At 49.5% G+C, this 50,636-nt stretch overlaps 1 protein-coding gene across 7 annotated transcripts; it reads right to left on the reverse strand.

Moving 5' to 3' along the window:
• Positions 1-5,019: 5,019 nt before the first annotated feature.
• LOC136115786 (dynein axonemal heavy chain 9-like) lies at positions 5,020-48,998 on the reverse strand. Of its 7 annotated transcripts, XM_071799952.1 has the most exons (15): positions 48,867-48,998; positions 47,384-47,623; positions 39,488-39,649; positions 38,502-38,698; positions 35,338-35,500; positions 32,612-32,735; positions 29,664-29,806; positions 26,325-26,486; positions 24,943-25,176; positions 18,817-19,077; positions 14,621-15,046; positions 10,685-10,804; positions 7,276-7,476; positions 6,313-6,534; positions 5,020-5,628 (listed from the first exon to the last, which is right to left on the reverse strand). In XM_071799952.1, the coding sequence occupies exons 3-15, from the start codon at positions 39,554-39,556 to the stop codon at positions 5,371-5,373; spliced, it is 2,580 nt and encodes an 859-aa protein (XP_071656053.1). In that variant the 5' UTR covers positions 39,557-39,649; positions 47,384-47,623; positions 48,867-48,998; the 3' UTR covers positions 5,020-5,370. The 7 variants fall into 7 exon arrangements, with proteins under 7 accessions (XP_071656053.1, XP_071656055.1, XP_071656056.1 ...); XM_071799954.1 differs by lacking the exon at positions 26,325-26,486; XM_071799955.1 differs by lacking the exons at positions 29,664-29,806; positions 32,612-32,735.
• Positions 48,999-50,636: the final 1,638 nt, after the last annotated feature.

Below are 50,636 nucleotides of genomic sequence, written 5' to 3' on the forward strand. Positions count from 1 at the left end.
TGGGGGTGCAGGGTTTGGAGCAGCAGGATCTGGGGGTGCAGAGTTGGGGGGTGCAAGATTGGGGGTAGCAGGGTTTTGGGGAGCAGGGTTTAGGGGTCAGGCTTTAGGGGGACAGGGTTTGGGGGGCAGGGCTGGGAGGGATGATTTTGGGGTGCAGGGTTTAGGGCAGCAGGATCTTGGGGTGAAGGGTTGGGTAGGACAGGATTTGGGGTGCAGGTTTTTAGGGTGCAACTTGTGGGGGTCAGGATTTGGGGTACAGGGTTTGGGGGTGCAGGGTTTAGTGGTGCAGGGTTTGGGGGTGCAGGTCTTGGGGAGGCAGAATTAGGGTGCAAGACTTGAGGGTGCAGGGTTTGGGGGTTTGGGACATGGGGCTGGAGGATTTAGGGGTGCAGCATTTGGGGTGCAGTGTGTGGGGGTGCAAGATCTTGGGGTGTACGAGCTTTGGGTGTGGGATTTGAAGGACAATGATCTGGGGGTGCAGGGATTGGGGGTGTAGGGTTTTGGGGTTGCTGCGTTTGGAGATTCGGGATGTGGAGGTCAAGGATTTAGGGGTACAAGGGCTGGTTGCAGGATTTGGGGTACAGGGTTTGGTTGCAGGATTTGGGGTGCAGGGTCTGAAGTGCAGGGCTAAAGGGGGCAGGATTTGGAGGTGCAAGATTTGGTGGTCTGGGGTACTGGGCTGCAGGGTTTTGGGGTGCGGGATTTGGGGGTGCAGGTTCCATGTCTTTAGGAACTGGGCGGGGAGGGTTTCTTGGTGTGGACTTTTGAGTGCAAGTTTGAGGGGCCTTGATTTTGGGGTGCATGGTTTGGGGGGCAGGATTCCGGGTGTAAGGTTTTGAGGTGCAGGACTTGGGGGCGCAGGTTTCACACGTTAAGGAACTGGGGCTGCAGAGGTTGGGGGTGCAGCGTTGTGGGCTGCAGGGTTGAAGGGTGCAGGATTTAGGGGTACAGGTTTTGGGGGTGCAGGAGCTGGGGGTGCAGGCTGTAGGGATCAGAATATGGGGGTGCAGGGTTCTGGGGTGCAGGATCTGGGTGAGCAGGCTGTTGGGGTACAGAACCTTGTAGTTCAGCGTTTAGAGGCAGGATTTGGGGGTGCAGGGCTTTGGGGTGAGGGGTCTGGGGTGAGGGGTTCAGGTGTTCAGCACCTGGGGGTGCAGGACCTGAGGGTTGGAGGATTTGGGGGTGCAGGGATTTGGGGGTGCAGGGATATGGGGTGCAACTTGTGGGGTGCAGGGTTTTGGGTATAGGATTTTGGGGTGCAGAGTTTTGGGGGGGGGGATTGGGGGAGCAGGGTTTCAGGGTGCAAGGTTCAGTGGTGCAGGGTTCTGGGGGTGCAGGGTTTAGCGCCAGAATTGGGGGTGCAGGGTTTGGGATTGCAGGGTGTTGGGGGAAGGATCTGGGGGTACAAGATGTGAGGTAGCAGGGTTTTGGGGTGCAACTTGTGGGGGCAGGATTTGGGGTACAGGAGGTTGGGGGTGCAGGGTTTGGGGGTGTAGGATTTAGTGAAGCAGGGACTGGGGGTGAAGGTCTTGTGGAGGCAGAATTGGGGGTGCAGGTCTTGGGGAGGCAGAATTGGGGGTGCAGATTTTGGCTGTTCAGGACCTGGGGGTGCAGGATTTGGGGATGTAGGTTTTGGGGGGTAGATTTTGGGGTGCTGGGTTCGGCACATGGGTCTGGAGGATTTGGGGGTGCAGGGTTAAGGGGTTTAGGATTTTGGGGTGCACAGTTTAGGGTGCACGTTCTGGGCATGTATGATTTGAGAGTGCAGGGCTTTGGGGTACAGGATTTGGGGTGCAGGGTTTTGGGGTCAGGATCTGGGGGTGCAGGGTGTTGGGGAGAAGGATTTGGGGGTGCAGCATTTTGAAGTGCAGGGTTTGGAGGAGGGAGGTTTTGGGGGTGAAAGATTTGGTGGTTCAGGTTTTGGGGGTGCAGTGTTAAGAGGGTGGAGGATTAGGGGTGCAGGATTTGGGGGTGCACTGTTTGGGGGTGCAGGGTTTAGAAGTCAGGTCTAAGAGTGCAGCGTTTGGGGTGCAGGGGCTTGGGGGGAAATTTAAGGTTGCAGAGTGTGGGGTGCATAGGACTGGGGCTGCAGGATTTGGGGGTTCAGTGTTTAGGGCAGCACAACCTCGCGGTGCAGGGGTTTGCAGTGAAAGGTTTGGTAGGGCAGGATTTGGGGTGCAGGATTCTGGGGTGCTGGGTTTGGGGTACAGGATTTGGTGTTGCAGGGATGGGGTTGAAGGGCTTGGGTTTCCAGGCCTTTGAGGTGCAGGATTTGGAGGTGCAAGGTTTGGGAGGGAATTCTTTGGGGTGCAGGGTTTGGGGTTCCAGGAGGTGGGGGAAGGACCTTGGGGTGTAGGGTTTGGGGGGCAGGGTTTTGGGGGAAGGATTTAGGGGTGCAGGGTTTTGAAGTGCAGCGTTTCAGGGGGGCATGGTTTTGGGGGTGCACATGTGGGGGTCCAGGTTTGGGGGATGCAGAGTTTGTGAATGGAGGATTTTGGGGTGCTGGGTTTGGGGCTGCCTAATTTGGGGGTGCAGTGTTTGGGTGTTCAGGACCTGGGGGTGCTGCGTTTGGGAATGCAGGCTTTGGGGGTGCAGGGCTCAGGATTTGGGAGGGCAGGATCAGGGGGTGTAAGTTTTCAGGGTTTAGGGGTGCAAAGTATGGTAGGGCTGAATTATAGGGGTGCAAAGTATGGTAGGGCTGAATTTAGGGGTGCAGGATTTGGTATTACAGGTTTTGGGGAATCATGGCTTGGGAGGAAGGATTTAGGGGTGCAGGGTTTCAAGATGCAGGATTTGGGGTGCAGTATTTGGGGTTGCAGGTTTGGGGGTGCAAGTTGTGGGGCGGCAGGATATCGGGTACAGGGTTCTGGGCTGCAGGGTTTGGGGGTGCAGGATTTCAACGTGCAGGGTTCTGGGGTGCAGTATCTGGGGGTCCAGGGTTTGGCAGTGCATTGGCTTTGGGGGTTGAAGGATTTGGGGGTGTAGGGTTTAGGGATGCAGGATTTGGGGGTGCAGGATTCGGGGGTGCAGAGTTAGGGGGCAGGATTTTCAGTGCAGGGTTTCAGGGCACAGAACTTGGTGGTGCAGGATCTGGGGTGCAGGTTTTCGGTGGGGAATTTGGGGGTGCAGGGTGTTGAGGAAGGATCTGAGGGTACAATATTTGGGCTTTAAGGGTTTAGGGGGGCAGGATCTGGCAGTGCAGAGTTTGGGGACAGGACCTGGGGGTGCAGCGATTGGGGTTCCAGGTTCTGGGGGTGCAGGGTCGAGGGAATTGTTTGAGGTGCAGGGTTATGAGAGTGCAGGATTTCTGGGTGCAGAGTTTGGGGTGCTGGGTATGGGGCAGCAGGATCTGGGGGTGTAGGTTTTGGGGGTTCATTCATTTGGGGGGAGGATCTGGGGGTGCAGGGTTTAAGGGTTCAGGATTTGGAGGTGCAGGGTTTTGGGGTAAAGGGTTCTGGGTTGAGGTTTTGGGGTGAAAGATTTGGGGGTGCAGTGTTAAGGGGTGGAGGCTTAGAGGTGCAAGATTTGGGGGTGGAGAGTTTTCGTGTGTCTGATTTGGGGGTGCAGGGTCTGGGGGTGCAAGATCCTGGAATTCAGGATCTGGGGGTTCAGGATTTGGGGCTGCAGGGTATGGGAGGGAAGGATCTGGGGCGTCAGGATTTGGGGGTGCACTGTTTGGGGGTGCAGGGTTTAGAAGTCAGGTCTCAGAGTGCAGCGTTTGGGGTGCAGGGGCTTGGGGGGAAATTTACGGTTGCAGAGTGTGGGGTGCACAGGACTGGGGCACAGGATTTGGGGGTGCGGGGTTTCAGGGTTCAGGATTTGGAGGTGTGGAGTTTTAGGGTGCAGGGGTTGGGAGTGCAGGGTGGTGGGGGTGAGAGATTTGGGTGCAGGATTTGGGGGTGCAGGGATGGGGTTGAAGGGCTTGGGTTTCCAGGCCTTTGAGGTGCAGGATTTGGAGGTGCAGGGTTTGGGAGGGAATTCTTTGGGGTACAGGGTTTGGGGGCAGGTTTAGGGGTGTAGGGTATAGGAAGGATTTGGGAATGCAGGATTTGGGGTGCAGGTTTCAGGGTTCAGGAAGGTAGGGAGGGCAGGATTAGGGGGTGCAAGGTTTCAGTTGTAGGGTTTAGGGGTGCAGAGTTTGGTAGGGCCGAATTTGGGGGTGCAGGGTTTGGGGTGCAGGGTTTGGGAAGACAGGGTTTGGGAAGACAGCTGTAACCTTCAGGAGACAAGACAGCCGAGATTTACAGCAAAAGGGGGCGCCAGTCTGATTTCAGTCGACTTGGCAGCTTGGGTTCCAGCCAGTTCATCATAATGAGCCACAGGTAAAAAGTTCACTGTGACGAAGCTGAAGGAGCCTTCATCCAAAGACCCCTCCTCAAAATCACCAAGTGACACTGTAGAGAATATGCTTGAAGAAACAGGGCACTCAGTACTTTTCCAGTCCCACTTGCACAACCCAGCGTACGTGTCGGACAGCAAGGATTTGTCCTTGGGTAATCAATAGAAAGAAACTTATTAAGAAGTAAAACACGAAAAGAGGATGTAGAACAAAGGTATGCTGTCTTGTAGAACAAAGACGTGCTATTGCTGTAACGGGTGAACATTACGTTGTAACTAATTACCTTGTGTCATATCCCGCGTGAACCTTGGATTAACCCTATAGAATAGAATCAGAATTGTAATAAAACGAGCATTGATCATCCCTCCATGAGGACTCATCTTGGACTCCGGGGCTCTCCAATCTTCATGGCACTGCGCAGGCGTAACTGGGGAGGGTCAACGAGCAGACTATGGAAATGGTTATCTGAGACTCGTTTTAATAAGAAGTGGGGAAAGGTTATGAACATGTAGAGGCGTTTCTGGGGTCATTATGAATATGTAACAACTTACTGTATTTAAGCACACTTCCCATTGTTAAAAGGTGTATGTGTTGGGCAGAGCGAATCCCCCACGCACCCAGCGCTGTTTTGCTTATGCTCTAACAAACACGTGTTTAAGGAATACAACTAAGGAATTGGATTAAACGTTGTTTATCCATAGAAAAAGTGTAAGCTATTTATTTCAATTGGTGACCCCGACGTGACAACCTTGGATGGCTCTGTGTTACCTCAGGTTCAAGGGAGGCGCCCCACTTTAACAGGGGCCCTTGCACTCGGGTGTGCGGAGAGCTACCAACGTTATTCAAAATTAAAGCAGAAGCAAAAGAAAGGAGCTCACTCCCCCTGAATACTGCAGTTTACCCGTAATCCAGAGTGCACGACGGTCCCGACGGGAAAAGCGGACTGTAAGTACTGCCGGGTCGGGCAGTGTGACTGTGTGACTGGTGTTGGCTGAGACGCAACCTGGTTGCGAAGGGAGCGTGGAGTCCTTCTAAGCGCGGTTCCAACACCCCGCGAGGGGCTTGGCCACTGAAGGGACAAAGCGAGTGAAGAACTCTGTGTTGTGGGTTTGAGCCCCACGTTGTGAGCCAGGTTTTGTGGGTTTGATCCCCACAAGAGGTCGAAGGGGAGTGACCTGCCAGAGGTACCCCCTGACGCACTGGAACAGGTTGTGGACGGCCATCTTCATCGTCGTCAGCATCAGGGCATTCTTGGCATTCCTGTTCTGCATGTCGGCCCAGCGAGCAGTCTGAGGAGGGGAGGAGAAGGAGAGACACACAGCATGGTGATATGTCCCAGCAAAGATGCTGCTTCAGTGCTGGAGAGCCTGGCTTCCACACTCCTTTCTTTTGCTAGGAAGAACCTGTCCTCACCCAGGGCTATGCTGGAGCTGGTTCAGCTTGGTGTGGTGGAAGCAGATCCAGGAACTACCACAGCTGCTCCTTGAGCAGCCCCATCTCTCTGCCAGCTCCTGCACCCCTCATTCCAGTGGGTCCTCCAGATACCCCGATAGTTGACACCCTGGGGGCAGCGCATCCCACCACCACCCGCCCAGACCACGCGCTTTCCAGCTTTGCCTGGTGGGACTCAACTCCTGCAGCCTGGAGTATCCAGGAAGGGAATTTGGCAAGGCCCCCTCAGAGTGATGCAAAGGGAACAGAGGCCAGCAGAGCTGCGTGCGTTTCTACACATTCATGTGCCTTGGTACAGCCCAGATGACCACCAGTTGGGTCACTGTTGGACTTGTTTTAAGCCCTGACATAACCTGCTCCAGACCTGGTCTGTCATTTGTCATTCTGCAGCCCCCTGCTGCAGGCATGAAATGAGGCATCTCCTCCAATTACAAAGTCTGCCACTGTGCCTTGCCATGACCCTGTGGCTTCACCCAGCCAGGCCTTGGAGATCTTCCCCTGCCCATCCCGCAGTTCCTCACCCAGAAGCGGACATCACTTTGAGCCTGCGCAAAACGTCGTTGGAGCTGCTCCAGCTCATTTTGGCACTGCAGGATCTCAGCTGCTTTCTCTGCCTCGTACTGATCCAGGAGCACCTTGGCTTGCTCCATCATTTCCCTGTCCTTCTCTTGGGACTGCTGCAGGTCCTTGCGCGTCCTCACCAGCAGCTTGTAGCGGGAAATGACGTCCTGGATGTCCTCAAACTGCAGCACAAGGATCCTGGGTTTAGTAATGCCCCTGCCCTCCCCTCATGACTGCAAGTCTCGTGCTGTTTGGCACCCTGTCCTGACCAGGGACAACACCTCCCCCAGCTGAAAGATTTCCCCTCTTGGCGAGCCTGCTGCCCCAGTTGGTTTGTGAGCGTCACACATTCCCTGTTTGATGGCCCCATTGTGCCGGTCCCAGAGCTGCCACTGCCAGCAGCAAGGGGAGATGTCGTACCACCCCCCAGTGCTCTGATAGGAAACAAAGCACAAGTGCAGCTGCCAGGGCCAAGTCACCCAGCCATGGGAGTGGGGCAGCCGGGCCGGAGGAGTGCGAGCGATGCAGGGAGGGACGCCCGCACACCCTTGAGAAGGGCTCAGCTTTCCCGACAGCTGCCTGGGCTCCCATTCTTGGGCAGCTTGGCCCTCCTCCCAAACCATCCATGTCACGTGAAACAGTGACACAAAGGGGTCCCCATGCCCCTCAGCTCTGTGCTGTTCCCCCTTCTAACACTTTTTCTTTGGTTTTCTCAAGCTTTTGTCTCCTTTTCTGCTTTTCCTCCCCTCACTCTGGTCCCCTTGGCTCACCTGGCTTGCAGGGAACCTCCTCCCATCCCACCTGAGGTCTCTGGGCTTGACCAAGTGTCATGATTTCCCTGGACTTGCCTTATCTCCTCCAGGTTTAACATCCACATACAGCCCTCCCTGAGGCCATGATCTGTCTCTCATGTCCAAACTCACCTGTGGGGAGATCTTCACCACATCCTCCAGGTAGTTTTTGAAGATGGAGTGCTTCTGCACTTGGCTGCTGAGCTTCTGGTGTTCCTTTTTCAGGGCTTCGAGTTTCTTCTTAGCCCTCAAAAGCTCCATCTCCTTTTGTGTTTTCTCCTCTCTTTCTCTCACGGCTTTCTTCAGAGCTTGGACTCGCAGCTGATCGTCTTCCTAGTGATGTTTCCCCCACCAATACACACACACACAGAAGGAAAGGAAGGCAAGGGCAGATGGAGCTGGGTCACCCAGCAGCACTGGGAGGAGATACACTCACAGGGGACAGAGCAGTGCTGCAGCACCCCGGGAACATCTTCCACATCTTTCCACACAAGCAGAGCTGTGGAGCCCTGTGTGTCCTTGTCTGCAGTGGCTGTGCTGCTCTGGCTGAAAACGAGTTCATTTCCTTCCTGCAGTTAGAAACCTTTCTTTATCACAGCTAGCACGCTCATTATTTGGAAGGCATCCAAATGCACCCAAAGCATTTCAAGATGAAAGAAACCTGTGAGCGTCCCCAGGTCATGAGCAAGGGAAAGAACACGTTTCAGAGCCAATATATTCCTATTGCTTCACTGAGGTTATACCGCCCATGACACAAACTCCGTGCTGTCAGACCACAGACTAGTGCAGAGATCATTGCTAAAAATGCAGTTGCAACCAAAGAAAGATTTTCTAAAACTTGATTCCTATGTCTTATCTTGATTTCAGAATTGAAATAGTTGCTTTTAAAGGAAATTATCAAACTTAAAAAAAATCATGTAGGAAGATACATCACAGGTGACAATCTGTCACTACGGTGGTACTAATCAAGGTGAAATTAAGCCGTATTCAGTGTAAAGCACACACACACATATTTATATGAAAAGAATTGCAACCATCATTTCTATGTTTCTTTTTAATGAAATATTTTCTTCTATTTTGTGGTTCTTCTATGTGAGCCACAATCTACCTCCATGTCACACGTTCAATGTGATTTTGTTAGTCTGCAGAAAGACACAGGGCAATACTCATCCTTCAAAATCTCCCCGGAAACATCAATGGCTCTTTCAAAAGAAAAAGCTACTTTCCTGTTTTAATTAAATGCTTCAGAAGCATTCAGCGAGATTTAACCTGAAGAACATGAAAGCATAAAACTCCTTCAGCGGTTGCATAAAACAGATCTAAATCGGCACAGGAAGGGACTTTTCTGCTGTTTGTCTTTGACCCCGGATATATGAGCATCTCAGAGTCCCAAACGCATTTGTCGGCAAAGCAGCCGCCTGTGCCGCAGCCGGGCTGCACGCGGCTCTTCCAACGCAGGCACACAGATATTCAAGATGAAGGGTCTTTTTTCCCAAGTTTCCCAGTACCCAAGCACGCAGCAGGTGAACTCCGCACTTTTGGGGAACACTTTCCTGCCCTTTTTCATGTGTCTGTGAAAACTCACCCGAAATCTAAACAGTTCTGAAAATCCAGGCTAAAGCAATTTGCTGAAGGTCACTTAAGAAGGTCTGAGAGTACGAAATGTGGAACAGAGCACAACTCTGCATGTCCAAAGCAAAAAGCTTAACCATTTGACTTCTATATTTATCACTGCATGCTACATTGGGATAGATGCAAACAGATATTTTACTTTATATACAGATTACAGCCAATCAGAGAATCCTGCATCACTTCTAGACATACCTTTGTACTGGGATGCAGCTGCCACCAGCTCCACCAGCAGTAGCAGCTTCAACAACACAGAGACCAACCTGCATCCCTGAAGATGGGCAGAGCAGGCAGGATGGTCTCCTGGAGATACAGGCCGAGCCTCTTGGGAAAGAGAGCGGTTCAAACACAGCATCTCCCCTGCCGCTGGGAGGAAGAGCAGCACGGCCGCTTGCCTTTCAGGGCTGCTGCAGGCCCAGGCTGCAGGTCACAAAGCAGGGGCCACACGTTTCAGTGAGTTTTGCCAGGTCACAGGACAGGCTCGGCAGCTGTGCACATATCCCTCACCCAAAACAGGGCACGGGAGGAGCTCTGCACATGAAGAGCTGCAATGTGGGAACGCAACTGCCTAAGTCCAGACCTCCACCTGCATCTTCCCTGCAGGTCTAGCATGTCGGATATTTTAAAAACATGGAAAAATTGGGGCTTTCCACTGAGATTATATCAATGCGTTCAGTTTTTGGCCCCTCACACCAAGAAAGGCCTTGAGGTGCTGGAGAGAGTTGAGAGAAGGGAGCGGAGCTGGTGAGGGGCTGGAGCACAAGTGTGATGGGAGCGGCTGAGGGACCTGGGGGGTTCAGCTGGAGAACAGGAGCTGAGGGGAGACCTTCTGATCTCTGAACTGCCTGAAAGGAGCTTGGAGCCTGGGGTTCGGGCTCTGCTCCCCAGGAACAAGCGATGGGATGAGAGGAAACGGCCTCAAGTTGCGCCAGGGGAGGCTGAGGTTGGATCTGGGGAACAATTTCTTCCCCAAAGGGCTGTGGGGCATTGGAACAGGCTGCCCAGGGCAGTGCTGGAGTCACCAGCCCTGGAGGGGTTGAACAGATGGAGATGACACTCTCAGGGACATGGGGCAGTGCCAGGGTGGGTTAACTGTTCGACTTGATGATCTTGAGGGGCTCTTCCAACCAAATGATTCTGTGATTCTATGATAATGGTGCCTTTGTGTGCAAGAGGGGGAGCTTGAGTCAGCAGAATCAGCTGCTAGAACCAGCTCCAACACCACCGCCTGGCAGGGCAGAGCTCAAGCACCAGTCAGTCTCCTGCAGCCCTGTTCCATTGCTCAGAGGAAGAACTGGCTCGCTCGGAGCTGACAGCCAGTGCGGAAGCCAAAATGCAAAGCATTAAGGGCAATTAAGGCACTGGATGTGAGCTGGGGCTCCAGCTAGTGTGAACAGAAGCCATCATCTCTCAGTGTCTTATCTGTGAAGTAGTGACAAGGGCATTGCCCCTGCAGAGGACTAGGAGGCTGCGTATTTTGAAGATACAATAGACTGCAATGCATAGCGATGGACTGATAATGGAGACATGCGCTGCTTTTTTAGAGCTTTTCACTATTAACTTTTCATAATTTCTAAACCTGCAAAGCTACTGGCATATTCCTGTCTTTTTTTTTTTTAATGATACGATTTTTGAGTAATATAGTTTTGGCTCATCAGTACTTGATCAAGCTTTTAAGTAACAAAAAGGAGATGAGACCTGTGAAGAGGGTATAGCAATACGAGCAGTGCCTACCCTGATGTATGAAAACAGCCAATGCAAAATCATTTTCATTACTGAAACTTGCTGCAGTGCAGGAAACATATTCCAAAAAAATGAGAGGATGTAACGTGCTGTGCGCACGTGGTTCGCATCTCAGCAGCACCTGGTACCTCCCATTCATGCCACCAGAGCTGCATCTGCTGACACTCACCAGTCGATTCGCAAGAGCAATGGTACACGCTGTCGCTTCGGCTTCTTGCTGACACTTGAGTTTGTCGGAAGTGGCCTTCTCAAACTTGGCTGTGAGCTTCCTCAGGTTCTCGTTGAGGCGCTGTACATGAGAAAAGAAAATAAAAGGAGAAAATCACAGCACAGTTTTAAGGCAAACCCTTCTGGAGAGATACTCCCCCTGCGGCAGCAGGAGCAGCGCGGAGCAGCCGGGTCCTGGGTTACATTGTGTGCTTGGAACTCACACCCTCAGCGCAGGGCACAGGCGAAGAACCTGCAAAACTAATGTATTTGGTGTGAATTTAAACTGGGAAAAGGGGTCCTTATGGCCAAGCACCTATGAGTGGTGCTATAGCTATGAACAGGGCAGCTAAGAAAACCAAGTCTTTTGTTCTCTGATGCTGCAGCCCCTCTGGTCTCGGTCCAGTCCTTGAGGCTCTGCTGAGTTGCGCGCAGAACCCCAAGGGGCTCCTGGGGCTTGAACCATCGCCAGAACACACCTCCTGTGCCCTCTTTCTAGAAAGGACTATGACATAGAAGTCAATAAAGTGATCCTGCTCCTAAAGCTGCCTGAGCTGCCTTGGACACTGTGACAGAGGAGCGCAAGCAGCTCCAGGTGGGACCATCTCACGTGCAGGCCGGCTGCAAAGTGTTTGAGGGCTGGGAAGGGGCAGAAGCTCCCAAAGCACCTGGAGCCCCCCACACTGTCCCTTTGCTTGGCCAGAGCTGCTCACACTCAGGTCTAAAACAAATCAAGGGCTCCCACAAGCACTTGGAGCATCTCACTTCTGATAAGAGAGGCAGAAGTAATAATAGATTTTATCTCCACCCAGTGCAAACTGCTTAAGGATAAACTGCTCGTAAATCACTCTAACGCTGTTTGAGCTACGCTAGAAACAAACCTGAAAATAAAAAAGGATTCTATTCTATTCTATTCTATTCTATTCTATTCTATTCTATTCTATTCTATTCTATTCTATTCTATTCTATTCCATTCCATTCCATTCCATTCCATTCCATTCCATTCCATTCCATTCCATTCCATTCCATTCCAGTATCTGCAGCTCTCCAGAATACTGGAAAACACAAAGCGCTCCCTCCTTGACCTGTCTTGGAATTAATAACACAAAAAGTTTCTGTCCCTGCAGGTACATGAATGTGTGTGCATACGTACACTCCTATATATAAAACCCCATTACACAAGCACAATCTGATACATGAGCGTGAGCTGTGAGAACAGGTCAGAGCTGCAATGCCCACCAGACCCACTCTGCAGTAACACACAAACACATCTGTGTGCAGCTGGGAGGACAGCTCTCACTTCTATATCTACCCTCCCCAGATTTGTAGTGACCTTACTTCCCAGGCAAAGTGATAAGTATTTTTGAAAATCCAAATAGTCTCATTTATTCCTAAAAATAGATATGCAGCAGCTCAGGGCCCTGTTGTGAGCAGGTATGAATCAGCCTCACGTCAATGAAGGTATCCAAGATATCACAGTTTGATAAGCAGGGATACCCCTCCAGATCCAGCCCTGCGCCGAGCAGTGTGTCATTACCCATCTGCAGAGGGGAAAACTCACCTAAACCAATCAGTTTTGCAAGCGCATGCTGGTGAGGTACCAGTAATCCCCCCAAAGATTGGGGGGATTGCCACTTCCTTTACCAAATCCCACTTCTTCGAAAAAAGAAAGAAGAGAAAAAGCTCAGACATTAAAAGCTTCAGAAACAAGAACCATAAAGGGATAAAAAAATGTTTCCCAGTGCTGTATTTCACATCTGAGATGGGAGAATTAGAGGCTAAATAGCTCTAAATCCAGCCCTGCTCCAGGTGCTGTGCCCACCTCTGCAGCAGGAAGGGGCTACTGGAGGAATCTGCAGCCTTTTCTTTAATATTTTTAGTTAAAAAGTGTAGTAAGCATTTTAAGAAGCCTAGGAGGCATCAAAAGAGCTATATATTTTCTAAAACGAAGATGGAACAGATGAGTCCTCGCACGAGCTGGGCTGCAGGAACAGCGCTGCCCCTCTCTAAGTGCACATCTCAAAGCCGCATATTTCAACACAGAACTGTCAGCCCAGCTGACAACACATGTTGGTTTTTAAAGGGGATTTTGCACACACTGTGGTGTCAGTACGAAGGCACAGACACACAGGATCCTTCACTCATGAAGGAGGATGCCAGATCCACAGCATGTTAAGAAAAGGCAGGTTTCGGGGCACATGCTCCAAAATAAGTCAATATTTTTACTTACTTGTCAATATTTTTTACGTATTTTGATTTTATTGACTTATTTGTCTGGGTTTTTTGTGGGGTTTTTTTGCTGTCTGCAGGGCTGGTCCAGCTCTGGGTCCTCAGCACAGGACACACATGGACCTGCTGGAGCGGGGCCAGAGGAGCCCCAGGAATGATCCGAGGCTGGAACAGCTCTGCTGGGAGGACAGGATGAGAGAGCTGGGGGGTTCAGCTGGAGAAGAGAAGCTCCGGGGAGACCTTAGTGTGGCCTTTTCATACGTCAATGGGGTTGATAAGAAAGATGGGGACAGACTTTTGAGCAGGGCCTGTTGCGATAGGACAAGGGGTGATGGTTTAAACTAAAGGAGGGAGATTCAGGCTGGACATGAGGAAGAAATTGTTGCCCTGAGGGTGGTGAGAGCCTGGCCCAGCTTGGCCAGAGAGGTGGTGGATGAACCATCCCTGGAGACACCCCAGGCCAGGCTGGGTAAAGATGTCCCTGCTGCGCTGCCTTTTTTCTTTTTTTTTTTTTAATTAGCAAAAAACTAAATAAGGATGATGCACAAGATTTGCCATCAGGGAGCTGTGCAGGGACAAACTTTTAGCCTCGTACTTCAGCAGTCGTCATCCTGCAAAAAACGCCCATCATCGGGGACTGAGCGCAGGGAGCCAGCCCAGCACATGCTATGAGTGCTCTGAATGAGCCTCCGGTTCCTCTTCCCCCCCAGGAACACACTGGTTTGAGACAATGAGTGTCCTGAGGACCCAGGTGTAGAGGTAAATTACGTTTTGAAAAACTAGGTGGGAATAATAAGAATTATTAATTAGCCTTTCTTTCAAGGTGTAAGCAAGGCTGGCGAAGAACAGATGAAATGTAGAAAGCAGCAGTAAAAAAAAATCTTTGGATTCCCACTCCACACGTGAGCACAGAGAAGCAGTTTGCTCCAAAGTGGAGGATTTCTCCCCAGGCAGTGACCAGTGTGACAAGTCACGGAATCCCAGAATGTCAGGGGTTGAAGGGACCTGGAAAGCTCATCCAGTGCAATCCCCCCATGGAGCAGGAACACCCAGCTGAGGTTCCACAGGAAGGGGTCCAGGCGGGTTTGAATGTCTGCAGAGAAGGAGACTCCACAGCCTCCCTGGGCAGCCTGGGCCAGGCTCTGACACCCTCACCAGGAAGAAGTTTCTTCTCGTATTTAAGTGGAACCTCCTCTGTTCCAGTTTGCACCCATTGCCCCTTGTCCTGTCACTGGTTATCACCCAGAAGAGCCTGGCTCCATCCTCCTGACACTGCCCCTTTCCATATTGATCCCCATGAATGAGTCACCCCTCAGTCTCCTCTTCTCCAGCTCCAGAGCCCCAGCTCCCTCAGCCTTTCCTCACACGGGAGATGCTCCACTCCCTCCAGCATCTTGGTGGCTGCGCTGGACTCTCTGCAGCAGTTCCCTGTCCTTCTGGAACTGAGGGGCCACAACTGGACACAATATTCCAGGTGTGGTCTCCCCAGGGCAGAGTAGAGGGGCAGGAGAACCTCTCTGACCTACTGACCACCCCCTTCTAACCCACCCCAGGTACCATTGGCCTTCCTGGCCACAAGGGCCCAGTGCTGGCTCATGGTCACCCTGCTGTCCCCAGGACCCCAGCTCCCTTTCCCTTACACTGCTCCCACCGAAGGGCAAGCACTTACAGCAATCTTGGCCTTGATACTGGCCAGCTTGTCCTGGGCAGCCGCCAGCTCGGCGTTGGCCCTGCTCAGAGCCTGCCGCTTGGGCTGCACCTCGCAGAACACAGCGTGGAACCGCACCATGTTCACCACCCAGGAGCAGAGCCCGGCCGCCGCCAAGGACTTGGTGGTCACAAATTCGGGTTTAAACTTGGGATCCTGTAAATAGGGCTGAAGGGCTTTGAGGCAGTTCTCATGGATGTTCTCCTTGTCGAACTTGATCAAGGAGTCCAGGAAGCCATCCACCCTGGCCATGGCGGCTTTGGCTGCTTTCCAGCTCCTGTCCTTGGGAATCTTTCCTCCTGGGGCCATCAGCACCATCACGGCTGCGGTGACATTGCTGACAGCTGAAGGTGGTGAGCCAAAGGACCTCAGCTCCGTCAGATTCTTCTGAAAACGGGAAAACAAGGTTGTTAGACAAAAATTAATGGGTTTGCTTTCTACTTTGCAACTAATAGAGTCAGGCTCCCAAGCTATCAATCTGATAAATTGGGTTTCTTCCAGCCCAAACATTCTTGCCTCTAAATCACCGCTGTGCATGTCTGCAGCACATGTGCTCAGTTCCCTGCACCCGGACCAGCCCAGCCCCATGTTCCTCCCCACACTCCCACCCTTTCCCTGCTGCAGGAGGTTTTTTGCCGTCTCAGAAGATCAGGATAAGGAAAAAGGAAAACTTTCCAAATAATAACCTCTTCAAATTGCCCCCAGCCCCTCTAAAACTGCCTTGAAGCTCTTCTCTTTGTGCTCAACTACTCCCTGTGCCAGACACCCTTGCACTGAGGTCTTGTTGAACTATCTGTGTGCACCCCTGGGGCCATCATCCAGCCCAAATTTAGGCACTTAAACAAAGCACCTTTAGCAGGATGGCAGTCATTGGGGTGAACAGACAGTCCCCTCACAAGAAAATCAGCTAATCCACCTCCTCCACTGTCAACACAGGCAGCTTCAGTGAGTCCCTAATAGAAAGTGGGATGAATCTTAACCTAAGTTAAAAAAAGGTGAATTGCGGAGAAAGCACCTATTTCCTAACACCCTTGCAACTGTGACAATAAAGCAGTGCTGAGGATTTGATCTGCTGACATCTTAAATCTTGTCTCCACGCACACGCGATTTAGCTTTAGCATAGGAAAAACCAGCGCGGGTAACCCAGCTGTGCTCAGATGACACGCTGTTGTCAAAACAAGGATAAGGGCTGTTTCAACACTGGTTTAAGGAAAATCTATGAGTTTCAGTCAGCTCCTGTTTCTATCAGTTCTGAATAGTTTTTAATCTATTTTCTCTGATGTTCTGCTTCTATCAGTTTCTATCTGTGGCAGCAAGGTGCGAGAGTCTGGTACTTCTGAGCATTCATTTTTTAGATAAAGGTATCTGCCATGAATCTATTCCTAAATGTGTCTTCGTTTGCTTTGAGCTTTTCTGAATCATCGAGCTGGCAGAAACAGGCCCTTGGGAGCTGTGTGCATTTCCAGTGTGAAACGTCTCTAATTAACATGCTCGATGACACGGAGCCAACCGTGAGCACAGGCGAGCAGCCCGACATTCCCTCCTGTGTCCCCAGCACCCAGCTCAGCTCAGCCGGGAGCAGCACGGACGATGTGGCCTCTCCGGAGCCCCCGTGTGCTGGGGGTGCTGCTTGGGGGGCTCTGGCAAAGCAGCCTGTCTTTCACAGCCTGCATCTTGCTGGCAATGGGATGCTGAGTGGGTGCTGTTGTTCTTTCCCTAGGAAGTGAACACTTCACGGCATGACAGGAACGGGGACGCCACTGCCCTGGGTGGAGGGGAGGATGATGCTGTCCTGGTCAGGAGATGGAGGAAGCCCTGGGCAGCATGGGGTGCCTGGTTTCCTTCCCTATTGTGAGAGTTTCTGGCGCCACGGGAAGAGGACAAGTCAAGCGCATGGTGAGCGCCACGCTGATGAACTTGAGTACCATGTAAAAGGAGCTCTGCCCTTTTCCCTGATGGCATCAATCTGTTGCATTTTAATCACAGAATCATGGAATCATTTTGGTTGGAAGAGACCCTCAAGATCATCAAGCTCAACCCATGACCTGACTCTGGCACTAATCCATGTTCCTATGAACCTCATCTCCGCATCTGTTCCACCCCTCCAGGGATGGTGGCTCCACCACTGCCCTGGGCAGCCTGTTCCAATGCTTGACAACCCTTTCCATTCAGAAATTTTTCCTGATATCCAATCTAAACCTCCCCTCGTGCAACTTGAAGCCATTCCCTCTCATCCTATCGCTTGCTATTCAGGAGAAGAGATCAACACCCTCCATGCTACAACCTTATATCACTCTAAATTCTTCTTCTGCACACTGGAGTATCCCCAGGATGGAAACCAGACAGGACACTGACACCGAGTGCCACCTGCCTCAGGAACCACTATGGCATCCTCAGATGTCTCTGGACCATCTCCAGGGGGATATTCCTTGCAGGCAATTGCATGGCAAGTTTGTTGCTTTTGATACTGTCACTGTTTTCTGCTCTCTGTAACCTGTGCGGAGACTGAGCAGCACTGGCCAAGCACCATCCTCCTCCTCACACGGGCACAGGCTGCCCAGAGAGACAACTCTGCCTCCTCTTGCAAGTGCTTTGTGCCAAGCAGAGACCCACGGGCAGGGGAAGGCAGTCCCGGAGTCGCTGTGCCTTCATCTCCTCCTTCCCTCCTCCCAAAATGAGATGAGGATGTCGAAACATCAGATCCCCCGAGTTCCACGTCCTGCACTCCTTAGGGGATGCAGGTGCTGAGGAACAGCCCGCAGACAAATTGCACTGCAAGAGATAAAGGGCATTTTTGTCTCTAAAACCTGATTTCCTAAGTTTTCAAACTCACTGTCACACCTGGCTTTGCATTTTTTTGATTTTGCAGGTGCTCTGTGCTGGGTCTGTCATAACCTGCTGGGCATCCATCATGGTCCATATACTTATTACCTTAATTATTTTATGCATATACTATACAAGTCTGAATAGACATGGTTGTTCTTCTTTTAAACTAGCAGGTGACACTGGCACAGAAATGTCCATGTATCCACATACTTACTGAGCTTCTTGGTAGCTAACTATGTATATTTACTGCTGCATTCTACTTGACAGTTTTTCTCGCTATTTTCCATATTAATGTTGCATATAGCAGTGCTGCCCAAAGAAGACAGATAATTGGGGAGAAACTGTATATACACACACAAATATTGCAGATTATTCACATTAGTAAGCAGGTCAAGCTCTCCGGCGCATCTCCGATCAGCAGGTAAAGGAGACCATGCCTTCCAGTGCTCTGCTACTGCAGCTTCACAGGTCCCTAGAGAAAAATCCCAGCATCTCCCTAATCTTTGCCTAATGAAATATTCTACAGCTCCAGCACGAAACCAAAACTAATAAGGAGACAAACATTTTCCCTTTGTACAGTCCTTTCCCTTCCAGGAACAAGAGCCAAAGCAACACATCTCTGCAGCAAAGCCATGTTTTCTGAAAGCTAATTAAACAGCAAACCCATTCCTGATGACGGAGAGTTGTTTTCCTCTCCCCCAAGAGGGCTATGACTGAGCCATGGTTTGAGGCATGACAGAGCCTTGCCTTGCTGCAGTCATGGGATTCATTCTGATTTTCCAGCTGCACCAGGTGCTTGGCCACTCCTCTGCCCTGGGTGCAGCAGGAGTTTTCTGCTCCAGGATGCCGTGTGAACTTCAAGTCAAGATAAATTGTAGGTCCGTCCAGGTTCCAGTATAAGTTGGGGAATGACCTGAGCAACCTGAGCTGTTGAAGGTGTCCCTGCTCATGGCAGGGGTGGCACTGGGGGAGCTTTGAAGGTCCCTCCGACCTAAACCATCCTGTGATTCTATGGATCTATGATTCTAAGGTGACCTTCCCTTCCTTGTGGGGCAGAACCAACGAGCAGTGGAGCCAGCCAGCAGTGGAGAAGAGGTGCAAACGAAACACCCACCTCCAGTTCCTCCTGCTCTCCATAAACATGAGTAAAAGGCAACTTGGTGCAGCCTTGCTGCTACTCTAAGTTACACCAAGAACCCAGTATGCACCAGCTGGGAGGAAGCTGGAGGAGGGTGAATACATCGCCCAAAAATTTGGGCCATCAGATGATATTTCCCCCTGCTCCAATGCAGTCGGCAGATACTGGATTCCCAGGGGAATCTTTACCCTACCTTGTTAAGGGTGTTCAGAGCAGCCTGGGCAGCCTCCAGGGCAGGCTCAGCTTTGGCCAGGTCCTCCTCGCAGTCCTTCTGTTTCTGCTCGACCTCCTGGGTGATAAGTGCCACTTTCTGCTCCTCCTCATCAGCAATCGCCTTTTCCCTGCTCACTTTCTCCGTCTCCACTCCCACCACCCGGATCAGCTTGTCAGCATCCTCATTCTTCTGCTTCAGCTCCACTTCTTGGGCTGCCAGCCTGGCCTTCAGCTCATCCACCTGGAGGGAAGAAACACATGTGGGAGCACAGACATGCACCAACCTGTTCCTGCCCTGCACAGCAGCACAGGGTCACACTCCGGAGGGGCTGAGCAGCACTCAAAAGCACAGAGGGCCTGTGGGCAAAGCAAGCAATGCCACGGTAGCACAGAAAAGTGATATTCTAGCTGTTAGCAAGATTTGCTGCTCTCCTTTGCCCATGGTTGCTTGGGTCAGGGTCGGTGTGTGTGGTGCACACAGTGGAGCAGCCTGCGAGCGGTGAGGAACCCAGCAGGGGAGAAACCCCATCAGCAGATGGAGCTGCTGAGGTTGTCCCAGCCCTGCTCCCTGCCTGGAAAGAGGACTGAGGTGCCAGGGCAATGCAAATGCTGCTTTGAGTATGATCTGATGGGAAGCAGGTGGAAACTTTCATTTCAGCTGTTCCTGGGATTGCCTTTGTGCAATCAGGAGCCTCACCATAGGCCAGGCACTTGCAGCAAGCTGTTCTCATCAGAAAACCAAATACACCCAGCTGTCACCTCTCTTTGAACACGAGATCTGGTGTCACATCACGTCCCCTCTAACAGAGGCACGCATGCACTGTACACATGTGTTTGGCAGTGGCGACGACGCACTACAATTCAGCTACGCTTTCTTTCTCTTCTCAGCCTTGACACCTACAGAACAGAGCAGGTGTTATTTTGCCACGTGCAGGTTTTGAGGAGGTCCTGTGCACCAGGAACCCCCTGCTTGCCAGGCACACCCTGCAACACACCTCCTCCCCCCCGCACCCCGCACACACACGGCAGAAGAAGATGCCCATCAGTTCCCTTACAACCATCAGGTCCTACAGACTTGTGGCACTAAGGGCATTTTTCACACCACAAACATCATGATTGTGATCTGCTGACACATACAGCCCTTGTCAGACGCCCAAGGCTTGAGGGACTTTACATTGTGGAATCATAGAATCATTTTGGTTGGAAAAGACCTTTAAGATCACCAAGTTCAACTGTTTAACCTACACTGGCACTAACTCACATCCGTAAGAACCTCATCTCCACGTCTGTCCAGCCCTCCAGGGCTGGTGACTCCAGCACTGCCCTGGGCAGCCTGTTCCAATGCCCCACAGCCCTTTGGGGAAGAAATTGTTCCCCAGATCCAACCTCAACCTCCCCTGGCGCAACTTGAGGCCGTTTCCTCTGCTCCTGGCGCTTGTTCCTGGGGAGCAGAGCCCGACCCCCCCTGGCTCCGAGCTCCTTTCAGGCAGTTCAGAGATCAGAAGGTCTCCCCTCAGCTCCTGTTCTCCAGCTGAACCCCCCAGGTCCCTCAGCCGCTCCCATCACACTTCTGTTCCAATTCGTGATGTCAAATGAGCTTGAGAAGGGATCCCCCATTCAGCTGGCAGCCTCAAGGCACAGCAGTGGTAGCAGCTCCACCAAGCAGCTACTCAGACGCGTAAGGTAGGAGCACTTTCAGCAACAGGCTGGAGCGCTCACATGGTGGGGCAGCTCACACTGGCTCTCACTCCAAGACAGAAAGTCTCTTTCTAAAAGCACCGTATCGATTAATTTCCACAGGCTCTGTGCAGACCATGGAGTTTTTCCCTGTCCTGAGGTCAGGCGCATAAAGGATTACTTAATGCTCCTTCAATACATCTTTACCTACATAAAAGTACTTACTAGAAGGGAAGTCAGACACTTGCTTTTGTTGATAATTCCATTTTTATACCAGAAGAGAGAGCAAGATTTGCAATCATATAAACTGAAGCTATTGACATTCGGCATCAGCTTCAAGTGGAGGGCGGTTTCTTAGAAGTCTCTTTGTGCGCTTCAGTCATTGTCACCTCCTGCTGCCCAGCACTACAATGCTGTTTTCACCTGGGCAAAGACGCAACTGTAAATCCAGATGACTCCAGCCTTCAGGAGCATGTAATCCCTTCATTCAGCAAACTCAGCAGCAGCTTCTTGTTCAGCTCCACATCTTTGGGGATTGCAGGAAACTGAAGTGGGAGGCTTCACTGATAGCAGATATGGCTTGTGAGCTTCTGCCCAAAAATGATGTGCTGGATATAGACATGAATGGGAGCTTTAGGGGTTTACGTGGCCACAACAAAACAAGTGAGGGATTAAAACCCACCAGCACTCAACAGCTGATGTAAATTCAGCCCTCAGCACAGCCCCTGAGAACAGAAAATGTTCTGACAAAACCTTCTTTCAGCCAAGCACATGTAATAGCGGAAGGGTAAATGACTTGCTATAACACTGTCAGGATTTTAAAATCAAGAAATTCAGCTGGGGCTTTGCCCGAATGAAACATTTGGAAGGCCAGAGGTGTGTGTTACTGTGAAGGTGTGTGTTACTGCCCAGTTTGGCTTGGGCAACACGTTAAATTCCCAGTGGAAATGATCCAAGTGGGAGCTGAGGACCCTCTGCTAACAGACCTCGCCACATCTGGGGGACGTTTGCTGACCTCCAGCCTCCCTCACCTGTGTAAGGAAACAAATCACACTTCCCCAGTGAGGCTACAGCTCAAACACAGTTGAACAGGGACAATTTAATAGTGTTTGTGCAGTGGAAAGAGAGAAACAGGAGCTACGCCTAAACAACTAAATCCACTCTCTTTAGTGGTATCCTGGGGGCAGCACCAGGAATGCAGATTTATGAACTGCACTCCTCCAGTTTCACCCCCTCAACACATCAAACAAGTTTCCTTTAATGTCAGGCTCGTTTCCACAGCAAAACCAGTCTGTCACATCCATTTCTCCTCCCTTCCCACACAGCCTGATGCCCAGACATGAAAACGCCTGATGAGACAGCGCTGAGCGGGGCGGGCTCACACCGCCGCCTCGGGAAGGCACAGCTGAAATATCTAATGCGCTCCCATGGGTGGCCTGCGGAGCCGTCCCTGGCACAGCAATGCCAGGAATAAAGGCGTGAAAAATTCTCCTCTTTCTACAAACGTCACGGTAACCAGGTACTCAGATTTCCCCTCTCACACCAAAAAGGGTGGCAGCTTGCACACAGAGCTATTTGCTGCTTCTTCGGAAACTTTTGGGTAACACTTCAAGAATAATTGTACAAAGAGAGACCGAGGTGGCAGGAAAAATGACAGCAGACCATCACCCCAGAGTGAGGAGAGAACACTATTAATCTCTCTGTGTGTGGTATTTCCAGCAGACATTGGTGGGTTGAAGTCCCCCACAAGAACAAGGGCTGGCGATCAGGAGACTTCTCCCAGCTGCCCACAGAATATTGCACCTGCCTCTTCATCCTGGTTGGGTGGGCTGTAACAAACCCCCACCAGGATATTGGCCTTGTTGGTCTTCTTACCCATGAACACTCAACCAGGACAGAGCAAGAAGAATTATTAAAGAACAGAAAACCTGCAGGGCAGGTTCCCAGAAGACTCATTTTACCTCATTTTCCCTGCTTTGTTTCAAGAACACAAAATACATCACAAAGGTCAGCGACTAATTGATAGAGCAAGCAAGACTTGGATCTGGAATCCAGTGATGCAATATTAACCAAGGTCATCCAAAAAATGACTCAGCAATGAGCTCTGAACAGAGCGCTGACCTCTTCATGGTGAACATCACTTGGAAAAACAAATTACTCATCCCATGCATCTTCCTAAGTCTTCTATGTCCTAATAACTGGAAGCCGGCTCCTGCTTTTCAGGGTACTGAGGACAGTCGCTGTCTTCAGGGAAAGATGGTGAGGAAACATAGGAAATGGAAAACATTTCTTTAGAAGAAAAGTTGGTCAACAGTATCAAGTTGTCCAGAGCAGGGACGAGGGGTGGAGAGGGGAAACAAGTCAAAGGAGGGGGAAGAGGTTATTTTGAAGTTGGAATGGTTAAGTCAAAATGTACCCCGCAACTATTTGCACAACAGCTCCCTCATGCTGAGGCCACACTGGAAGGTCTATAGAAATGCATAAAACTCATAATTAACTTGTCGTGGCATCCAAGCAGCAGGAAACTGGAGAATCCTGGTGACAGGAGCACTAGTCCTCAGACGTAAGGCCACACCCAGGTATCGAAATCCTCCACCTTTGCTTTGAAATTTAAAGAAAAAAACAAAACCAAAACAACCCACAACATATCACTTTCAAGCACCACGACACAGCTTGGAGATGACACACCTGAGACATAGGACTCGTCAGCTCCTCAGCACCAGGACCAACCATGGGTGAGTGTAAAGTTCAGACAAGATTGAACGTTCTGGTATGATTTTCACTACTGCTAAATATCCACACCCTTGTTTCAACTCGGCAGCAGTTTTGACTATTGCACACATCTGATATTTCAGGTGTTTCATTTTAGGCCCCCAGTGCTAATCTCAGATTCAAATTTGACACATTTCTCCTCACTGCTCTGCATCTTCAGGAACCTCACAAACAGGCGTTTCTCACCCAGCCTTACTCCAACCAGATATGAACATCGCTTCCTTTTATCCTTCTCGCAACAGTAAAATAGACAAGACCCCAAGGTGCTGTGGCTCCCCATCTCCTCCCCAGCCCTCCACCACTCCTCAGCACCTCTTCTGTGGCTGGTCAGAGAACCCTTGCCAACAAAACACCTATATGCAGATACAACTGAAGAACACAAAAGGTTCCCATGTTTGACCGACACTACAGGGACTTGTTTCCCCTCAAAAGGTTGGTTTCATATTAGTTGCCTGCAATAAAAAATAGACCTAACACAAATTTTCCATCACTGGGACACCACCAAAACCAGCAGCAATGCACAGGTCAGCAAAATTATTTCCCCCCATAGGTAGGGTGGGTGTGAGGTCGCTCTGGTTGACATCACTGGTTCTAACTGGTGTTCTCTGCTACTGGCTGTTCAACCGCAGCCCCATCCTTCCGCAGGAGATGACAGAACCTGCAAAGGGGACATGAAACATGCCCCCTCCCATTCTGTGTCCTCAAAGACCTGTCCTGCACCATGAAGAAAGCAAGTGCTCAAGTGAGACGCAGGCTCTCAGAGCCAAGAGGCACTAATAAAGCCCATACATCACCCTCCAGCGAGGCACATACCCTTCTGAGCACGACAGACGTTGTTTGTGTCAGCAGCATTACCCAGAGCACATAGGCAGAAGGGAGTGAACCCGCTAGTCCTTCATTCCCACCAACCCCCTGCATTTCCTCAGAGCAGCTTCAGGAGAGGTCCATTTGCCACAGCAGAAGCTTGTAAGAGAACATTTGAAACAGTTAATAGAATATGAAATGGAGAGAAAAACGGGAGCTAGCAACTGGTGTAGACAGCAAAGCTCTGAAAGGCAGTTTGAGTCACTACAGAGGGGTTTGTGAAATACTCAGAACAACATCTAGTCTTTACTGCACAAGAGTGCCAGTGCTGGTCCTTAGCAGGGCGATTTGGGGATGGCTGGTCTACATTTCAGACACGCAGTAGTTTCCCTCAAAGATGGACAGCATAATGCAAGGAAAAATGACCATCAGCTATATTTTAAAAGGATTCTTGCTGAAGTCATTGTAGATCCCCTGGATGCTACTCCAAAAATCACTGATCTCCCTCTATTTTATAAGGTATCTTGTCACAACTGAAAGATAATAATTAAAAGATGTCCATAGCCAGTTGGATCCCTATCTCATTTCAGTTCCTGTGATCTGTCACCAGGGACTGGCACCACCCCAGCAGCAGGGACTGAATATACATCCCTCCCCTTCTCCTTTCCAGTACAGACACAACTCCTGCTCCTCAAAGAACCAGTTCACACCAGACTAGAGCCAGGATCTAGTGCAAATTTTACACTCTGCACAGTTCCAGCCGGTAAAGTTCTCCTTCAAACCAGGATGAGGAGATGCCTCTAACAGAGAAACACGAAAACCCACCAGCTTTTAACCCCAAGGGTTTGCTTACCTGTGCAGATGTGCTCTTGAGCTTCTCCAGGCCATTCTCCAGCCGCTCCATTTTTGCTTTTAAATCCTTGCCCTTCTTCAGTAGCAAATTCTGATAGAGTTTGATTTGCTCAAGGAAGGACTTTGGAGTGGTGTAGTTATATCGTCGCTCATTGCTCAGATACAATCGCGAAATCTCGTTGACACTTGTGTGGACATAGGCCATGAATTTGCTTATTGAATCTTTCACTGAATCCTAAAAGTAAGATAAGAAGACAAGGAGAAAATATTTCAAACTGAACAACTATATGTAGTGCAGATCTGTGCCATATACAAAGGAATTTATTAACATTTTATTCTGCTGCAGCAAAATCCAGGCTGGAACATCCAAGTTGATCCCTTTTCATTTGTTATCTCTAAAATAACTTTGTCTGTTCATGTACTGTATACCTCTTTTTATATCTTTTTATCTCATATTTTATCTTATTCCAAGCAATTTCTCTAGCATTAAGCTCTATAAAATAACAGCCTTTCAAGCATAAATTTGGGCTTTTCTCCTCTACAAACAGGGAAAGCACACACATAAAAAGAAACATTGTAGACTTTATTCTACAAAAATCCTGCCCAGAAAAGCTAAATAAACATAACTGAATCTCTTTTAGTCTAGCAGCAGGTTGTCATCAATGAGAACTTGACATAATTTTGCCCTTGAGAATTACAGGCGCTCAGACACGCCTGTGGAGAGCAAAGCCCATGTTCCCTGCAATAACCATAAGCATTAGGTTATTTCCTGCACCGATTTGTAAGCTGCCGCTCTTGCTTGCAAAGCAGTGGTGTGTCTGGCAGTGCTATCAGTGCACAAACACAACATGGTGCCCACGGCCATGCTTCAGCTGAGGGCTGTGCCCCTCTCTGAAAAACCTGCTTTGCTTAAGTTAATTAGCATCATAGAAACATTTTGGTTGGAAGAGACACTTGAGAACATCAAGTGTAACGATAACTTAACTCTGGTATTAAATCATGGCCCTAAGAACTTAATCTCTGTCTAACCCCTCCACAAGGATGGTGACTCCAGCACTGCCCTGGGCAGCCTGTTCCAATGCCCGACAGCCCTTTGGGGAAGAAACCTTAGTTAATATCCAATCTGAACCTTCCCTGGCACAACTTGAGGCCATTTTCTCTCATCCTAAAGCAGTAGAGAGTTACCAGCAATTCCTCTCTGAACGGTCACCCAGATGTCCTGGGTGAGTGCTGTCCCTGCAGTGCTGTCCCCATCGCGAGAGGCACTGCTTGCACCAAGCAGAGGGACATGTCACACCTGGCTGCCACCAGCACCCCCCGCAGAGGAACCCAAACCCAGGCACGGCCATGGCAGCCCCAGATGCCAGTGGGTGAGGTGCTCACCTCCACGGTCTCTGTTTCTTGCAGAAAGCGGAGGCTGACAGACTCGAGGGCCTCCTGCGGCCACTCCTGGAACCAGCCTATGGCCGTGCAGCTGATGATGGCAGGGAACCTCCTGCTGCGGACACGGAGCTTGCTGCCCACGGGCGAAAAACACAGCACAACCTGCAGAGCCCAGGGAAGGAGAACGTGAGAAGACACAGCCAGGAGCAGGCATGGGGTTCCAGCTGCACAGCCCAGCTCAGGCTCTTCCATCCACTTCCAACAGGCACAGACTGAAACACAGGAGGCTCCACCTGAACATGAGGAGAAACTTGTTTGCTGGGAGGTGCCAGAGCCTGGCCCAGGCTGCCCAGAGCGGGTGTGGAGTCTCCTTCTCTGAGACACTGAAACCCGCCTGGACCCACCTGTGTGATCTGCTCTGGGACCCTGCGTGAGCAGGGGGGTTGGACTGGGGATCTGCAGAGGGCCCTTCAGCCCCCACCAGGCTGGGATTCCATGAATGGAAGATCTCACAGCACCAGCTGAGGTTACAGCAACCTCAGTCCTTGAGCCCTTGCACTTCAGGCCAGCAAGCCTGGCATGGAAAAAAACGTAATGTGGCAGTGAACACATTTTTTCTCTGCAATAAAGACAAGCAGTGGTGTTAAACATTGCCATGGTCAAAAGCAGAAGCCTGGCACACTTTCAAGCTTGAAGCTGGGTTTTAATAAAACCACCCTTCCCTGCTTCAGCAGTGAAACAAAGCTTTGCCCAGCAGGGAACTGGCATCTGTATTCAAGTGGTGCAACCAGGAATTAAAGTGAATGGATCTAAATTCTCCTGGCAGGACCACAGGCCCACCTGGGCTGTTTCCCCGAAAGCAGCATTGAAAAGAGTCGAGGTGGCTCAAACTCAAAATCTGCTTTTATCAGAGTGAGACATTTTTTGAATAGAGAAACCTCAAAACAAAGCAGAACAGAAATAAAAGCATTTATGAATATATTTTCCCTACTCATTGCATTTTTGTGCAGCAGGTCCTTTGCTTTTCAGGCTTTTATTTCAGTCCAGCTGCTAAAAGTTTCTGAGTTGCAGCAAATTGTGCAGTGTATGTGGGCCCCTGGGGGTCTCTCTTTGCATTATTCTGGGGCCTGGTCAAGGGGCTGTTACTCCCTTGCCCAGCATCCCCTCTGCCCTGCACCATTTCTCCTTCCTCCAGCCTTATCCCTTCCCTCATCCCCTGCCTTTCCTGCAGGCTGGGAGCCTCCTGCCCCACAGCCGCTTGGCCCACAGCTCCTCTTGGCAGCACAAGCTCTGCCTTTGCCAGCAGGAAACTCCTTCTGGAAGGACGTAAAGTCAGGACAAGGCAAAGTACCTTTCCTCTTTGTTGCCTCACAACCAGCTTTAACAGCAAGATAAGACCCAAGAACCAAAACCTACCACTACTGTTCATCACAGCCCTTTTCCTGTGAGCCCGCTGTGGCTCATAAATCCATATAAGCTTTGTTAATTGGCCACAAAGAAGGACATGGACAAGATGCCACCATGCAATGAAGTAGCAACATGTGAGCAAGGACCAGCTTGGGAAGCAGTGTATCTCACTCAGTGCATCATCCCTCTCCCACTTGTTAGCCCTGGCTGGTACCTTAGCAAGTGTCATAGGACAGGCTGCTGTTAGCTCAGATGTCGCTATAGTGGGTCAACACCTCCATCATGATCTGTTTTTCAGAAGCCACAAAAGAACTGCCTGTAACAAACCCACTTTAGTTTCCATTTCAGAAGAGGTAGCTGAACTTAGAGCTCCTGCTCCTCTGCCATGGCCACTGCGCATGGGGACAGACACACAGAAATCCTTCCTGCACCTTCAAGCATATGCCTTGGGCACCTCTACGTTTTTCTGTCAGGGCCAGGCAAGTTTCAGGAAGCTGTCCATGTACAAAAGCCTCTTCACAGGATCCCAGACGATTGGGCTGAAGGGACCTCTGCAGATCCCCCAGTCCAAGCCCTGCTCACGCAGGGTCACAGAGCAGATCACACAGGTGGGTCCAGGCGGGTTTCAATGTCTCAGAGAAGGAGACTCCACACCCGCTCTGGGCAGCCTGGGCCAGGCTCTGGCACCTCCCAGCAAACAAGTTTCTGCTCATGTTCAGATGGAGCCTCCTGTGTTTCAGTCTGTGCCCGTTGCCCCTCACCCTGGCGCTGGGCACCACTGTCCATCCTCTGACACCCACCCTGGAGATATTTATAAGCATAAATAATACTTCCTAGCTGACCCCATCCATCTGCTGTAACACACGGTTAAGGAGAAGGGTAGAAAAAAGAGAAGGGATCAGCCTCAAGTAAATCATATTCACACTGCCCTTCCAGTGCACCACAATAACAGGAATAGATCCATGAGGGGACGGGAGGCAGAAGACAACCAAGATGCTGAAAAGTCACAAAACAGCATCAGGACTCATCAGAAAATCCCCTCTACACCCAGAGAGGGAAAGAGCAGGACTGCATTCCCTCTCCTTGGGCACCTACACTGTGGCATGGTCCTCAAATTTTCCCTCAAAAATTAATTTTCCAGTTGTTCCCCATCCTAAACATGTACCTTCCCACATCAGAAAAGCAACGGGCCACCCTATCTCAGTGACCGTGTCCCACCAACACAAACGGAGCAGTAAGGAGGAGGACATGCTTTCATTGAGCAAAGATCAAGGCTTCTCTCTTTGCCCTCCCCAGCTCCTGGCCCTGTGCCGGCAGCAGTGAACAGCGCTGCAGAGGGGTAAACACCTTCTGGAACAGTCTCACTCTCCTGTGCGCCTCACTGTGCTTTCCCCGTGAGCTGAGCACACATGGGAAATAGTCCTGAAACTGTTCTGGGATCTTTTGGACATATTCATAAGGCCTTTCTATGCTGGATTATGGGCTGTGCTGGAAGAAATCCTGTAGGCACATTGCATGCCACTCAGTTTCCAGCACTCTGTTTTTAACATAATACTTCATTTCTTCTGGCAATGGAACCCCAACAACATGAACACTGATCCCTTCAGCAGCTCTTTCAAGCAGCAAGACCTCGTCCTGATGCACCCCTGTGCCCGGCTTTGAAAAGGGAGCGGCTGGTCCTGCTCAGCTCTTGAAAGAGAACGTTCTCAACTTCCATAGTGCTTTCTAACACCCAAGAAGTGATGGCAACAGAGAGCATTTCCTGCACTTCAGTACTACTTGCTGAGTGCATCACAGTTCTCATCATGAACAGGCAGAAAAGCCTTTCAGGCTGCGGTCTGACCTTCCTACCAGGCAGCCCAAAGCATCTTCACCCCATGCTCCTGCACCAAGGCAGATGGCGAAGACCTGAACTCCCCCAGCCTGTCTCACCTTCAGCTGCCGTCGAACACGCTCTATAAAAAACTTCCAGCAAGTCTCCCTGGAGTCCACCAGCCCTCGGCCTTTGACTTCATTCCTCACGCTGTTGATTATGTTTTCTACTTCATCATCGGGGAAGAGATCAGGGATTTCACCTGAGAAGAAGGCAGGTTTGGGTTTACTGGTCTGGATTTTGTTGCAGTCGCAGAGCAAAGTGAAGCAGGTGCCTCCCTCTTCAGGGCCTTGGGGAAAACCCTTCCTTGAGAAAAATCGTTGTGCCAGGCGCCCATAGGCCCCAGCAGCAGCAAAGTGGCACAGAACATCATTCTGCTAAAAAATAAGCCCTTGTGAGAGCAACATTTCTCATAAAAGTATGAGCTAAACAAACACAGAATAAAGCCAAAGTACAGAAAGTCCATTTTTGTCAGATCGACAGTGCTGATTAGATTACAAAAAAAATCGCAAATACCTAATATGCTATACACAATAATGAAATAATTTCAGTTTTGCAAATCAATTAGTTACCTGTACCGTTCCTGCAGCTGTTCAATGCCATTGCCAGTGCTGGTAAAATAACTCCCACATCACCAAAACATTTTAAAAGTCAGAAATCTTTTAAAAACTTTTTAAAGTTAATAGTTATGCAACTGATTGCCAAAAACATAACCAGCCAATTTTTCTTTTTTTTCTGGTTACTTAATTTATCACCTATTCACTTCCCTTCTGGCTTCTGATTTGATTGAAATCATTATTATTGAGTGAGATACTGTCAATATGAGCACTAATTACTTAGGAAAATACACTAATCAGATATCTGCTTGTTTATAAGAGAGTCTAAAATATATATTCTGTTCTAGCTCCTTAGGTGATGGAAAGAAGTGAAACAAGTAAGAAAAACAAGCCTGCAGAGAGCGGGAAGCAGCCAGAGCCCTCAGGCAGCACCCGCTGGGTGGCACTAGGTCACGTTTTGGGAGGTCATAGAACCATAGAACGTCCTGACATGGACAGGACCCCCAAGGATCATGGAGTCCAACTCCTGTCCCTGCAGTGACAACCCCACAGTTCACACCGTGTGTCTGAGGACATTGCCCAGTCTCTCCTTGAACACTGTCAGGCTGGGGCCGTGACATCGCCCTGGGAGCCTGTTCAGTGTCCAGCACCTCTGGGTGAAGAACCTTTTCCTCATGTCCCACTGACCCTCCCTGGCACATCTTCTGCCATTCCCTGGGCTCTGTCACTGTCACAGAGAAGAGCTCAGCCCTGCCCCTCCTGCTTCTGCTGAGGAACCTGCAGCCCCATGAGCTCTGCCCTCAGTCTGCTCTGCTCCAGCTGAACAAACCCAGGGACTTCAGCCGCTCCTCGTATGGCTTCCCCTCCAAACCTTCACCAGCTTCATGTCCCTCTGGACACTCTCCAGTAGCTTTATCTCCTTTTCTCCTGTGTCCCCAGCCCTGCACACAGTGAATGCTGCAGGTGAGGCCGCCCCAGCACAGAGCAGAGCGGGACAATCCCCTCCCTGCTCGGCTGGCCGTGCCGTGCTGGACGCACCAGGACATGGGGCCCTCTTGGCTCCAGGGACACTGTTGGTTCATGTTCAACTTGCCACTGACCAGAACCCCCAGAGCTCTCCATGGAGCTGCTCTCCAGCATCTCGTCCCCCAGTCTGTCTGTACAGCCAGGGTTGCTGTGTCCCAGGTGCAAAATCTGGCACTTGCCCTTGTTACACTTGTCATGGTCCCTCCCATGGTCCCTTCCTCAGTCCTCAGTCCAGCCACAATTCTGAGCTGCCTCCCCAGACCCTGAGTGGGGACTTCTGATCTGTCCCCTCTTCCCCACATAGCAGCTACAGGAAAATGTGACACCTTTCTGAACCACCGCAAAATGACCTGGACATCCCAAACCAGGCTGCTTGGCCTGCCCCTTGCTGCAGGACACTGCAGAGCTTCACTTCATGTCATGAGATATTTGTGCCATCTACACAGGTGACAGGAGCTACTCACCAGCCTCCACAACAACCCCTGTCTTTACTCCTGATTACAAATTTATCACAGGCAGAGATTGTTTGCTGCTCAAACCATCTGGCCAATTTACAGCCACATATGTCAACTCTGGAGTTTCGCACAAACTATCACTTCCCTGTGCTTTCAACTCTCCAGTCCTCACCATGCACAGAGGTCACCCGAACCAGCTGGAGTCTTCCCACTCCTGACTCATAAATAAGGAAAAAAGCATCATGCAGTTGGTAGCAGTGATTTTCCAGGGACTCTGGGGAATATGCCCAGGCTGGGTTACCCCCTGCGGTCACGGTGACACAGCCGCACGCTCCCATGTGCGCTGTAGCTGCAGTGCGCCCTGCATGGGGAGTGCTCCACCACACATACTCATGCCATGTTCTGCAGCGAAACAGAGCATCTGTGTGTAGGCTGGCTATTCTGCAATTGTTTGGGCAAGCAACAACTCAAAAACTTTAATGGAAAAACAAAGAGGAAAAGGACTGCAATGGGACAAGCAGCTAGGTGACGCACACAGACACGGTCATTTGGTGGCTTTGTACCATCCACCAACTTGCAGTCAAATATTCCAGCCAGGAAAAACCTTATTAGGTAACTAGAGTGTGGATGCATGAGATCCACAGGTCAAACTCTTCATCTGTTGATACATTCCTTGGGCTCTGTCCTCAGCTGCAATGTCACAACAGACACGTCTCTTAACTGTAGAGAGTATACCATGAAGTATGGAAAAACTAGGTACACAACATCAGAGAAAGAAAAACTATCAGATGATGGAGTACATCCTCACAAAGGAGACCTTATCATGGCTTTTAGTCCAGAACTTAACCCACATATCTTCTAGCTCACTTCATATATTGCCCTTCTGTATATTCTAAAACCACAGATGCTACCATGAGCACAACCACACTGAGAAGGGGGAAAGGGGAAATCAAGCAATGACAGAGGTACCTGATGCTAAGAAGTCACTCACCAGCACCAAGAACTGCTCATCTGCCACTTGAGCGTCGGTCATCAGGAACACGATGCCTATGTTCTTCACACCGGCTTTCAGGTACAGGTTTGCCAGGTCTGCCTGGACGTTGAAAAGCAAGAGGACTTAGGGGGTGCACCTCCATTCTGCAAAACTCAGGTAGGTACCACATCTACAAGCAGGATATTTCAGAATCTTCCCATTAACCAAGAATAAAGCAATGGCAATTAATTAGCGTGAAACTGCACTTTGGCCACTCTCCATCTTCATGGCTGAGTCTGCCAGGTTATATGGGGGAGTCTATCGCTGTCATCATTGTAAGACTTTACCCAGTAAGACTTGACGTTACGGCCAGGTCTGTGTAACACAAAAAAAAAGAGAAAGAAGCCCTGGCCAGCACCGCTACACACAGGGAAATGCTTGTAGCTGGAACACCTGGAGGTCAATGGATGTGGCTGAAGACATCAGTGCAGTCCCTGGTTGTGGAGGCTGCCCTGGGAGTTCAGAAAGGCTTACTGTGGGCACAATAAGTCACTATACGGGGACATTAAAGCACCACAGGGACTGGGAGGGACAGCAGCCACTGAAAATGTTGGACCTTGGTGTCCCCATGCTGTAGATTTCTCTGATTTCACAACTATACCTGAATTTTCTTTTTTTTTTCTGAGGTGCTGCAACGCATTTCTTTCTGCTTGTGAAGAAAGGAGAAGGACACCTTGTGCAAACAGGGATGTTTTCAGTTTTATTCCTTTCCAGAGTCTGAGCAGGGACTCGCCCTTCAGTGTCCCACTCAGTGCAGTGATGCTGACAGAGAAACTGCTCATATGGAAAAGCTGTTTCACCTCAAAGGGGACAGTGTCCTGATGAAGGACACAGTGTCCTCCTGATGAAGGACACCAACTTCTTGAAATCCAAGTTGTTCATGAGATGGGAAAAACGCCATCATCCCGCTCAAACTCCATCATTTCCTTCCTGCCCCTCCAAGCAGGATACAAGGCATGCGGGAGACACTGAAGGAATTTACTGGCCTGTGTTCCAGAAACTTTCTTAGAAATTCAGCAAATACACACGCTCCCTCAAAAAGAATCATTTGTTACTTCCATCACTGGAAATTTGAATTAGATCAATTATAACAGCACGAGGGGCCAATGCCAGACAGGGTAATCTGTCACCATCCTGCTCTTCCATATCGAAGAAAAAAAGATGACTCCATATTTCATAAACTCTTTGAAAATGAATAGAGAGTGAAGGGAACATCAAATTATCTTCCACCTCCACAGACAGAAGTAAAGACATGCTTTGAAAACAAGTTTATTAATGCTGGTTTCAAGCTATATTCCTAGATGGGAGCACAGGTTTTCTCAATGAATAGGCAGGTAGGAGCTAGAAAATTGTACGAGTGGGGCTGAAGAACACAGAGGAAAGTTGAAAATACCCAATGGATGGAGGATCAGGCTTGTGTGACGTGACAAAAACATGACAAAAACAACCTGTACACAACTACAGGTCATCAGGCCCTGCCTCTGATGGGGAAGGAAGGCAAGGGTTCATTGGCCATCGCATCTCCCGAGCAGAATGGCGTGAAGTTACTGAGGTTGTGATTTTTACAACATTTCTGATGAGAATCCTTTTGCCAGCAGCTAAAATACTTGAAAATCATTTCAACGATATTTTACAATGTGGATTTGTAACTTCTGCGCTCACCAGCCTGCGCATAGATATAAGCACAGGCACCTGTTCTCTATAGTGAACCATCCACCATCCCCTCAGTCCCTCCCTCATACAAAATCCTGGTGGAAGGACTGGATACGACTTTGGAACTCTCCTCCTGCTCTCTCCTGCTCCTTTTCCACCTCCAAATCACTCCACAACAGGCACCTCACAGATGAGCTAATTACCACATCTTGGTTTAATTAGAAATAATAGTCAAATACGGTTTCTTGAACAAGCATTAACTGAATGTCCACACCAGGGGTTTATCATCGGAGCCCAGCGCTGACTCTGAGCCTTGGGCTGGGATGTTGTTGGGTCTGGCCAGCTCAGAGGGCTGGCAGGGGACATCAGGCCTGTCTGCACCCCACAGATGTGTTGGGAAGCACTGCTCCTCTCTGCAGTCCCATATAGTCTCTGGAGCTTTTTACTGTCTTCACAATGGCGTCATTCAACACGCAACAAGACAGAATCACAGGATCCCAGCCTGGTGGGGGCTGAAGGGACCTCTGCAGATCCCCCAGTCCAAGCCCTGCTCACGCAGGGTCACAGAGCAGATCACACAGGTGGGTCCAGGCGGGTTTCAATGTCTCAGAGAAGGAGACTCCACACCCGCTCTGGGCAGCCTGGGCCAGGCTCTGGCACCTCCCAGCAAACAAGTTTCTGCTCACGTTCAGATGGAGCCTCCTGTGTTTCAGTCTGTGCCCGTTGCCCCTCACCCTGGCGTTGGGCACCACTGAACAGAGTCTGGTCCATCCTCTGACACCCACCCTGAGATATTGATCCATTGATCAGATCCCTCTCAGCTTCTCCAGCTCAACAGCCCCAACTCTCACTGAGTCTTTCCTCATCAGAAAGATGCTCCAGACCCCTCAGCATCTTTGTCTCCCTCTGGTAATTCCTTGTCCTTCTTAAATTGGGGATCCCAAAGTTTTCAGGGCAAGTTCTGCTTTTTATTCCCTTCCGCTCCACCTCAGCCCCAGGAGTCACCCACCTTCAGGTCAGGGATCCCGTACCCTTTCCTCAGCGTGATCTGGAAAAGCTCCAGGGAGCTGATGAAGGCCGCCAGCCTGGTCAGGCTCTGCTTCCCGCTTCCACCCACGCCGACCAGGAGAGCGTTCCCTCGGGGGGACTCCAGGATCCGGTTGATGCGGCAACTAAATTGAAGCATATAAAATCTGTCATTAATAAGAGTATTTTTCTTATTCTCTGCCCACTGCTTTTCAATATATATTTTAATCACTAGGAAACCGTAGTCTGAATGGGATGAAAAATGTCAATCTAAGAGACATGTCAGCAATCAATCCCCATCTCTGCTGAGGCCCAAACAAAGGACGTAGCTGATTAAAAAAATAGTTTGGTGGCGATTCAAACTGTGTCCAATATTTTTCCACCTGCCAAGTCCTGCTGGATAGAAATATTTTAAGGTGAAGGCCTGGATGTCTTTGCAGGGAGGACAAGGGAAAAAACACATGACATGGACATGCAAATAGTGAGAACAGAATTCATGGCTCTGGTGCACCTCTCCAGTGAAGGTTCCTCTTCACAAAGCATTTTGGGTTCATGTTCAGGTGAAGGGTCCTGCTATGCATTAAAGCATATTCATATACATCTGGAATAGCATAATACCTGTCTGGAAAATACAGTCCAACATTATTTATCCAAGCCACCATTAAGAGTGAGATTTTGTCACACTTAAAATGAACTTGCTATTGTTTTTCAGGTCTGTTCACTTGTCCTTGAGAGTTGCACAGTGAGCTCTGCCCCCAGTCTATTCTCTTTAAGCAATTGCTGACATCCCCACGTTAAAATCCCAAGTGAGGGAGGTTTAGAGGATCCTACCTGTGAAAACCTCACTGTCAGGTGTCTGAAATGCAAGCACCATTCCCCTCTTGACATCACTGCCTTTATTCAACTCACTTAACTGAGTATTTTCCTAGACTAATCTAATTAATTTTTCAAATAAGACTGCAAGAAATACTGTACTGCTTTATTACAACTCAAGCGTCTTATGATCTATGTGCAGACTCCCACAGATTGTGAAATTAAACCCAGAATAGCAATCCAGCTTGTGTGGAGAGCTGGAATGTTCCTGCTTTTCATTCTCTAGCTGGCTGTCCCCAAAAGCAAGGGCACGGGGTGTGCGTTGGGAATGGGCACCATGAGCCCCGGGTCAGGAGGTGACTGACCCATATCCCCCACCTCCCCACATACATTAACTCCCTTACTTTTTTTTCCCAACAGAAACTTCACAACAAATTCAAGATGTCATCCATAAGCTGTTGGAGATGGAATAATTTGTGTGTTTCAGCAAAACGCAATTTCCAAATGCGCTGAATCGAAATCACTCAGCTCCAGTGAAAATCATGCTGAATACTCAAACCTCGCCTTCCCGATTACTCACAATATTAACTGGAGGGATACTGACAGGTTTTGTTGAAAATCCCAATTTATGTAAAGTGCAAAAGAAGCACAAGATTAAAATTACTGTCACCTTTCTGCAAGCAGAAACACCAATGGACATCAGGTTGCATATGACTCATTAATACAAAGAAGTAAATGCCCAAACTATAAGGGAAGCCATGCCCCAGCACAGCCAGCACGCTGCACCGCAAAAGGAACAGATTGCTGAGCTCTTAGAACAGAACTGGTTAAACAGCTAGTTAAAACGAGTAGAAATTTATATATATATATGTATTTTTTTAATTTGCATGAGAGTAACTGCATTAGGTTACCAGGTCCAGCAAACCTGAAATCACCCACACAAGCGTGCAGCAGGACAGCGGCTTCCTTCTAGCTTAGTCACAAACCTGCTCTTCATGATACAATGTTTCCAGGCAAAATCAGTTAAAACTATGATTTACAGGGGAGGTTCATCTTCAGAAATTATCTGAGGCCAGGTCTGCATTTCAGCCCCCAAAAATCAGACCACACCTGGAATATTGTGTCCAGTTGTGGCCCCTCAGCTCCAGAAGGACAGGGAACTGCTGCAGAGAGTCCAGCGCAGCCACCAAGATGCTGGAGGGAGTGGAGCATCTCCCGTGTGAGGAAAGGCTGAGGGAGCTGGGGCTCTGGAGCTGGACAAGAGGAGACTGAGGGGGGACTCATTCATGTTTACAGATATCTAAAGGGGGAGTGTCAGGAGGATGGAGCCAGGCTCTTCTCGGTGACAACCAATGACAGGACAAGAGGCAATGGGTACAAACTGGAACACAGGAGGTTCCACTTAAATTGGAGAAGAAACTTCTTCATGGTGAGGGTGGCAGAGCCTGGCCCAGGCTGCCCAGGGAGGCTGTGGAGTCTCCTTCTCTGCAGACATTCAAACCCCCTGGACCCCTTCCTGTGGAACCTCAGCTGGGTGTTCCTGCTCCATGGGGGGATTGCACTGGATGAGCTTTCCAGGGCCCTTCAACCCCTGACATTCTGGGATTCTGTGATTCTGTGGAATTCCCAACAAGCATTTAAATCATGTATAAGAGCTGGAGGTACGTGTCACGATCCATACCACAGGCATGTAAATAGCTTCATAATGATCAACGGAGGCTCGCTATTTTCATATAGTCCCACGTGTCCAGTTTCCACAGGGAATCCAGCTGGACCTCCAGGCATCGGAATGCAAGCAGGCTTTCCAAAGGATCCAGGCAATTTAAGTGCCTCAGTCCATTCAAACTAGTAGCCTGAATTCACGTAATCTCACATTATATACATTTGAAAATCCCACTGAGAATTGTGTAAACGTGCCTCTAACCCAGTTGTGAAAGCATTTAGGGACATCCTGGTGTAACTAGTTCTGTGGCTGGCTGTCAAGTGAAGACAAAAAGCACTTGATCAATGTCACGTACAATAAACGTCTGTGCCGTATGCAGAGCATCAAGGGCCAAAGATGTAACAGCAACCAGACTTCAAACGACCAGCAGCATGCTGACCCTCCATCCGACAGCCCCGCATCCTCACAGTGTCAAAAGATCCCCCCAGCAGCAGCTGGAGAAGCAGGGCAGTATTTGTGCAGGACACACCACGTGGGCAGATGAAGCTTCTGCACACCTCCAGCTCCTTCTGCTCTAATAATGGATACCGACATCCTCCAGAAACCTCCATGGAAACAATCTGCATGGATAAAAGCTACAATGAGAGCATAAAGACAGAAAACTCCCTTACACGTGGCACATGGCGTCCTCAAACAGCACCAGGCTCATGGCAGCGTTGACTTCGTTGTAGCTGCCCAAGGCTTCCACAAGGATCTTGTTCAGCTCCTCCCAGGTCGGAACTGGCCTGTAGCTGGGTTCTCCAACGCCTTTAGCGAAATGGCAATAAATGTTCATTCGCTTGGTCTGCTCTAAAGTTTCCTCAATGTCCTGTCAAATTTAAAAATCATTTTTAAAAAAGGTATATAAGAAGTAAAGGAGAAAACACTGCAGCTCTATGTCATCTTTCCAAGTGAAGCACAGTGTTCCAAAAAATGTCCATATAGCTGCACCTGTGTGTTGAAAAAGGGGAAAGAGTGACAAAAGGGAAGGAAAGGGAAAGGATAAAGCCCCAATACTTGCTCTGGACCTTTTGTAAATCACAAGAACTCATCACCTTAAGAAAATGTGAGCACAAGAAAAGCCCCACAGCAACAGCTACAGCATGACACTGTTGCATGGACAATGATTAACAGCCAGAGGAAAAAGCACTGTCTGCGTTACTGTGATATTTGCAGGACTCCAATGGCAACACTGCCGGGTGATGACAGGACTGAAGCAAAGCAGGTCTAGAGCTTCCATTAGGAAGATATTTTGGAAAAAAAGGAAAGCACTAGGGATTTGTGCCTGCATCTCACTTTACTCCCACCAAGACTGGGGATCTGACTCTTTTGCTTTTGCCACAAGACTCAAGACATTTAAATAAAATAATTTAATTAATTCACAGAGCCGAAATCTCCTCTCCCCGGTGCCCTTAGGGAGAGCATCGTTCACCCAAATACCAACATTGGCAGCCCAGGAAGCAGTTGACAGAGATTTTGCTCCTGGTGTCCCACCAAGAGCATCACACTCCCTGCAAGTGAGAGACTGGCAGACCTTGGGTCAAACTTCTCTTGCCCAAGGAACCTTTTTCCTGTAAGCACGTACGTTATTATCAGAGTTATGAACCTCAACACTTACGTCATATAATTTCTTCACCGTCTCCAGCTGGATTTTATCAAAGGTACCATAATCCTTTTCTTCAACCATCTTATCCCGGTAGACTCGGTTTGACTCGTGCAGGTAGAGTTTCACCAGGTCTTGGGGGTGCTGCAGACATTCCGGGGTAGAGAACAGAAGGCCCTGTGGGGTGCAGAGACCAGCAGTAAACCCCACCTTGACCTGAAGGGCCTGATGTCTCCCCAGCATCCAGGCTGAATGGGGCTGAGTCACTCAAAATGCAGAGTTACTGTAACAACCTGCAAATAAACTTCCGAAGAAGCCCCTGGAGAACGTGCCCTTCGTTACCTCCAATTTCCCAAAGCAATTGTATATATTACACCAATTTTAACAGCCAAAGTGCATCCCCAGCGCAGCCTGATCTCCAAGAGTGCGTAGGGTCAGACACCAGCCCGACGGGCGGGTTTCTGCATCCCAACACCACAGCACAGCTGCTTTGTCAAGAAGAAGATAGTTTGGACATCTTAGCGGTGATGATTTTTTTCTAAAATCAATTAATTTTAATTAGGTGCATTCTGGCTGCAGGAAATATTAGTTTCTGTCTGCTTATCACAGCATGTTTACCATGAACTCTATTAAAATGCATAAAAGAATTATATTTCAAAGAGGTGTCACCTATTACTAAGCCTATTAACAGCACCCAGGGTTTTCAATGGCATGTATTAAACAGACAGTTTTTATTCCTAACATCTAATTATTTACACACAAAACATAAAATGTATTAAAAGCAATGTCAAGCAGGCCATCTCAGCTCGATGGATCATGGCTCAAATCATTTGGGTTTCACATTTGTCATTACAGCTGTCAAGCTGTTATTTTATTTATTTCAGAGAAAAGATAGTGAGAAGAGCTGATGACTCAAAGAGAATAAGGTGAAACCCATCAGGTCCTAAAAAAAAGTCACTCTAAAGACACTCCAAGCCACAAAAGTTGTGTTCTTGATGCAAGCAAATGTAAGGCTCAGAGGGAAGAAAATCCACGTTTCACAAATCTGTAAGCAGTTTATTAACTTAACACCTGAACATCTCCCCTCCCTTCACTTTACAGACCCGACTCTCCCGACTCCTCTCAGCAGAGCTACCAGGCTCTGCCACGGCAACCAGCTGCGTCCCCAGAGAGCGACGGGGACGCTCCAGATATGGAAGAAATTGCTGCCCCTGAGGGTGGTGAGAGCCTGGCCCAGGTTGGCCAGAGAGGTGGTGGATGAACCATCCCTGGAGACCAGGCAAGAAAAATAAATAACTTTTTCTTTGCAGTCTAAATAACATTTAAAATTATACTAACTAGTGCAGCATAGCGACCCCTTTCTAGCTGTCCTGCACTGCTGGATGAAGCACCTGCTCTCCTTTCTCCTGACGTTCTTCTTGGGGAGCCTGGAGCTGCCTCAGCAGCGGTGACATGAAAACAATGACAAACACAACAACAGCGTGTGGGCCACAAACTCAAGAGTCCTATTTAAAGTGCCAATTTTTAAATCTGCTCTGATATCAGGGAGGGTTGACGAGAGGCTCCAGTCACCCCCTTGGCACTGCATAGAATCACAGAATCATTTCAGCTGGAAGAGACCCTCACGAGCATCGAGTCCAACCATACCCTAATTCTAGCATGAAACCATGTCCCTAAGCACCTTGTTTAAACACCTTTCAAACCCCTCCGGGGATGATGACTCCACCACTGCCCTGGGCAGCCTGTTCCATAGCACCGTGGTTGCCATGTGCGATAGAGCAGCTGCTGGCACCTGGATCTCTGTTAGGAAGAAAAATAGCAGAGATGGGAAGAGAGAAGGAGGGGGAAGCTGTGAAACCAGACTGGCTCAGGTAACCACACGCCAGCCAAACCCAAGGTAAAGCTGTGCCAAACAACCGTGCCAGACCAAGGCACAAAACAAACTCTTGCTGACCCTGCGCCCATCTCGCCGCCGTCATTCCCAACTCAGCCACAATGTCAGCACGTAACACACAAGGTGCATTTCGGTGCTTCAAGCCTGAAGTTTGCAGGGCTCTTTAGTGAGCTCAACCAAGGGTGAACATGAAAATCCCTCCCCATGCAAAGGAGTGAGGAGTTCACTGGCAGCGGAGCCGACGTGGAGCAGCAGGACACGCCGGAGCCCCCGCTGCTGTCTGGCTGTCAGGAGGAGAGAGCCTGCTCTTCCCCAGCTGCCACAGATCTTCATGTGACATGCTGCTTCAAAATCTTGTTAGAAATAGGAATAAAAAGCAAAATACAACCCTGCTGGGTCTATGATTATTATTTTACAGAGATGACAGATATAATTTAGAGCATAATACCATGGTAACCCTTTCAGATGGAAAGAAAGACAGCAGCAGGGCTTTCTCTGGTGGGAGCCAGCGGGGAATGTATTTTTAGAAAGCATAATCCACAACTCTGTCACTGCAGAGACCTGTCTGCTTTAATCAAGGGTAAATTGCTTGGAGCGTACCAATCAATTTAACTCTGCAGTGCATGGTGGGACCCAGAGGCACGAAAAGGTGCTGTAGAAGTGCAAGACAAAGTAGTGTCGGACTTGAACCACAGACGGGACCCACTACAGAGCGAAAGTAACAGATAATACCTTCTGATGAGCCCAAAGGATTACAAAGGACTGAAGGGTGACCTTGCCCCTGCAGCAGTAACATCAGTAACAGTAAATTATATACTCACAACAACCAGGAGCCAGGCTGCCGTTCCTGCAGACCTTGCCTAACCCTGCTCCAGCCCCTTCTTGCCTGTCATCCCTGACTGTGGTTTCCAGCCCCTCCTCATATTTCCAGTGAAACGTGACAGCAAATTAAAGTTAGATTATTACAAATTATTACGGTACTTGCTGAGCCTTCTGTAGTCATTTAAAACCAGCCACGAGCCCAGGGGGCTGAAGATGGTCATAGATTTTGAGGTTCCTTGTTATTCTTTTTAAAAATCAGGAAGCAGCATCCTCCAGCCCAGACCCTGGTGTGTTCCCAGGTCAGCAGTGACCCGAATGTGTTTGTGTACTCAGCAGAGGAACCATGCCCAGTGCTGGCTTCCCCTCTTCATCCCCCTTCTTCACCCACAGCCCTTCTGCCAGTCGCCACCTCCCTGGAGACTCATGTTCCCCTTTGGGAGCCAAACCCCCCCACAACACACACATTACCCTGGTGTCACACAGGACAGACCAGCTTATCTCTACTTGAGGGCCTGAACCAAAGTTTCACCCTTGGCCAGCTGACGCCAGACAAGCAGCAGCACTGAGTACAATGCTGAGGCATTTAATGCTGTCCAGCTGAAGGTGAAGTCCAGAGACAAAATCAAATTAGAACAGTGGATGAAAATCATTGTTCTGCAAGGATACATGGAATTTCTCACAGCCTTCCCAAGTCAACACAACTAGATGGTTTGGTAGGGGTCTGGAGCATCTTTCTGATGAGGAAAGACTCAGTGAGAGTTGGGGCTGTTAAGCTGGAGAAGAGAAGCTGAGAGGGATCTGATCAATGGATCAATATCTCAGGGTGGGTGTCAGAGGATGGACCAGACTCTGTTCAGTGGTGCCCAACGCCAGGGTGAGGGGCAACGGGCACAGACTGAAACACAGGAGGCTCCATCTGAACATGAGCAGAAACTTGTTTGCTGGGAGGTGCCAGAGCCTGGCCCAGGCTGCCCAGAGCGGGTGTGGAGTCTCCTTCTCTGAGACATTGAAACCCGCCTGGACCCACCTGTGTGATCTGCTCTGTGACCCTGCGTGAGCAGGGCTTGGACTGGGGGATCTGCAGAGGTCCCTCCAACTCAACCAGGCTGGGATTATGTGGGATTCTGTAATGCTGAGGCATTTAGTGTTTTCCAGCTGAAGGTGATGTCCAGAGACAAAAATCAAATGAGAACAGTGGATGAAAATCATTGTTCTGTAGGGATACGTGGAATTTCCCACAGCCTTCCCAAGTCAACACAACTAGATGGTTCATCTCAGGAGAAACCTATTGTACAGCCAGGGCAGCCTGGAAAACAACATGGCTCAAGCAGTTCAGACAGGAACCCACACAACAGAAGAAGACACCTGTGTCCTTGAACAGCCGCTGGAACCCAGGCTGGATATCCTGACATGTTTCAAAAAGCATTAGAGACCCACACTTGGGCAACAGAGTGAAACCACACCTGTGTCCCTGATGGGGCGCTGGACACCCTTCTGGCCTCCACAGCCTCGGATGAACCTGGATATCCTCACCTACCTGAATCTGAGCACCTTGAACTGGAGCCTAATCCCACCTTAGATCTGCAAAGTGCTGATGTCTGACAAGAGGACAGTCACCTTGGACTCCTTTCACCTCCAGTGAATGAGGTGCTTCAGAAACACAGTTCCTCTGAGCTCTTCTCCGTGTTTGTCCATGAGGAAGAGCTGATGCACTACAGACAGAAATGCCCATTTTTCTCTGCTGGGGGAGAGGACGCGACTCGCCAGGCAAAAGGGAATCCCACTGAAGATACTCAGACCCCCAGAGACGATCATTCCAATCAGTCAGGACAAACATGAACAGTGCTTGACAAAGTCAATCCACTGCTGCCTGCCGAGCCTCCTACCCCTGGGTGTATAGGTTGCTCTTTTCCCTTTGGTTTCACCAATACCTGACAAATCTCTCTGGTATTTTGCCATCATTTGTAGTGAACACCTGGAGTCACCTTCAGCTGAACCCTCGCTCCAAGCAACGCAGACATCAGCCTGACCAGCTGGAGCCAGGTGGCAATGGGTCTTGGGTGCAGAAGGGAAAACATGAGAGCAGTAAGGACCTGTACCTGTTGAAAGGAATTATTGCTGACTTGATTTGGGGCCGTCTTCCTTGTTCTGTGCAACACTCACATGCGTACAATGTCCAAATTCATTAGCTGCAGCAATTAAGATACAAGTTCTTGGAGTGTTTTGTAATGAGGTAATTAGCACAGGACTCCTTGTCATAAGAGCTGTCAGGCAGTTTTGACAAAGGGAATCAAGCTGGGCTTCTAAGGTTGGTAGGTGCAGCATTAATATATAATATATTATGTATATAACAGTATGTATATAATAGTGAGATAACAACAGAGCCACTGGACAGGCTGCAAATGGAGCCATTTTAAGGACCTGTGCAGAGCCAGCAGTATCACAGCACAGCGGCAGCAAGTCCAGGGGCTGACCCCTCCACAGCTGCAATTTCTACGTGCTTTGTGCCTTTAACAGTTGTCATTGGCCGCTTGTATAACTACAGAACAGTCGGTAAAACAACAATCTCCCAATGCCCTTCACACACACAGCTATTGTGCAGGCGGTGTTTGATTGCTTGTCTGGGATTAAAAGGAATTTGAAAAAGGCAACATGCACCGAGCTACATCCACCAGTTCTCCATCTGCCCACAAGCTAAGGAAACTCACATGTCCCTAACCAGGAAAAGGGGGTTGTTTATTCCTTTATCTTTTTTTTTTTTTCCCAGTTAGCATCATATCAAGGGTCATGGGCCATGGTAGACTGGAAGGTGGGTGGAGAACTGGCTGGCCCAGCAGGCTCCGAGGTCTCACTGGAGCTCCAGTGTTCCGCAGGGGCTGGTACCGGGGCAGTGGGTGTCTCCATGCGGGAGCCAGCAGTGCTCTCCCAGCAGGGCTGCAGCTGGCACTGACCACGCAGAACGCAAAGGGAAGGACCTTGACAGGCAGACAAAAGCTGTGTGAGGTTCAACCCACTTTTGGGGCCCCCAGGACAAGAAAGACATTGACATACTGGAACGAGTTCAACGGAGGCCACCAAGGTCATAAAATGGTGGAGGACAGGACATGCAAGGAAAGGCTGAGAGAAATCGGTTTGTTCAGCTCGGGGAAAAGGTGAAGGGGAATTTTAATTCTGTTTCTATCCCTGGAGACATCCCAGGCCAGGCTGGATGGGGCTCTGAGCAACCTGAGCTGGTGAAGATGTCCCTGCTCATGGTAGGGGTGGCACTGGGGGAGCTGGGAAGGTCCCTCCAACCCAAACTGTTCTGTGATTCTTTGACTCTGTCTACAACTACCTAATAGGGAGTTATAGAGAAGACTGAGCCAATTTTTTTTGGAGGTGTATAGCAAAAGGACAAGAGGTAACAAACTGCAGGAACGGAAATTCCAACTGAAATAAAAATATATCAGCTTCACCGTGGAGTGGGTTTAGTGGTGTGACAAGGGTCGGAGAGGTTATGGGAACTCCAGTCATGGAAACATTCAAAACTTGGCTGATCAGCCTGACCTGACTTTGAAGCCAGCACTGCACAAGAAGGGTTTGGACAAGAGAGTGTGAGCTAAATTATGAGTTTATGAAGATTGAATGAAAGTAACACATGGAAATGCATTCCCGGAGTCCAGAGCTTCTTTCACACTCAATTTCAGGAAGAAAATTGTGTTCCCGTAGGGACAAACAGGATATCAGGAGATCTCAAAAACTCAAGAATATTTAATGTGAAGGAATAATCAAGAATGAATCCAAAAGGTAAGGAAGGATTTCAAGAAAAATTGGACCACTATTTCAATAAACATTATGAAGCCCAGGAGCCAGACTCCCCCACTCCTGAAGCCACGTGATAAACAAAACAACACCTGAGCTCAGTCGCTGCTCCTGCCCCAGCATCCAGACCTGGCAGGACATTTCCTAATATCCCACAACCTGAGCACCTTTCAAGCAGGTTACAGTTAAAATTAAAGCTTCCCATGGAAATGCTGCTTTTCTCTCTCTGCCTTTCAAAGCACAGATTAACTAGAAGTCAGGAGTTAACACGACCCACATCTAACATCAAAAGCTGCTGATGTTTAGCTGAGCATAAGTGACAGGTCTGATTCTTTCTTGGCACAAAAGAGTTATTAACTTTTTCAAGGCCCTGTTTTTGCATTTCCCACTACGTCATTACTTCAGTTCTTGTGTGATGGACCAGACCACAAGGCACCAAACTTTCAGTACGTACTTAGGAGAACAGGTGTTAAGAAGGACAGCAACAAGTTACAAACCGGGGTTCTACAAGAGTTTATGGTGTTCCAAACCTCTCGATTCGGCTGCTGAGAACCTTCTCAAATTTTACTAATCAGCCTTAAACTCTGAAAGGCTCTTTGAGCAGTAATATCTCCTGCTTCAAAGTATGAGATTTCAGGGGAAAAAAAAGCCTCTCCGTTGTTGGAAGAAAATATTTCTAAATCTGAACAACTTCCCCTTGGTACAGAACTGGCTCTGGTGGAAATTCAGTTTTAGCAATTAAGTCAAAGCTGGGTTTGATTCAATTATCACCTTTTTAAATGCCACCCTTCATGCACATACTGAGCATCTGACCATCAAGAAGCTAAGAGGACATGCCAGTACAGGCCAACAAGCTAAGCTGGATCTAACTTCAGGGCCAGTAACCCACTGACTATCCACCACCTGCTTCAGTACAATAAAATAATTTGCCTGTGTGGTGGAACAGTGCCATTAATCCCCACATTTACACGTGTGGAACTGAGGCTCCCAAAGATGAGCGCAGCTCCATCGCACTCACCATCAGTCATTTAAGTGCTGAAGTCGGAAGCCCAAAGCTCCCTTCAGCTGGTCCCTTCTACAGCCAGAGGGCGTTTCAACCCACCCCAAACCTGCACATCCATCTGGAACTACTCATCCCTCCCCGCTGACCACAAGAGGCTGGAAAGTAACTAAGCTTCTCAAAGCCATGGGCAATGGTTCTGGAATCCATCCAAAACTAACAAGGAATTAAGGAATGGCCTAAGGTCACCCACTTTACTCAGGGCACACATGTGCTGTGTCATTTTTAGGTAGGAGACTGCATTCTGCCCACCAGAGCTAGAGGAACACAGCTCCGCAGCCTCTTGTAGCATCGGGACAAGCTTCAAGTCCCACAGGACAGCAACTGCACTTACTTGGAAGATATTGGAGAAGTCTCTCAAGTTGAAAATGTAGTGGAACTTGATGGCTGTTGGAAGGAATGTAGCGGCTACTTTCTGGTGCAGTCCCAGGGCAAGGGCAATCAGCTGCTGAGCTGATTTTTGCACAGCCCCCGAGAAATTTCCACTTGTCAGGTGCTGCGTTCAAATGGTGCTATAGATCCTGGACAAGGCATCCTGCCCAGGGATGGACAGCGCGAAGACACAGAAGTGACGCTGAGGGAGAGAAAGGAAGGCATGGAAAGGTCAGAGAGGTAGAAAAACACCTTTCAAGCAAAATGCCCTTGGGGATTTGCTGTGATAATCTCATCTAGGCTCCCTTTCCCATGAAATGCTGGACCAGATGATCTTTTGAGGTCCCTTCCAACCTGGGTTGTTCTATGATTCTCTGATTTGCAGTCCACCTGAACAAGGTTATTTCCCTCTCCCAGTTTGCCAGCAGAGCTCAGGTGGGAAGTGACATCACTCTGCTCACTAAACCAGGGATTTTCAACTGCATCTCACCAATGCTACACTGCAAGTGCAGTCCATTGAAGAGCCAAAGGGCTCTGAAGGTCCCACCGACCTCTGACAAAGCCCAGTCACTGTCTCTATTAAGAGCAGCCCCTGGAAGGCGCCATCTCCCAGAGGACCTCTTTACTAATTTGGAACTTGCAAAGTTGCCCATGGGACACTTCATTTTAACTCCACACCTTGCTGAAGAGGAGCCAGGGTCCAAGCTGACTCTGGTCATTAGGTTTCTCCATGATGAAATGAATTTTGCTCACTGCTACCCAGTCCCTCCATCGGTTGGCAGCTCCCAAAAATCAAAGTCTAATGTTTAAGATCTCTTCCCAAATCTTCTGTTATCAGCAGCGCTTGAACTGCTTTTTGTTTGGCTTGGGGTTTTTTTGTTCGGTTAGGTTTTTGGGGGGATTTGGTTGGTTGGTTGGTTTTGGTGTTCTTTGTTTTGTTGGTTTTGTTTGGTTGCTTGGTTTGGGGTTTGTTGGGGTTTTTGTTGTTGTTGTGTTTTGGTGTGGCTTGGGTTTTTTTTTAGTTTTGTCTGTTTTCTTCGTTTGGGTTTCTCCCCCACACCTCTTTTTACTGACAGCTGCATCAGACAATTCTGGAAAGCAGGCGGCGTTAATGCACCATGCTTCAGAGCTAAATACGAGCTAAATGAAGGCAAAATCTGCCTGTATGGACCAGAAGGTTGTCCTGAAAGTAGGTGTTAAGCTGGCTGGCAACTTTTGACTTCCTCCTCTGACGGAGCTGCAGAATGCGAGGAAAAACAAACAAGGGAATAAGGGACCCAGTTCGGTGCTTCACTATTAGGAATCACAGTCACTCGACAGATTCGTGCCATTTGTACTGATAAAACAACAGCAGGATCTGCCAGTGGTTGTCCTCTAACCTCACGTTTAAATGATCCACCCCAAAATAAACCCAGCGATGCACCTGCCGTTGTGCAGGGCTTTACCTGCAGCCGAGGGTTGATGGTGAAGCTCCCCGCCGTCGGGTTCATGCACGACACACACTGCACGTTCGTGATCTCCTTCAGCGACAGCTTGGTCCGGTCGTACCTTCGGGCAAAACACAAGCAGCAGCACAGTGACCACGGCCACTGCCTCTCTCAGTACGTGTCCCTGGGCTGCCAGAGGCCGCTTGTCTTCAGGGGGTCAAATTCTGCGTCTTGCCAAGATGAGGCCCAGGCCCAGGTTGCCGGCCTATCTGTACACGGCCTGGCACACGCGAGTCCTGCTCCTGGTGGAAATCCTTCAGCTTCAACAACCTGTAGCTAATATTTCTATCAGTAATAAGCACTGAGCAAAGCCCCTGGGCCATACTCTTCACTCGCATGGAAATGGCAGAAAACAGCAGGAGTGTCTCTGGTTTGATCCCAACCCGGGACAGGGTGTGAGAGACTACAAGGGTGACTCTCAAACACTGTGGCAAACCCAGCCCTGCAACACCCAGCCATGGGAGACGGGCCATCGTGAGCAGGTGAATGGTGATTTACATGTCAAGGCCGAGGTGACAGCCACAGACAAAGGCTGGGTGACACAGGCAGTGCTGTGTTGAAGGACACGCAGCCTGTGCGCTGACAGGCCCGACACGGTGTCAAGGCCCAGGCTGAGAGACCCTCCGGGCCTCCCCCATCTTCCACAATCACCCCCAGTGACGCCTGCACAAAAGCCCAGGTGATCCCGAGGGCTATAAACCCTATAAAACCTGTGCCAGCACGGGCAGGGTGCCACCCTGGGGACCCTTCCACCCACCGGGCTGACCACGGGAACCGAACCACACACCACAGGGTGCTGAACCCTGACTACAGACCCAAGCATTCCTGCATAGGAACTGGACCTGAGACTACAAACCCCTCAAACACACCACGGAGCCCTAAGGGTGGTGAGACCTTTCCTTTCCCTTTCCTTTTCCTTCCCTTCCCATTTCCTTCCCCCTTCCTTTCCCCTTCTTTTCTTCCTCTCTCTTTCCTTCCTATATTCCTATTTCTTTGCCTTCCTTTTTGTGAGTAATACAGTAACATAAGGTTTAGAGCCCCACTTGTGCCACAAAACTCTTTCATGTGAATCTTTTCGCTGCTAAACTGTTTATCGATTGAGCTTAAGTAACATAAATCCTTCTGCCACTGAGTCATTTGCCAATTGGACCAAGCTACAAAAAATAAAGGTCTTTTGTTTGTGGACCTTCAGGATTGTATGTACTTTTTTCCAACCCAGGGGACTGACAAATCTCAGTCACACTTCCCCCAACCATAGCGCCAGGTGGGACATGACCAGGGTCAGCAGGCTGCTGCTGCCGGGGGAGGACAGGGAGTCCTGGGCTCCCTGGTTTAAGAAGGACAAGGAATTACTGGAGAGAGTCCAGTGGTGGCTACAAAGATGCTAAGGGATCTGGAGCACCTTTCTTGTGACAAGAAACTGAGAGAGCTGGGGCTGTTGAGCTGGAGAAGAGAAGCTGAGAGGGATCTGATCAATGGGATCAATATCTCAGGGTGGCTGTCAGAGGATGGACCAGACTCTGTTCAGTGGTGCCCAACGCCAGGGTGAGGGGCAGCGGGCACAGACTGAAACACAGGAGGCTCCATCTGAACATGAGCAGAAACTTGTTTGCTGGGAGGTGCCAGAGCCTGGCCCAGGCTGCCCAGAGCGGGTGTGGAGGAATTGAAAACCATTCCAGTGGTTAAAATTCAGACAGTCAAGAAAACACACCTTCAATGAAAATAAAG

The sequence above is a fragment of the Patagioenas fasciata genome, chromosome 28, assembly GCF_037038585.1.
Source record: "Patagioenas fasciata isolate bPatFas1 chromosome 28, bPatFas1.hap1, whole genome shotgun sequence".
NCBI classification, from domain to species: Eukaryota; Metazoa; Chordata; class Aves; order Columbiformes; family Columbidae; genus Patagioenas; species Patagioenas fasciata.

What these genes read in the sequence shown, in the direction of transcription:
- LOC136115786 (XM_071799952.1), bottom strand. Translation starts at nt 39,556, where the DNA reads ATGGTTGAAGAAAAGGATTATGGTACCTTTGATAAAATCCAGCTGGAG. An exon ending in GAGGACGCCATGTGCCACGT is followed by an intron (nt 35,501 to 38,501) that starts GTAAGGGAGTTT and finishes GCTTCAATTTAG; the next exon opens with TTGCCGCATCAACCGGATCC. An exon ending in AAAGTGATGTCCGCTTCTGG is followed by an intron (nt 5,629 to 6,312) that starts GTGAGGAACTGC and finishes TCCCCTCCTCAG; the next exon opens with ACTGCTCGCTGGGCCGACAT.